Source organism: Papaver somniferum, chromosome 9 (genome assembly GCF_003573695.1).
Source record: "Papaver somniferum cultivar HN1 chromosome 9, ASM357369v1, whole genome shotgun sequence".
Lineage (NCBI taxonomy): Eukaryota > Viridiplantae > Streptophyta > Magnoliopsida > Ranunculales > Papaveraceae > Papaver > Papaver somniferum.
Genome location: NC_039366.1, coordinates 36,319,214 through 36,391,302, shown reverse-complemented (window position 1 = coordinate 36,391,302; position 72,089 = coordinate 36,319,214). Strand labels below are relative to the sequence as shown.

The 72,089-nt window shown below is 35.9% G+C and overlaps 2 protein-coding genes and 3 long non-coding RNA genes across 5 annotated transcripts; 3 read left to right on the top strand and 2 right to left on the bottom strand.

Moving 5' to 3' along the window:
* Window positions 1-28,932: 28,932 nt before the first annotated feature.
* On the bottom strand, window positions 28,933-29,595 carry LOC113311788 (F-box protein CPR1-like). The gene has a single exon (XM_026560585.1). The coding sequence runs from the start codon at window positions 29,593-29,595 to the stop codon at window positions 28,933-28,935; it is 663 nt and encodes a 220-aa protein (XP_026416370.1).
* Window positions 29,596-32,303: 2,708 nt separating this feature from the next.
* On the top strand, window positions 32,304-33,647 carry LOC113314093. Its single transcript, XR_003342266.1, has 3 exons — window positions 32,304-32,514; window positions 32,740-32,857; window positions 33,171-33,647. It is a non-coding gene; the product is annotated as an uncharacterized LOC113314093 (long non-coding RNA).
* Window positions 33,648-34,086: 439 nt separating this feature from the next.
* Window positions 34,087-37,541, top strand: LOC113308943. The gene is made up of 3 exons (XR_003340197.1): window positions 34,087-34,140; window positions 36,867-36,925; window positions 37,195-37,541. It is a non-coding gene; the product is annotated as an uncharacterized LOC113308943 (long non-coding RNA).
* A 15,700-nt stretch (window positions 37,542-53,241) lies between these two features.
* LOC113311786 (F-box protein At3g07870-like) lies at window positions 53,242-54,258 on the top strand. The gene has a single exon (XM_026560584.1). The coding sequence runs from the start codon at window positions 53,242-53,244 to the stop codon at window positions 54,256-54,258; it is 1,017 nt and encodes a 338-aa protein (XP_026416369.1).
* A 9,711-nt stretch (window positions 54,259-63,969) lies between these two features.
* On the bottom strand, window positions 63,970-64,376 carry LOC113310771. The gene is made up of 3 exons (XR_003341379.1): window positions 64,323-64,376; window positions 64,179-64,245; window positions 63,970-64,061 (listed from the first exon to the last, which is right to left on the bottom strand). It is a non-coding gene; the product is annotated as an uncharacterized LOC113310771 (long non-coding RNA).
* Between the last annotated feature and the right edge of the window lie 7,713 nt (window positions 64,377-72,089).

The following is a 72,089-nucleotide window of genomic DNA, read 5'->3' as shown; positions in this document are numbered from 1 at the left end:
TCACTTTTTTTATCGTTGTTCTGTATTCTAACAGTAACAAAAGCACCGATTGGAACATGGAACATTAAAATAGGTTAGACACGTAACTGGGCTTGGATGCTTTGACTAATTGGCTTGGACAACTAGTCTCTTTAATCACTTGACGGACTTTGGTGGACTAATATGATCGAGGGGTGGACTAAATTCCTTTGACTGGTGGACTAAATAAAAAAAAAATTCAACTAAAGGGTGAATTATTAACTTGTTCTAGTTTTATGAGAAAAAGGGTGGGGTTGGGGGGGGGGGGGGGTTACATAATACTTCACGAGATTCCTACAACACTATTCAAGTTATTATTAGACAACCAGGTGCTAATGCAATTATGTATCATCCTCGCACTGTTTTTTTTCTTCCATTTTTATGTACTTTATGCATGCTGCCGTCAATTATTAGGGCTTTGTAGTGAGTCAGGACAATTGGAAATGCTACCGGATGTTAGAAAGGCTAATGAATTTGGGTTACTGATTACTTCGAAGGAGTTTATTTATCTTTTGGTGCTTAAAATCTAGTCTCCACAGTTGTTCGACCTCGGTTGTCTCATTGGAAACTTAATCTTTTTCAGCATCCTCAATTGCTTAACCTCTGAAATCTTTTGGCAATTTCTTCTATAAGAGAGAGTTAGGTTGACAGTTAGAAACCCAGGTCCTCATAGATTACTTGCAATTCAGGCCTTGCTCGTGGTAATTAAGATTCTACACAAGTTGGTCAGGGTAGAGTACTTGAGCTGGAAGTTCAAATTCCATTACCAACCACTTATGAAGATTCTACAGTTCCTTAGACGTTGTGAAGATTATGCACATGTTTACTGTTGGTAACCTGAGATAGAAAAGATCAATTGATGAGGGGATTTCTGTGTTGCACTACCTGGTGTTGCCACCTAATGTCGTATACCCGCTGTGACGAGAAGAGGGCTTGGAAACTCAGTTCTCATCCTTGAGGACAAGGATGTTTTCAGGGGAAGGAAATGTTGTATCCCTGTATATGAGAGAGGGTGCCCATATCATGTTACTGTCAGTCTTTAGTAGTAGTTATGTGTAGTAGTAGTTAGTGTAAGAGTGAGCGCCTTTATCAATGTAAGAGAGGGTTAGATGAGAACCACCTGGCTAAGTGCTGGTTGTTGGATTATTTGTGCAATTTAGACTTATAAGGTCTGGGTCAGTCTGTATTGGAACGGAATCGAATATCAATTATCAAATAGAACCTTGTTCTTCATAGCTGTTTTTCTTGTGAACTCAAATTTGGCCTGAATCATTTGATTTAGGAGGTGTTTATCACCAATTATATCCTTCTGTTTGTCTATTTGTTGTAGGAATACAACACTCCTCTTTGTGGAGAAAACAAGAAATTGAAAAGGATTTACGGAGGTGTTTATGTTTCGAATTGCTCTTGGGAATCGATCCTCAAAGATTCTGAGGAAAACCTGAGTAGAAAGTCACTTGAATGTGATAATGTTTATCAAAAATATTTCTTGTTGGAAGACAAACTTGCAGAATATTAAGCAAGGATTAACTCTCAAGAGAGCTGTTTCAAAGACAGAGAAAGTGTTTTTCTCTCTCGAGAAAAGCAACTTGAGGCTGATTTAACAGCTGCTCTTGATAAAATCAAGATGTTGGAAGAGGACTTGAAAGATTTCAATACTAGTTCAAACAAATTAACCACAATGCTAGGAGAAAGTAAAAATCATTGTGATATACGAGGATTAGGATATAAGGGAATAAGTTCTCCAAGTACTAGCAAAGAGGTAAAATTTGTCAAGGCTATTGATTCTTCTCAACAAAAGGTTTCCACTGACGGAAAAAGTGAAATACCTTCATCAACAGTTAAGGTTCGAAAGATCAAAGTATATCAACCTCCAAAAACAACACATACGAATCCGGGTAAGAACATTACTTATATTTGTCATTATTATGGAAATAAAGGTCACCTGGAAAGGAGATGTCATTTTCATATAAGGAATGAGAAACTTAATGATGTTCTTATTTGAGCATCACAAGAAGTTGTGAAACCAAGATCATATGTTAAGGATAATCCCCTTAACATTACAGGTTCTAACTATCCAACCTTCAAGCAAAGGAATCAGTCTGTGATAAACCTAGATTTGCCTACAAACGTCTACGAATCCATTTCACAATAGTAATGGTTATCAAAAGGATAACTTCGTAAAGATGAAGATAAGATCTGATGTTCCCAATTGGAGAAAGACTAACTTGGAAAAGAATAGTCAGTACGATTCTCTTCCGAGAAATCTAGAAGAGAGTAATGGGAAGACGGTTCCTATTTTTCATAAACGCACTCAGAAATGGGTAGCTGATACATGTGTATCTTCCTTTCCCTGGGAACTAGTGATCCTCAAGAAGAATTGAGGATAAAATCCTGTATTAGGAAGGATTCCTTGTTTAGGATAAATTCCTAGTTTAGGAAGGAGTATTGTTTTTAGCAGTATTCTTAGTTTAGGTAATATACCTAGAAAAGGTATTAGTCCTACAAAAGGAAATAGATTCCTAAGACGTTTGGGAAACCAAACCAAGCCTATAAATAAGGATGTTTAGTTCATAACTAAACACATCTAGTTAGTGTGTTCTTGATATAGACGCACCTACAGAGAATACTAGGCACAGAAAACCTAAAGAAAGCTTGGAATATTACTTGTACAAGCTTAGCAAATAATTTAAAGTTAGTCAATTGTTAGAGAATATTGTGAGCGTAACAAAAAGAGAATTATAATTGTTTTCTTGTTCATAATATAAAGAAGATAATTTTCTTCGAAAGTACTACTTGTCTTCTGTTTTCTAAGTTTCTTGTCTATTATTGTTCTGAATTCCGCCTTTATAGTAATAGCTACCAAGGTATAGAGATCAATACGTATCAAGTTGGCATCACGAGCGAGGTTAGTTTTTAGGGTAAATCCTTGTGGTTTATGGTTTTCACTAGATATCTTTACATAAAGCTTGGTGAGGTACTCGAGAAGCTAGAAGACGTTAAAAACACAAGGGGATAAAGGATGGCAAAGTCAAATGATGATCCTAGGGAAGGAGAACCACAAACTATGAAAGAAAAGGTATCTAAAATGCACACAGACATGAAGTCAATTCAAGAACTGAGCGAATGTATTCGTTCTCATACACCCAAGCCGAAAACGAAGAAAAAGATTACACCTTCACCTGTAGCTTCGGAAAAAGATGAATCGGAAGAAGACGATTCAGAAGAAGAAGAAGAAGAAGAAGAAGAAGATGAGGATGAGAAGAAGAAAAGTGATTTTCTTAAAAGTCCTACATCAACTAAACCTCATGGTAAGAGTCTGAAAATTGATTCTCGTGTTGATATTCCACTTTACGATGGGAGTGTCGATGTAGAAAAATTGGATGACTGTATTGAACGTCTAGAGACGTATTTTTGTTTCTTTGAATATGGTTCAAAGGAAAATATTTCTTTCGCGGCATTAAAGTTACAAGCTCTAACCTGGTGTAAAGCTTATCAAAGACAAAACCTAGAAAAAGGAGTATTGTCGTGGAAAAGATTCAAGGCAGTTGTAAGGAAACAATTTTATCTGGTTGGCTACCTTGAGGAAAGATGGTTCAAGTGGTACAACTTGAAGCAGACTTACAACCAAATCATGCAAGAATATACTTCAGAATTTCATAATGAAGCTATGATTTTGGATTTATACTTGGAAGATCATACTATCTATATGAAGTATATTTCCGGGTTCCATGAGTATATACGGAAGGAGTTGCAGATGTTTTCAGTAGATACTATTGCTGAAGCAAGCATAAAAGCTAATGCCATCGAAGGCAGGCTGAAGAAAATTGATGTTGAGGGAAACCTCAAGGGAAAGTCTGGGAGTTTCGTCACTAAAGGATATGAAAGGAGTAAAGAGAAAGGGAAGTCTAAAAACCAAGAGGTTTTAGTTTGTAAACATTTCAAACAAACAGGGCATGTTGTTGACAAGTGTTGGATGAAGTATCCTAATCTAAAACCAAAAGGGTTGCAGAAGAAAGAAGCCATGATGACAAAACTAGTCGCACAAGCTCCAAAAGAAGTAACAGAACCTAATCAAAAGCTCTCTCTAATGGCAGGAGGCGTAGAAGAACTTATGAAGGACGATCCTAGGGAACGACTCTTCACGGTTAAGATGCAGGTTAAGAAAACACTAATATATGCTGTTATTGATCCGGGAAGTCAGAAGAATTTACTTTCACATTCCTTGGTACAGAAGTTGGGTTTGAAAACTTCCAAACATCCTAAACTCTATCCTTCAGGGTGGCTTCAAAAGGAAGGTGGTCTACAGGTTGCAGAGCAGTGCATGTTCAAGTTTGCTTTTGATGAGTCATACATTTGACGAGGTTACATGTGACGTGGTTCCATTGGATGTTTGTGAAGTTGTATTTGGTAGTCTTTACTTATGGGATCGATATGCGATTTTACATAGGAGGGAGCAGAAGTATTCTACCAAAGATGGGAAAACTTTTGTAATACGAGCTATTGACTCTCCTCTTGAGGGAGCAAGCTTGATTACAACCACTCAGGCTAAGCGGTTGGTGAATACTAGTACAAAGTTCATTCTCCTTGTGATTTGTTCTCTTGACGAGAAACCGAATAGATTTAGTTTGGAATACATTACCAAACAACAAGAAGAAGACCTAAGAAGGTTAAGTATGTTTGAACCCCCATTACTAGATAATTTTGGAGATGACAAGATGATCTTGCCACATGTGGAAGACTTGTGGTTTGATAGAAAAGAATCACTTGAATAAGATTGCATTATGAAGCGAAGAGCGACAAAGACACACCAAGAAGAGATTGAGACTTTCCTAAGTAGATGTCAAGGTCAAGTTCCCGGCAAGCAGAGATGGTTCAGCAGGGTGAAAGGAACTCACCAGTTCCCTAACCTACAAATATAACTTCCACAGGAGTTCAAGTACTTGAGGGGGGGCGCATGATACATGTGTATCTTCCTTTCCCTGGGAACTAATGATCCTCAAGACGACTTGAGGATAGAATCCTATATTAGCAAGGATTCCTTGTTTAGGATAAATTCCTAGTTTAGGAAGGAGTATTGTTTTGAGAAGTATTCTTAGTTTAGGTAATAAACCTAGAAAAGAAATTAGTCATACAAGAGGAAATAGATTCCTAAGACGTTTGGAAAACCAAACCAAGCCTATAAATAGGGATGTTTAGTTCATAACTAAACACATGTAGTTAGTGTGTTCTTGATATAGACACACCTACACAGAATACTAGGCACAGAAAACCTAGAGAAAGCTTGGAACAATACTTGTACAATATTAGCAAATAGTTTAAGGTTAATCCCCTGTTAGAGAAGATTGTGAGCGTAAAAAAGAGAGAATTGTAATCGTTTTCTTGTTCATAATATAGAGATGATATTTTTCTTCGGAATTGTTAGAGCATAGCTCGGTCGACCTCGCATGCGTTGCTATCTCAAGCATGTTTGTCAATGATAGTGATCAAAACTACGAGTCTTGATTTCTAGCCTACATAGCTAAGTCTCGGACTAGGATAGAAAAGTGTAGTTGAGCTCAAGGACTTCATGGCAATTCATCATACAACGACGAAGATCTATACAAAGAACCGTGGAACCTCATCAACAAAAATTTATGTGGAGACTTGAACTTATCTATCACTCAAAAGTCTATCTATTTTATCTCCTACTTCTTATGAGACAAAAGTCGTATGCTATATAGACTAGATCATACACATTTGATATTTCGAGGTGAGCATTCATTGCTTATCCTTTTCTCGAAATCGTGTATTGGTAAAGCGTTTCGCTTTGATCAAGTTTATCTTCACCCAGTGACGAAAGTCATGAAAAGTTTCAATCACTTTGAGAATTTCTCTGACGTGAATCGGTCTGTGAATAACGGCTACATAACGTCCTCTGAGAATGTCTCAATGATTGAAATGAGAGTTTAGATTACATAACCATATATTCCTTGAACCGAAATTTTCGAACTTTGTTGATCAAGAGAAATCGGGAGGATTGTGGAATTGGCTTTCCAAGTCCACGAACCCAGTCCGCAGACTCAGTCCGCGAACTGTCGGAAGTTCTCGACCGAGAATTTATGCTGGATTTCCCAAAACTCGTTTGTGTGATTAGTCCGCGAACTCAGTCCGCGAACTGGCAGAAGTTTTCTTTCCGAGAATTTCTGCTGAGTTTGGAAAATTCAACCGATTAACTTAAGTCCGCGAACTTGTTTGTGAACTTAAGAGGTTATGATCTAAAGATGTTCTCTGAACATGAAACATTAAATTACTAAGGAATGCTTTATGCAAACCGTGGCTATAATGTTCATGAGGAGAATCAATCGAATCAAATCATCTTTGTTTCAATTGTGTCTTGTGTAGTTACATAAGATCTCATAGGAATTGAACAACTCTTTAACTAGTTCACTTGAGTCAATTGAACTAGTTATGGTGAAGAAAAACAAGGTTAATATGAAATGCTCATATGGTTAACATTTTGGGTTACTATGTTGAACCAACCTACACGTACACGTTTGGGCACGATTTTCGCAAACCCAGTAAACGTATATCTCAAGTGTGTGTGACAAGCTAAGTTTTCGATCTAACGGTTGAGAAATATTAGCTTGAATCTAAATCAGGTTTTCATCTAACGGTGAATAATGATTGCTTTGTAACTAAGGAAAAACCCTGATTTGAAGGCTATATAAAGGAGACTTCTATATTTGAGCAAAACTAATCCCCACACGTCCGTGTGATGCTAGTGCACTCGCTAGAGTCGATTCTCCTTTAACCTTTGGTTTTCTTCTCTAAAACCAGGTTAACGACTTAAATATTTCATTGGGATTGTGAAGCCAAACCGATACTACTTTTATCGTAGTTGTGTGATCTGATCTTGAATATTCTATCGTATGAGTACAATCGATTGATTGGCTTGAGATCGTGAGAGTTCTACCATAGGAAAGACAAAGAAGTCACAAACATCTTCGTCTCACTGTTTGTGATTCCTCGAAAAACTGCATGTGTAGTCAGGAAGGATTGTAGAGAGGTGATTGATTAATCTAGGCTGTTCTTCGGGAATATAAGACCGGATTATCAATTGGTTCCTGTTCACCTTGATTTTATATCTTAATACGGAAAAAAATCTAGGGTTTATCTGTGGGAGACATATTTATCCTTTGATAGACTTTTTTGTGTGAGACAAATCTGTTTATTATCAAGTCTGTGATTTTGGGTTGCAGCAACTATTAGTTATGGGTGAGATCAGCTAAGGGAATCAACTGTGTAGTATCTTGCTGGGATCAGAGGCGCAGGAGTACAACTGTACCTTGGATCGGTGGGAGACTGATTTGGGTTCAACTATAGTCCAGTCCGAAGTTAGCTTGGAATAGGCTAGTGTCTGTAGCGGCTTAATACAATGTGTATTCAATCTGGACTAGGTCCCGGGGTTTTTCTGCATTTGCGGTTTCCTCGTTAACAAAATTTCTGGTGTCTGTGTTATTTCTTTTCCGCATTATATTTTATATAATTGAAATAATACAGTTGTGCTTTCGTGATCATCAATTGGAAATCCAACCTTTGGTTGTTGATTAATATTGATTGATCCTTGGACATTGATCTTTGGTACCGTCCAAGTTATCTCTCTTTAATAAAGACTCGCAGATTTCAATTTGCTTGAGTAAAGATCAAATCGAGAGGTTGAGATATAAACTCTTTGATATATCTTTTTATTGATTGAGTCTGACTGTCTAGTTGATTTTCATAAAAAGTATATTGGAGTTTGTCCATACAGATTGCTGAGCGAAATATTGGGTGGTGTTGTTAGACCCCCGCTTTTTCAGAAATTACTACTTGTGTTCTGTTTTCTAAGTTTCTCGTCTCTTATTATTCTGAATTCCGTTTTTATAGTAATAGCTACCAAGGTACAGAGATCAATACGTATCAGTAGCAAAGCAATCCAATTATGCTTTGAGTGTGAAAAGGAATGATCTCTCAGAAAATTCCATGACTATGGAGAAGGCAGAATCCATGATGTTGGAAGTTAAAGAGTTATTTGGAAATATGGATTTGGATATGAAGGGTTCTAAAAGCGATCTCTTTCATGATAATCCAAAAGTGAAACACAAGAATTGGTGGAAGAAGAAAAAATGTAACCTAAAGACTATAGATTGTGAAAAATCGATAGTTGCGGAAAAGTCGGTTTCTGTCACCTTTGGTGAGCAATACATTGTTCACCTCAACACAAATTGATTGTGTTGCACCCTCGCCAAGGAATTCCCTGCTATGTATACGGTGAGGGAAGCACAAGAATTGGGGCGCACATATTATGTTGGGTAATATTTTGAATTTTTGGTAAGACTGTAAAGTTCGATTGGATTCTTCTAAAAAGGTATGTCTATAAACTTGAGAAAGATTTATGATTTTATTATTTTCTTAAAGTGCTTATCATGATACATGTACCTTGTGTATCGTTCATGTCTACCTAACTTGATTTGTGTTTAAGGTTCTTAAATGTTCAGGTTCGAAAATAGTAGTTCGTGATGTTTGGCCTTCATGGTACACATACCAGGTATGCATACCATCATTTAAAATTAAAATACAAGGACTTCAGTTTGCATACCGGTTTCCAAACAACTCCAAGTCACGAAATCTGTTTGCGAACTGGCCTGTAGACTTCGATATTCAGTAAACCTGTTTTTGCCGTAACTTCTTCGTCCGAAATCGGAATGACCTCATTGTTTTTGAATTCTCTTCCACTTTGAATTCTCTTCAAAATGGTGATGAGAATTCCTGAATTTGGATGAGTTAAGATGGGTCTTTGTTCCGTCTCTTGTTTTTGAGTGTTTTGTTCCGTTTAGTCGCACTTGTACCACTTCTCTTGGACTTGGGCACTTGGATTCTTGGAGTACTTCTCTTTTAAGCTCATATGTAGAATGTTTTTGATGAATCACAAAGAAGAAATTTCAAGAATGGGTAGTAGTACGCGTTACTCTGGGATTCTTGAATGTTCATAATCCTCTTATGTGACGTACGATGCATGGTCGTTAATGAGTTTGTATTTTCTTCTTTGTTAAGAAAATACTTTTATACGCCATTGGTAGCCATTATTGGTGTAAATACGTGCAAAAAAGATTGATTCTACCTTCTAAGGGCAAATCATCTTGTATGTTCTTTACAAGTTTGTTTCGTACAAGTTTGTCTCTTTGTTTTGTTGTCTAGGAAACTTCTTATGAGAATTTATTCTTGTGTTTAAGAAGGATAACTAGGGTTCACTAGTGGAAAACAGCAATTCCGCGACCGCCAGGACACGTCATATATACGAGTTAAACGACCTGTTCTAGGGTTCTCTGAATGGGTCGTTTATAAAGCGTTTTTTAATTGCACGTCCCTTATTGCGTGGGTCTCTGAACAGAGACTGTCTCTTACAGTAACTAGATGCTGACCCGCGATACCGGTCATAGATTTGAATTATAATATAAAAAAATACAGATTCAGATCAACTGAAATGTCTGAATGGCTGAATCTGAATTAATCTTACTGGCATTTTAGTCAAACAGTCAAGTCAAGTTAAGTCAAACTATAGTCAAGTCAAATTAATGTCAAACTGAAATTCAAATGCAACCTAAAATTTAATAGCAATTCAAATGCAACTCAAATATAACTGATATTCAAGTGCAACTCAAATTTAACTGAAATTTATAATCAAACTGAGAATTTTAACATTCATTCATTTTATCCATTGAGTGTAAAATTACACAAAAAAAGGATGAAATGTTGAGTTCAGAGAATACATGTCCAAGATAGGTAGTAAATTCTAACAACAACTTGTGATTCAATCACGAAGAACTGAGTAAGTAAGATACAATTAGATTATATGCCAGCGCAATCTTTAGATACGAATTGAATGTGTACAGCGAAAAAAGCCCCCATACTTGACTAAATCTCAGTATGATCTGCCAGCTTACAACTACAATCAGGACTCCTTGAGTTTCCATCATACTGTGTAAAAATCTCTGCAAGTAGAGAATACATGTGCATAAAACTAGCTGAATCGTCAAAGTTAAGGAACATAAATGGAAAGAGGTGTAGATATAATCAAATTTTGTATGCAAAACTTACTTCATGAGGTTCAATGATTCGTTGTAGAGATGAGTCTTCGATAATGCAGAGGATAGGTGCAATATCAGCAGAAGAACCACCAATGAGTGCCAGTAACCTGGTTCCAAACAGAACTTGCAGAAATGTGTGTATGCCAGATACAAATAGTGGTGTTTGTATCACTCGTATCTTGACACACTGAATGGAGCCTACGAAGATAAAAATCTTCCATTAAAACCAAAATCAAATAAACATCAAAATTGAACATATCAATACACAAGACAAGGACTATTGATTCTTACAAAGGTACCACCATAATTGACAAGCATCCAATGCTTAAGCGCATTGAGCCTCTTCAAATGCTTCTTTAACCCTCTTGCCTGTTATCACACCAAAATTAATACACATAGATTAATGTCAAACTCAGGGAATCCAAATATACAGTTCTTTAATTTCATAAATATCTTATCCCTGGAAAGGAAACTCAAAACAACAATATGAGCATATCTCATAAGACATTGTCGCGGAACTTGTCCAAGGAGACTACATCAACTCTAGGTAATATACAAATAACAGTAATGTATGCATTAGGTGGAAGAAAAACATCAAATAGAAAATAGGGCTTTTTAATAAAGTGGCCATGTTTTTGTAATATATTTCAGAAAATGCCCGTTATTTTGAATGTTTATATTAAGTGGCCGACATTGACATTTTCCATCCCGTTGTTTTTCTTCAGAAAACGGGTAACAACAGTAAGTATACATGTGTCAGTTAACCAGGTTACTAAAAGACATTAAAGTCCCTTGTTGAGTGACTAGGTCTATCTACACAATTCTAAGATACTGAGTTTTATAGAATCATACCGATTTGCACCCGATCACATATTTTTCCCCAACTCCTGTTCTTCCACAAAATGAAGAACCCTAAGTTAGAAATACCATTACTGTCTTAGTTTGATACTGATTCCACCAAATTAAGTGACTAAAAGCCATCTAAAGCTAATTAAACCTACCCACCAGATCAAAGGAGTGCTCAGACTTGAGAAGAATCAAACTTTAAACAACAAACCGGCCAATAATTAATAGGAACCAAATCAAATCCTGCAAAATAAACCCTCCAATCCCCTGGTTCATTTTACCATTTCCGTTTTCTGCTAATTCAACAAAATTCAATCAATAAAGAAGGAGAATCAAACATTAATCCATACATTTTCCACAACTCTTTCCCATTAGAACCACCGTTACACTCTTACTTGAATCCATCAGTACTACTTCTCCTTTTTAAGGTTTCATCATCTCCCAACCCCATTACTCAAAAACTAATTAATAGAAACCAGTACTTTTCCATCGTCATTCAATGCTCAATGCACATACGATGGTCAGATGAACAATTCAAAGACTAACCATCAAGATACCACCAAATCATCACTATCAAACCAAGATCGGAACCAAAAACATCAAAAAAATATAAATCGGTAAAATCCCCAATTCAAATAACCCTAAACCCAATTTCTACTTCATGTAAAAAAATTAATAAAATTAACCATCAAATATATGCAAAACGAAGATAAATAAACATTGAGTTTGATGTACTTACCCTTTTTGAAGACCCATATTACTTCAATTTAACGTTTTCCTTCTTATTCTTCCATTAACCTCAACTCTTGTGCATTGTAATCGACCAACAAACTGTGGTAATACTCTTGCCATGCCATAAAATCTTCCAAAGCATATTACAAACTTAATTATTCTTTAATTACTTGCACTTTTATCCTCAAAATTTCTCTCCACTGGTTTTTCATGTAATTACAAGAACAGAACACCCGAATGAAGAAGAAGGAAAAGGTGTTGTGTTGGTACTATTTTGTTAGGATATGATAGTTATTTCGCCATGAGAAATTGACTTAATCAACGTGATTGACTTGTATGGTGGGCCCAGATGTGAAAAGTAACGGAAAGGCCACTTTATATAAGATTTAAAAAAACTGGCCGGTTTATAAATTAGTGCTCCGGAAGCTGGTCATTTTCTTAATTTTCCCTAGAAAATATACAGTGTAAGTAAGCCCAGGCTTTATCATAGAACTTTCATAGTGAACACCCTGGATGAGTCAGATCAATAGCTGGTCATTATGTAACAGAAACAACATTACCAAATGAGCTACAATAAAGTTACGTTCAGATGAGCTACAGGGGAGTTACAGGATTTGAGAATAATTCTCAAGAATCCTCGAAAATGCTAATCAGTGAACATATTAACTGGGTTAAGTTAAGTTGCAAGGTAAAAGATTATAAATGAGCTCATTTATTAGTATCAAATTAAATTCTATATTTCACAGATCAAAAATAACTTTTATGTTTTCACTCAAAAGATGCATACCAGCATTAAGGTCTTAGTAATTCAAACCCATATGCGGAACCGGTAAAATAAAGGAATGCTTACTTATAAAATCATTTGCTGAAGAACCCACATTAATCTACATACTCCTTGTATCATTGGATATGTTTTTCTGACAAAGCAGTAACCAATAATGTACCTGCAAACAAGATAGAATGTCAAGCCCAGTGAAACACAAGTTTATACGACTTTAACTGCACTCATGCCCCCCAAGTAGAGGTTTTGTACAAGATTCCAACAACAAAAATAAAGCAAAATGACAATGGAATTAACTAAGTATCCCATCTAGGGGAGGGAAGTCATGGAACTCAGTGAGTCTTTTTTACAAAAATCTATGAAAACAAATGGTAAAAACATGAAACCAAGGTGAAATCTGTACAACAATTCAAAACTAAAATCAATATTTAAAAGACGGAACTCATTGGATGATTTTAACAATCATGTAATACGATATCTAAAATTTCATTTCATTCATTTGTTTATGATGGAAAACTAAATTTGGATGGCTACATTCAATCTTCACAAAAACATTTATATATCCGAAAACCAAGTCTGATAAAAGCAAACTAAGTGGCTGACATACAAACCATCCAATAACACCTAGAAAGTATTTCAATGTCTCATCCAAAATGGCTTCAATCGACAGGCTCCTCTCATCTGCATCAACAAGTATTACATAAAGCATCAATAGTTACCAGCAAATTCATCCAGCAGCATATGGAAAAAATTCTTAAACGAAAGAAATATTTTTACTATGTAATTCAGACTTGGTAAAATCCAACAGAGTTTAGCATAAGCCTCAAAATCATTCCTGTGATTGACATATTAGAAACAATTGAGAACCAAAGAAGCTCCCACAAAGGCACATGCTTGTATGCTGATAAAGCAATTGATTTAAAAACCACACCATACCCACTAATGTAGTCACAATTAAGTGGAATCCGGTTAAAGTTGTTGCTAAAAAAGTAAACATATAAGAATTTAGTTCAACTGGATCTTCAAAAATAAGAACAAAAAAAAAAGAATTTAGGACATTGTGATTGAAATCAGCTTCAAAGGTGGAAAGGGAGTTTAGCATACTGTAGGAAATCACATACAAGAAACGAGTCATATTTGGTATAATATCCAATGCGTTAACTTTCTATAACAATCCGTAGGGATAACGAAGATGATAATATATGTAGAACTCAATACCTTAAAGCCTCTGTAGCTAACATAACACCCACCAAAAGCTCTACATAAAATTGATATCCACATGTACAAGTAAATACAATCTCTCTACAAATCAAAAACAAATCCATTATTAACTAAACAACAAAATCCTAATCCACAAAATCCAACCCTAACTTAAATAATGAGATTAGGGAAAAATAAAATTCGAAAGCCTAATTACATCACCTGATACAGTTTGAAGAAAATCAAATCCTAATTAAATGGATTCGTCTGCAGAAAATCAGACACGACCCAGAGATTTTCATACCAAATCTAAAGAAAAATGAAAATTTCTACAAACAAAACTTAGTGAAACACTAATAAAACCCCCATATGAAATCCTTAATTTCATTCCAAATCTAAGCAGAATTTCAGATCTACTGATTTCCTTTGTAAATAAGATAGCTTATCAAATGAAATTAGAGTTTTGATTTAGGGGATTTATATACGAATGATTGTTCCTGAAGTTTGGTAAACAAAACTAGAAAACGAACAACAACTAAAAGAAGATCGGTGTTGTTGGTGGTGCGCTAGAGGGATGATGGTGGTAAACAATTTTTTGTGTATTAAAGATCGGTGTTGGTGGTGTTCATGGAAGTGAAGGGGACCAATGGTGGCTGGGAGGAGAAGAGAAAAAAGAAGAAACAAGGGATAGAGATGCAAAGGTGAGAGAGATGGAAAGATATGAGGTGGGTGAAGAGATAAGGTTTTTGCGCCCGCTCACTTCAGAATTTAGATAGCTCAATCGTGGCCGTACACAGTGTGGGCCCTAAAATCCTGACATAAAACTATCAGATCTACATCACAATTTAAGGGTCTCTGAATTGGATGGCAGAATGGTAAATATACTTAGTTGTTCAGAGACCGCTATATAGGCTTTCGGATTTTTTTGCGTGTTTTTACCATATCAAGGACCGCTATATTTGGTCAACGGTCCAACTACCGTCAACGAGGGTCTCAGATGTGGGTGGTATAATACTCATTTTCCACTAGTGGTTTGCAATAGAAAATATTATGATTACACATAGCTATTACCAACGATTTTCATGTTGCAATATTTTTAGATTTATTTATTTAAATTCTAAGTTATTTGGAAAATGATTTTGCAGTATTAATATTTGTTGGTTTTATATATTGCAAAAATATGTCATGGGATATGTGTGTTTACGTCCGTGAGCTAGGATTATCTCATATATGTCAAAAGTTAAGTCTATTGTGTCATTATGCAAATATTGATGGAAAATAGAATGAACTTTTGAATATTCCGCAGTATTGATCTTTCCATGATCCACTTTTATGTGAAAGTATTGTATGGCTCCGTAAGTTTTCTTATGTTGAGCATTTGCGATTAAATTAATCAATAAGGTCTCTTGTGGATTAATTTATTCGAGTTTTCTGGATGCAAATTCATGTTTCATGTAATTTGTTAATGTCCAAAGAAATCCGTCTTTTCTTGTTAAAAGTAACGTCTCTCTTGTTGTTCTTTCGGGAATGACATTTTATGGGGGGAGAGTTCTTAATTGAACTTGCGATTAATTGCCAAATCTTTGTGGGGAGTGCGGCTGTGGAATATTGTAAGAGTTATCTTGTATCTTTATTAATTCCTTGATGAATACACTAAGTTTTGACTATTTGAAATCATCGAAACAAAGTTGATATGTTCTCTTTTAGTCATGAAGTATCTCTATGAGAATTTCATTGTAATCCCGTAGTTTTCGTACCTTTGCCAATTTATATTGACAAAAAGGGGGAAAATTATTTTGTAGTTCACAGTACATACATTTGTTTTGTGGATCATTATATAAGGGGGAGTGGTTTTCATTGTGAGATGAAGTATTGACTAAGGAGGAGTGATACATATCACGATAGTATTATTGTCAAAGTTGTGATGCAATTGAACTTTGATGTTGTGTAATAATACTATGACACTGTATAACAATATTTGAGAACAACTATTTTCTTATTGTTATGGCTACGGATCTTCAACAACAATGATGCTGAGTCGAACACATTCAGAATCACTGGAGTACTTGGAGCGGCGAAGAATTCAAGGAATGTTGAAGAATCAAGGTAATCAAGCATGATAGATGAGAAGCTACAAAGTTTGTTTATTTTGTGATTCATATGTATTGATAGTTTTGTCACTAAAATTGACAAAGTGGGAGATTGTTAGAGCACTTCTAGGTCGAACTCGCAAGCGTTGCTATCTCAAGCTTGTTTGTCAAGTTTAGTTGATCAAAACTATAGTCTTGATTTCTAGTCTACTTATACGATTTTCGGACTAGGATAGATTGTGTAGTTGAGCTTTAGACTTAACAGCGCTTAGAACTGAAGATGAAGATCTACTTAAAAAGTCGGACGAACATCATCAACAAAAGGTATGTGGAGACTAAAACTTATCTATCACTCAGAAGTCTATTCTATTATATTTTATCTCCTATTGAGACAAAAGTCGTATAACGATGTAGACTTTTATAAAATAAACATTTTTTATTTCGAGATGAGTATAACTCGCTTATCTATTTCTCGAAATATGTTTTGGTAGCTTTTTTCTTTAGCTACATTCATCATTATTCTTGACGAGTTTAGTTGGAAATAGTTTATTTGTGGAAACTAAAATAATTAGTCAAAAGATGATCATGTGGAAATTTCCTTGAAACATCTTACATGATTTGTTTGAGACAATCATTTGATGTCGACTTGGAAAGTTTCGTATTGATCATTCGATCACTTGAAAATTGCTTATAAGCTAATGGTTTGTGTGAGACAACAATTGTCGTCTTCTAAGAATGTCGCAATGATTAAAATGGGAGTGTAGAACTAAAACCCATGTTTAGAAAACATCACAATATGTGTACTTAGTGTACAAACTGTCTTGGTATGTTTCAGGTCCGGAAACCAAGTTTGCATACCAGTATGCGGACGACTTTAACTGAGAAGTCCGGGAACCAAGTTTGCATACCAGCATGCGAAAGGCTATACCTGAGTTAGGTCTGGGATGACAATTTGCTTACCCGTTTGCAAACTGTTGGACAAGACCAAATTCCGGAACTTTAGTGTGCATACCCGTTTGCAAGCTGAGTGGTCAAAGTTCTAAAATCGGTTAAGTATGTTTGCATACTCATGAACAAATACATTTATGAAATAAGGAATGCAATCTTTCAAAACCGTGGATTACATTACGAATCAATCTGATATTTCTTCAGTTGGATCATATATACTTCTATGTGATTTTCAAAAGTTGAACAACTCTATGAAACACAATTATATTCATTTGATTATCTTTCATGATTGGTTGATCATCATAGTTGATATAGATGTGTTAGATGAATGTGGTTAAGACAAAAGTGTTCATATAGATAACTTTGTTTAACTATTATTGAACCAACTCAATATACACGTTTAGGTACGGTTACCCATATGTAAATAAAAGTATATTTTATTTGTGTGTGTCAAGCTAAGACCATCTAACGGTAGAGAGATATTGCTTTGGTTTCAAGCATACTTAGCTTGTATCTTAAATAAGATTTTCATCTAACGGTGAATATGGAATGCTTTGTTTCTAAGCTAACTTAGCAAACCCTAATTCTAAAGGATTTATAAAGGAGAACTCTAGAAACTGGGAATCCTAATCCCCACACACCTCCCGTGTGATACTAGTTGCGACTAGAGTCGATTCTCCTTTAACCTAGGTTTTTCCTAAAACCATTATAGGTTAACGAATTGAAAACTTCATTGGGATTCTTAAGCCAGATCCAAATATTTTCTTTGTAGTTGTGTATTCTGATCTTACTCATTCTATCGTGTTGAGTACTATCTTCTCTAAGATTTTCTCGAGATTTATCTCCTATACGTAAGATATAAAAAGTAATCACAAAGATTTCCGTCTCATTCTTTGTGATTCCACAATAACTGCTTCTACTACCATATAGTTAAGTTATTGTGAGGTGATTTATATTTCTAGGTTGTTCTTCGGGAGTATATAAGACCGGATTATCAATTGATTCCTGTGCACCTTGATTTATCATAATACGGAACAAAACTTCATATGTATTTCTGTGGGAGATGGATTTATATATGAGAATAAAAATTTCTGTGGGAGACAAATTTTTTTATAAGTCTTCGACTTTGGGTCGTAGAAAATCTTCGTTGTGGGTGTGATCAGCTAAGGGAATCAAGTGATAGAGTCCCGCTGGTATTCAGAGGCATAAGGAACGTGACTGCACCTTGATCAGTGTGATATTGGTTAGGGCTCAACTACATTCCAGTCCGAAGTTAATTTTTAGTAGGCTAGTATATGTAGCGTCTTAATACAGTGTGGTGTTCAAATTTGGATTAGGTCCCAGGGTTTTTCTGCTTTTGCGGTTTCCTCGTTAACAAAATTTTCGGTGTCTGTGTTATTTATTTTCCGCATTATATTTTTTTATATAATTTAAATATCACAGGTTGTGCGGAGTTCAATCAATTGGGAAATCCAACCTTGTTTGTTGGGTAGTAATTGATTGACACTTGAACATTGGTTTTGACACCGTTCAAGTTATTTCTCATATCAATCGGGCTCACATATTCCTATCTGTTCGATTGCAGATTGTATTGAAAAATAGAGATACAACTTTTGGATATATTTCCTTGATTGAGTATGACTGTCTAGTTGATTCTCACGGAATTATATTGGAGTTAGTCCATATAGAGAAATATTGGATGTGGTTGTTAGACCCCCACTTTTTCAGTATGTTTTTCTTATTAAACTCTAGATTCCAAAAAAGATTGACGGCAATCCTAGATGTATAAAACCATAATCTACCACTTTCAAAATCAACCATTAAAAGGATTTTTTTTTTTTTGAAGAAAAGGTTATATTAAAAGGAAAAAAAAATCTTTACAGAGTTCAAAGTGAATTACTCACTCATAAGATCCTCCCAATTGATCCAAATGAGACTAGGGGTAACGAATTTGAAAGTATTGGAATCACAAGACCATAAAACTACAAGATTTTTCACAAGATCTATAGTCTCCTCTGTATTTTTCTGACGATCACCAAAAACTCTCGTTCCTCCTTCTGAAAATGCGGGGGTCTAACAACCTCACCCAATATTTCGATTAGCAATCTGTATGGACTAACTCTAATATACTTTGTAAGAGAATCAACTAGACAGTCAGACTCAGTCTTAATAAAAAGTATATCAAGAATTTAATATCTCTATCTCTCGATTTGATCTATACTCAAACAAATAGAAATCTGTGACTCTTTATCAAATACAAGAGATATAAACTTGGATGGTATCAAAGACCAATATCCAAGGATCAATCAATTTCCAATCAACAACCAAAGGTTGGATTTCACAATTGATCGATAGAACACACAACCTGTGATATTTCAATCATATAACAAAATATAATGCAGAATAGAAATAACACAGACACCAGAAGTTTTGTTAACGAGGAAACCGGAAATGCAGAAAAACTCCTGGACCTAGTCCAGATTGAACACCACACTGTATTAAGCCGCTACAGACACTAGCCTACTACAAACTAACTTCCGTCTGGACTGTAGTTGAACCCTAATCAATCTCACACTGATTCAAGGTACAATTGCGCTCCTTACGTCTCTGATCCAGCAGATACTACACACTTGATTCCCTTAGCTGATCTCACCCACAACTAAGAGTTGCTACGACCCAAAGTCGAATACCTTAATAAACAAATTTGTATCACACAAAAAAGTCTACGATAATAGATAAATCTGTCTCCCACAGATAAACCTAAGAGTTTGTTCCGTCTTTTGATAGAAATCAAGGTGAACAGGAACCAATTGATAACCCGAACTTATATTCCCGAAGAACAACCTAGTATGATCAATCACCTCACAATAATCTTAATCGTATGGTAGCGAAATAAGATATTGTGGAATCACAAACGATGAGACGAAGATATTTGTGATTTCTTTTTATCTTGCCCTATCGGAGATACAATCTCAAGTCAATTATTCAGTTGAACTCGTACGATAGAAAATGGCTAGATCAGATCGCTTAACTACAAGAGAAGTAGTTTCGTCTGGCTTCACAATCCTAATGAAGTCTTTAAGTCGTTAACCTACAGGGTCTCGAGAAGAAACCTAAGGTTAAAGGAGAATCGACTCTAGCTAAACCAACTAGTATCACACATGAGGTGTTGGGATTAGTTTTTCCAGTTGCTAGAGTTTTCCCTTATATAATTTTCAAATCATGGTTTGAAATCTATGTTAGCTTAGTACCAAAGTATTCAATATTCACAGTTAGATGAAAAACCTGATTTAAACAAGCTAATATCTTTCGACCGTTAGATCGAAACTTAGCTTGTCACACACAAATGAAATATATTTCATTTAGGTTTGAGTAACCGTACCTAAACGTGTACACTTAGTTGGTTCACAAATAGTTAACCAATGGTTAGCCATATGAGCACTTCCATATTAACCGTATTCATCTTTCTCATAACTAGCTCAAATGACACATAAGAACTAGTTGAAGAGTTGTTCAATTGCTTAGGTCTTTATTCATAGACACAATTGAAACAAAATCGGTTTGATTGATTTGAATCAATTCATGAAAAATATAGCCACGGTTTGCAAAGATTGCATTCCTTATATAATTTATTGTTTTTAAGTTCATGAACTACCGATTTGAGAAATAACCAGCTTGGGTACGCATACGGGTACGCGTACCTTTTAGCTACCAGATTTGAGTTGGTTTTTGGTTTCCAAACTCAGCAGGATTTTCGGGTAGAAAACTTCCGTCAGTACGCGTACCTAAGGTGATTGGTTTATGAGTTCGTAAACTCCAAACTCAGCAGAATTTTCCGGTAGGAAAAGTTCCGCCAGTACGCGTACGGGTACGCGTACCCAACCTGTCTCCTTCACCAATACCGTATGCACACATATGCACACACTTTGTTTCCAGTATATGGATTTATACACTAATGTGCGAACACACATTTTCATGAACCACCTAAATCAATCTGTGGAAGTTTCTTCAGTGAAAAATATCTCGATCAACAACCAATTATACCAGGCATCGACTCCATACCATCTTCCTCCAACGCTCAATGGAGACAATACAATTGATATTTCATCATATTGGAAATGGGCTATCAATACCAATTAAAGCCAACTCGATTACACACTCCCCAAATCTAGACCCAACACAATGTTACCCAATCCAGAAGGTAGTTGATATCATCAACCTGATATCTCATAACTGGTCCATGAAAAATTAAACACCCTCCCCAATCTTGTAGCCCAAAAAATAATTAAAGTATACCTACCCAAAATAGACCCAGGATAAAGTTATTTGGCCACACTCAAAATACCGAAAATACACTACTTCATCGGGATACAAATGTCTGTCAAATGGTCAACCTACTCATATCCACACCGACCCCTCACCCCCCCAACCAAATTCATGTGGACTTTACCACTTCGACCAAAAATTCAGTTTTTCTTGTGGAAATCAATCAATTAACTCCTACCAACCTTCTCTCACTAGATTCCTTGCCTCCGGTCCTACCAGGAGATTCACTGATATTTAACCACCCAAGAAGCACCACAAGGATCACAACACTATGGTAGGATGGTCCACTCCAAATATCAACTGGATTAAGATTAACACAGATGGGGTGGCCAAGGATCATCCGTGTTTCTTGGGTGCAGGTTTCTTTTGCAGGGACCCCGACGCATGGATTGTAATGTCTCTAAATCAACCATTAGGAATTAAGGCCGCCTTAACTGCAGAAACTTTGGCTCTGTTTTGGGATTCATGAACAATAACAAAAAGGCAATGCCCAAAAGTTCTATCGAGATATACTCACCTTCTGCGCTTCATAACATCTTTACTCCCTCCCCTCGGCACATCTCTGGGATGATTAGGGAAGTGAATAATATATTTTGGCATATTTAGCAGGCTACTATCCAACACAACGCAACCAAAAAGAAGGAAATCAAGCAGCAGATGGTTTGGCAGATCATGCGGCAGATGGAAGTCAAATGGGAAATTTCTCTACCAAAATTTAGGACCGGGAAATCTCGGTTTTTATTAGTCAAATTCTTTACGTGACTCCATGAGTACCACGTATCCACGTCAAATTGTAAGCTAGTCCTCTTTTAGTAAAATGCATGTTTAAAAGAAGAAAAGAAAAAACGACAAAAATCAATTATTTTAGGACGTAGTACAGTAAAACTTTTTTAATATAATACTCGATAATATAATATTCTCGCTAAAATAATAAGATTCTACAGCCCCGACTCGATCCCTTAATGCTAAAATAATAAATTCGATATAATTATAGTTCCTTTCGGTAAAACCTCATTTCAATTAGAATTATCCTTTTCCTATTTCATTCTTTGCACTTACATCTCAAAACTCACACTTCACTGAACAAGGTTGGTTTTTCTTGTTCTAGAATCTTGCAGTTATTTCTTGATTAATTTGTTCATAGTTAGATATTAATTTCTTATTTTTTAGTTATGTCTTGATTAATTTGTTCATAATTAGATATTAATTTCTTGTTTATTTTTTCAGTACAGAAAATTGTGATCAAGAAAGAAGCAAGTATATACATAGTACACGGAGGATCAAGATTGTATCCCATTCTTGATTGAGCTAAAAACCAAGATTTTAGATATTGATTTCTCGGTTTTAAAACATATTTGGGATCTTGATTTTCCTATTTTCGTGTTGAATAATTTCTTTTCAATTTCCTCAATAAAAAAGCATGGCTCTTGGCTGATGAGTGTGTAATCGTTCAACCACTGCTATGTGTTCATAAACAGTATAAATACCGTACACACATGTTATATTTTAGTACGTTTCATGTGGCCCAATTTATAATGAACTAAAGATGCAAGACCCTCTAGTTTTCTGATCTATCGACATGAAAATTTTAAAGCATTTATCGACATGAAAATTTATCGATATGAAAATTTTAAAGCATTTATCGAGATGAAACTTTGAACATATGTATCAAACATGTGATAGAACAGGTATCATAGGGAGGTTTCTCTCGATCGGTATATCATTCTTTCAGGCAAAAGCCATCTTTATACAAGTAGTGGTAAATATATTAAAGAGAAAATAACTAGAAAAAGGAAACTAACTAAAAACTAATAAATGAGGCTAATAATCCTTGATAACTAAGCAACACTAATACGGTAACAATATCTTTAGAATACTAATAAGAAATAATATCTTTAACACCCATCCTCAAACTCAAGATGGCTTGAGTTTGCATACGGAATTTCTGAACTCGGAAACTCTGAAGATGGCACGCGGATTGTAGAACACGAATTACGGCACGCCAACTGCTGCACGCGGATTGTGGCCTACGGATTGCGGCCCATACACACTGAACTGAATTCTGAACACGGATCTCTGAACACTAAACTCCGTGAAAACGGATCTCTGAACACTGAAACTCTGAATCACTGATCTTTAAACACTGAACTCTTCACGATGGTATCTAAACAACGGAAACAACATTGATGTCTGACACCGAAAATCGAAATCTATATCATCAAATTTTGCATCTTCCATGTCGGAATAATTTCTTATCACTAGTAATGTATTTCCTGACAAAGAAACTAGATTTGTAGCGGAGCTGATTGGATCTAACCCGGCTCTGATACCATGATAGAACTCCTCGGGCCTAACTAACCTCGAAAACCGGCTTGCAAGGTTAGGATTGCCTAAGGATTATAAGCGCGAGACCTAGGATGCCCTAGGCGATGTGGTACTATTTAACACCCCACCCCCAACGACTAGGGCTACACAGACGAAGTGGCACAGAAGCCACAGACACAAACTGGCGGGGATACGGAGTGGTACGGAAACCACAGATGCACACTGGCGGGGATACAGAGTGGTACGGAAACCACAGACACACGGGTAGCGTTGAGAGGGGCCTGGCTCAACTTGCTTCCGTATCTTGAGATCCAAAAGGAACTGAAAGGGAAGACGCGATTGCAGAAGTATTTCCAATGGAAAGAGCTTTTCTAATCATCTCTTCAACCTGAGATGATGTGATTGAACTACTAGATGCGGATGATGTTGATGATGCATATGCAGCCGTAATTGGTGTCGATGTGGTTGTAGCTGGATGTTTCTTCGAAAGCATATTTCTCGACGTTGGAGAAGGACAAAACTTTTCCGTGTGTCCAAAATCTTTGTAATAATAACATTGAATATTAGACAAATCACGGTACCGTGTTGAATCATTTTGCCGAGAATTTGTGTTGAACAAAGGAGATGCTGCAAATACCGAAGAAACATTGGGGTTAATTCGCTTACGGGTCTCTTCGGTTATAATTTCTCACAATGCAACTTCGACTTTGGGAAGAGGTGAACAATGAAGAATAGATGCTCTAACTGTTTCAAACTCATCCCGTAAAGCCATCAATAACTGAACTAACCGCGTTTCTTCCCTAAACATTTCCCATATTTCTGCATCGGTGGTCCATTTGGGTTCCATGAGAGCCAATTGATCCCAAAATATGGACATCTCGGAGTGAAAATTGTACACTAATTGATCATGTCGTTGTTTTAGAGATTGGATGTCATGTTCAATCTTGTACCTCTGAGAAAAGTTAGTTTGAGTATATCTTTGAGATAAGAAATCCCAAACTTCCTTGGCTATCTCAAATCTTGCAAGCTGCATGCTGATAGAAGGAATAACAGTATTTGCGATCCACGTAACAATTTTGTTGTTGTTGATTTCCCAATCATCATATTTTAGATCTTTGTTGTCAAGACACTTTTCTTCACCTGTAACGTATCTCCACAAACCCTTACCTTTGAGAAAGCTCCTCATAAGAAAACACCAGTGACTATAATTCGTTCCATCAAGCTTAACAATAATAGGCTGATTATCTTCCCGCGACATGATTGAGAAGAAAACAAATGCTCACAGACAAAATATGTATGCTTATAGTACTCTTGTTACTGGTTTGCAGCGGAAATTTGTCGTTGGATCGTCGTTGGCTCTGATACCATGTGGCCTATGTATTGCGACCCATACACACTGAACTGAATTCTGAACACGGATCTCCGAACGCTAAACTCCCTGAAAACGGATCTATGAACACTGAAACTCTGAATCACTGATCTCTAAACACTGAACTCTTCACGATGGTATCTAAACAACGGAAACAACATTGATGTCTGACACCGAAAACCGAAATCTATATCATCAAATTTTACGTCTTCCATGTCGGAATAATTTCTTATCACTAGTAATGTATTTCCTGACAAAGAAACTAGATTTGTAGCGGAGCTGATTGAATCTAACCCGGTTCTGATACCATGATAGAACAGGTATAAGAGGGACGGTTTCTCTCCATCGGTATATCATTCCTTTAGGAAAAAGCCATCTTTATACAAGTAGTGGTAAATATAATAAAGAGAAAATAACTAGAAAAAGAAAACTAACTAAAAGCTAATAAATGAGAATAATAATCCTTGATAACTAAGCAACACTAATACGATAACAATATTTTAAAAATACTAACAAGAAATAATGCATATTTGATTGGGAAGCGACATTTAGTACGTGGGATTTTTGTTGTCTATTTATTTTGGTTCTTATGTTTGCTTAGTGGAACCTATTGGTTCATTATCGTTCTGGACTATCTGATATGCAAGTGACCTTTAGCAAATAATAATCCAAGGATGATCCCTCAACAAAACTTTTTGACAAAATATCTCCACAATTCCTTTATATGCATCCGAAACGTTTTGGAGGAGCCGAGTAAAATTTTGACAATGGTTGCCAACTCAGCAAATTCCAAAACCGTATGATACATATAAAGGGATGGTGGAGATATTTTGTTAAAACGTTTTGTCAAAACGTTTTCTCGAGGGATCCCGTCCCATTTCTTAACAATTTTATTATAGGGGCGGCATGGTTTATTAGAGGGGCGGCATTCTAATAGGACAAAAAAGGTCATTATATGATCATTCATGGTGTTTCTTATCAAAAAAATTGGAAATGACAAATTAATCTTCATTATTGATAACCTAATTTAGTGATGATAGTCAAATTTAGTGTTAATGATTAATTTCACTTATATTAACTCAAAATCAAAACAAAATCAGATTTTCAGAGTTAAAAAGAAAAAAGTTTAGAGGAGAAGAAAAAGAAAAACTTTTGTGATATTTGTGAAACCCTAGATTTTGATTCACTCAACCAAAATGAGTGATTCCAGTGACCTGGTATACTTCTAAATTAGTTCCCATTAGCTTTTTCTCGCTCAAAATTATCTAAAGTACGTAACAAAATCAAAACTTTTAAATTTTCAGAAGAACTTACGGTTGCAATTTTGCTCGTGACCAATCGTAACTCTTAGTTACGGTTCGTAAGTTATCGAATACCAACCGTAAGTGGTTAAATTTGGGGAAGATCCAATTGTAAAACCAGTTACGGTTGGTAATTAAATTTGGACAACAACCGTAACTAAATTACGATTGGTAACTAATGAATCGAGACCAACCGTAACTACCCTACGGTTGGTGTGTCAACTTAACTTTTGAACCGTAAATCATTATTTGATAAATTTTTAAGACACAAGATTATTTACGGTTGGTATGGTTGTTTGAGTAACAAACCGTAACTCAATTACGGTTAATAAATATGATGCAAATACAAACCGTAACTGAACATATTTCTCAAAACTAAGAACTTACGGTTGGTATTTGAGTTAAAACCAACCGTAACATCAACCCAATCTACAGTTACGGTTCGTATTTGAGTTATTACCAACCGTAACTCACATGCAACCAGAAATTTCAATTTCAATTTTCATACAAAACCCTAATTTTTGATACAAAATTAACTTAAATCCAACACGATAAACTAAACCCTAACTGGGTTTTTCCAAACATTTTTCGAATCGTCGATTAATCGAAAACGATGAAATTTTCAGTTTTAATGGAGGTTACAGTTGATGGAGGAGAAGAGAAGATGATGAAAAAAAAATTGATTTGATTTTTTCTGATTCATTAGGTTTAAAAAAAATTGATTTGATTTTGGTTGATTTAAGATGAAAAGGGTAATCTAATTAATTTACATCCCCTTTAGAACATCTCCTAACCAAGTAAAGGGACATTACTATCACAATACCACCCCTATAATAAATCATGCCGCCCCTATAATAAGCTTGTTTCTTAAAGTGTGTTGTTAAGTTAAATTTTGGTTTAAACAATATTTGTTTAATAGATATTTTGTTGACAGTGCAAGCTAAGGGCATACTTAATTAGAGTTTTTATTTTTCATACAAACAAAAATGATATATCGACAGTGCGTGGGCTGGAACTCATTGTCTTTCCCGCTTGAGGTGGGTGTATGTGTGTGGGTGGGGGTATCCCAAAAAGCCAACCCCTATGTGAGGTCAGACAGTTGGAACTTGGAATCCAACCTACGGCCAGTTAAGCAAGACTATTAAACAAAATTTTACCACTATATGGGTGATAAGGCAGAAAGAAACCTGAGAGTAATGAGCAAAATAAAAATAAAAAAAGGCAGAGACTCCAAGAGCATGATATTTTTATGGGTTTCTGCTTCAAATTAGTTTTGATTTGTAAGCTTCAGTAACTCATTACACATTGTAAAGTTATACCAGAAGGAACTGTAACTAACCCGTAACTGATTGGAGGGAATTATGGTCTTGTAACAAAACAACCCCAAAAAAGGATTGGTGGAGAAGAATGACATATAGGAATGTAATTGTCTTGAAACTGGAGACAAATATCACAACGCCATCGTACATGCCTTTACAGTCTGATTGATCATATTTGCAACAAACCATGCCAGTGGTACCTAACGAATCCTGTAAAGGCATGTCACTACTGCAGCAAGAAACAAAAAAAAAACGCGTACAGTCCATTTCTGTTCAACCACCAAACTAGGTAAGTATGATCCTTGCTGATAAGGACATCATGTGCTCTTCTAGCAAGCTGTATACTATATTAGGGTTGGAAAGGTTGATTTTGAGCAGTCGGATCAACCAGATACCCAATTGGCATTAACTTCTCCTTGCATAAGTACAATTGCCATTAACTTCTCCTTGCATAAGTTACGGGCCGGCTCCATAGGGGAATCAGGAAAAGACCCATTTTGGGCCGCAAGACCCAGGGGCAGCAACAACCCATTTTCACAGTGGGGGGTGTTCTTAAAAATAGAATTCAGATACGGATTTATTGATGAAACTACGTAAATATTTAGGACCAAAGTTTAATAGACAAAAAAATTTGGGGATTTATTTTGAATATTCTATAAACTCGTTAATTTCTTTCCACCAACGATTTTTTTTACCTTTTGCTTTTGGAGCCTAAAAGAAAGGTGCTCTAAATAACCACCAAAATCTCTTGTATTCTTTCCACCAACGATTTTTTTACCTTTTGCTTTTGGAGCCTAAGAGCATTTCCAACAGAGGGTGCTAAATCTTACGTGGAGTTTTTATTTACATCCTTATTTATGTGGTTTTACAGATGTGGGAAAAATAACAATGTTTTGCTCTTGTACCATCTCCAATAGTGAAGAGTCTTATTTCTAAGATTAGCTTTTTGGATAAATAATAAAAGTGATTTCTTTTTTCCTATTGGTTTAGAAAAATTTATTTGGAAATAATAATTAAAAAGTTGTTAAATTGATGATATGGAGGTCATTCTCAAGGTCTAAATAAGACTTTCTATAAGACCTTCTTATTTATCTTCACACCCTTCCTTTTTCGTAGGACCTATTATTGGAGATGAATTTATGGAAAATGGGGGTGTAAAATCCTATGTGTCATAGAAAATAAACAATTTCACCCTCTACTGGAGATGTTCTAAAAGAAAGGTGCACTAAATAACCGCCTAAATCTCTTAAAAATTGGGTCTTGAATTATTGACTGGAACATATAACTCGATAGTTCCTTCTCATTTCTCCATTTTTCTAATTCTAACACGAGGAGGATTCCTTCACACTACCTCACAATTTAGGAGATATTTTTCTTACAAAAATTAGACGGTAGTGTATTTAAACCTAATATTTGAGAGATATACTCGTCCTACAATGCTCTACATGCATAGCCATAAAAATTACTTATCTTTTATTATGAGTCGTGGCAAAAAAAAAAAAAAAAAAATGGGGGGCATAAAAGATCTTTTTTGCTTCGGGGCAAAAAAAAATCTCAGGGACGGCCAATTAAAGAGAAACTGAACTAACCATATAAGTCCGTGCTATGGTAAACCTTTCAGTGAAATGAAAATCCAACCTCAGTTTTCTGTAATTTTTGTCGTCAACCTCCAATAAAATCTCATTGTTCTTGAAACTCCATATTAACGCACAATATGTGCTATTAGTTATACTTTTCTGGGTAATGGAGAAACTTTTAATCCAAGATTTTTGCACTCCATAATCTTCCATCATCCATACATCAACGCAGACATTGAAAACATGAAGACCTAAACATAGGTACCCTTCCAATACTCCCACAGTCATACTGAACACATTTCCTTCCCAATTAGGTTCTTTTTGATATGGCATAGGTGCTTCTGGAACTGCTACCTCCTCAAATCTCTCATTGACTATATCAAAACAGATCATCACAGTGGAGTCATTTCCAAAGATACGTGCAATCCAGTGAAGAACTCCATTAAAGAGCACACCAGAAATTCCTTGGTAATAAGGATAGTAAGGTATGCTTGGAGTGTTTTTCCATGTATTTGATCCTAATGTATTGACATCAACATCAGAACACTTTAAATCCCAGTCGATCACAAGCCTTACCAATTTGTAATCGTCAGTTTTGTAATCATAACCAAATCCATACTCACATGTGTCATCGCTTTTTGCTCCTGGTGCCATGGGTATATTCTTGAATACTTTCGTAGACGGATTCCAAATGTAAAATTGTTTACCCCATCTACTAGTAGTTAGGCTTACCCAAACCAAGCCATGGCACGAAGACAAAAAAGAAACTTCACAATCTTGTAATACACAAGGATAATTGATCTTATTAATAAATTCACAAGATGTTGTTTATGATGTTGACAATGGAAGTAAAGACGATATTGACTTATAATCTATTGTGTACAGGTTTTTGTGTTCAGCATCGCAAAACATAACACTCATATTGTTTTTTATGTTACTAAGCTCATGCTGCATATTTTGAAAACTAAGGGTACGAAGGTACACAAAGACTTACTCACACACTCAAATCGCGTAAGAGACTTGTTTGGTAGCCTTAAAAAAATTTCTTGGAGAATATAATAGGGCACTTTAATTGACACTGTTGCAGTTGCCTCTTTCTTCTTCTTATTCTTCTTCAACTTTTCCATAATATGAGCGGCTGCCGAAAGATAGATGAATAATTTTCAATTGAATTTAGACAACCCCCACTGGATGGATCAACAAAAATCTTCGTTGGATCCGTGGATGTATGCTCTAGGCCTTATATAATAGGGCACTCTATATAATATATGCTTCATCAACTCCTAGTAGTAAAGACTAAGAAAAGAATATCATCTAAACTAGGAAATAGAACAAAACTAGCCAGGATAGGAAATCATCGTAAGATTCCTAACTAGGAAATAAAACTAAAAACTAGGTAAACGAAATCTTTATTGGAGACAAAACAAGATACAGAAAACTTATGCTAGTAGAATTGGAGTAGGTGCAGCCATGCAGGATCTGGAGGTGGTTTTGGTGGCGGCGAGGATGCAGGTCTCGATGGTGGAGGCATTGAAGGAATTGGCCACCTCTAGTTGAGTTAACATGTCTGTGTTGCTTCTCCACAGTAAGGGCTGTCTTGTTGGTCTGACTGTAGTAAGTATTGAGTGTGTTTATCAAATCCGTTATTGGTTGTTACTGTCCATTTGATGAAGGACACGTGCTCTCCATCCATTGACTAGGGCTAGGTCTAATTATTGGTCATTTAAGTTGTAAGAGAACTTTGTGTTAATCTATCTGAAAATTATTGAAAACACCCATTTGGCTGCGCATATTTGCACGGATTTCTGGCCTGGATCTTCGATTCAGGAGGTGTTCAACACCATTTTATCCCAATTCTTATCAATCTGTGTCTGTCTAGTTGTTGTGTTATCACAACAATTGGCATTAGAGCCGTTCGAAATCCATCAAAAATTTTTTACAATGACATTGAAGGCAGTTGATGAAGATGTGGTTCAATTGAAAGCTTCACAATCCAAACTCCAATCAGATTTCAATACCTTCTCAACTGAGATGTCAACCAAGTTCGATACTCTAGCAACTAATCTGAATAGCACCTTACAAGAAAATAATCACAATCTAGTGCGATTATTAAGTAGACCTTATAACGCCCAGCACCAAGCTCATACTGAAGAACCCAGTGGATCTAATATACTTGATATTGATGATCAATGGTTTGCTCACCACCGTAAACCTATTTATTCTCATCGTATACCTAAGATGGACTTCCCAAGATTTGATGGTGACAATCCTAGGGATTGGATTCAGAAAGATGATCGATATTTTCAACTCCATGAGATTGAGGAACACAGAAAGGTTGATATTGCTGTAATCTACCTTGAGGGTAAGGCTGAAGAGTGGTTTTTAAACTTTCAAGTTAATAAACATAGAATAACTTGGCATGATCTAGCTACACATCTATGTGCTCGTTTTGAAAATCCTGTAGATGAAAATTTTGTTGGTAGCTTTAACAAATCGGTACAACAATCATCTGTGGATGAATATTATGATGAGTTTGAATCACTCAAGCATTAATGCTTAAAATGAACCCATCCCTTAGTGAATCTTACTTCATTATGAGTTTCCTAAGTGGCTTAAAGGATGAAATAGGTAAATTTGTTTCTATGTTTCACCCTCAAGCCCTATCAGATGCTTTTTCTCTAGCTAGACTTCAAGAACAAAAGCTATCTCTCACAGCTGCTGCCACCAAACCATTTACTAAATCCTTCAACAGTCCATTTACTTCAACTAGACAGTATCCTCCTACATCCTTTGTACCCAAAGCAATTATTACTTCACCAAAATCTGTACCCACCACTCCCAAGTCCATTTTTACCCTACACAAAAATCAAATCCCCAAACCCTTATAGTTAAATAACTTTCTCAAGAGGATATGGACAAAACAAGGGCTCGGGAATTATGCTACAATTATGATGTTGTCTATAGACCTGGACACTTTTGTAAGAGCAAACAAAAGATTTATATGCTCCAAATGGATACTTCCACTAGTGGAAAAAGGGGGTTTTATGACCCACGGCCCCGACCCTCGCTGGCGGTCAACGGACCGTGGATCTGTCAAGACGGTCTAAGATGCAGTAAAAATACGGAACACTGATTCGAACTTTAAAAACGGTCATTCTATAAGTTATTTTATTTACGATTCAGCCAATCTTCATCGACCCATTCCTCAACCGATGGTTGTGGATATTTCTGTAGTTAGATTCTCAATGAACGTTTGGAGATGAAAAATTAACGGAGAGATATGAATGAATGGACAACCCTATCTCTTGTTTTTATCACCTCACGTATACTTCCCCAAAACTTACTTTATTCACATTATTTCTCCGCCTCTTTCTTTCTGGTTCTCTTTTCTTCTTTCTTCCTGTGCAGAGAAAAAAATCATTCTCCACTTCTCTTCTCTTACGTTGTTTCTCCTACACCAGTTAATCTTAATATACTTCATCTTATCTTCTTCTTTTGTCCTCTACGGCTGGATCCATTCACAGTCACAGCTAGCATAACTACCATCTCCATCACCACGAGCAACGCCATCAGGTCCACCACCTTCTTCTTCTTTTTATTATTATTGTTGTTTTGGTGATTATTAATTTTTAGATGATTGAATTGTATTTTGATTTTGATAAGGTTTTTTTAGGGTCTGTTAGTTGTAATAAAGTTGTTGTTGTTTGTTAGAAAGGATGAATGGCTAAGATTTTGTGTAATTTTTTGATTCTCTATAAGATTCTAACTGTAGGATATATATGTGATTCGTGCTTGCAGGGTATTGGCTATAAAAGGGGTGGGAAACAACCTCTAGAATTATATAAAAGGGATTTGCCATTCGTGTTTGTAAAGTTCACAAGAGTATGAAACACAACATTTTTTTTTCCCATTCGTGGTTCGTTACTGCTGGTGACATTTTTTTTCCCATACTTTGTTCAATCATTTAGATCTTTCTTTTGTATCTTGGTATAAAAATCATATATGTGAGTTCTTCTGTGTATACTGCTAGTTTTAAGCGATCTTTCAAAACAGAGCTAAATTTGACAGCTTTACTGATTTATGGTCAATATCATGACATTATCTCATTTATAACTTACACTGCTTTTATGCATTTATAAATCCTCATAGCAAAACTGAGCAGTTTTTTTCCCTTATAAATGAAATAGTGTGGCTTATTTATTTGGTTTGTTTGTTTGGTTTGCCATTAGAGGGTTTGGTTCTGTCGGCCACAAGGGAGACAAGAGGCTGGTGAAAAGAAGGAAATTCCTGAAAGCATTCTAGGTCAAGTAAAGAAGCGTATGTTGAATACCCTGATGATGCAACTGAAGGTGTAATTATCTGCTTGTGATGGGGGAAGATGGGCGGTGATGTAACATAATTTTTCGTTCGATCCCTTGCAGTTAAGTAGATCTAATCTTGTGGAACAAACAAGTGGATCATCAAGTCGTTCTGCAATTTCCAGCAGCCGGGATGCAATAATAGGGTTCAAGTATACTGAAACATCCCATCTTCGTATTACTTGTACAACTCTATTGGCTTACGCTTACCTCTGATATTTTTTTTATTCTTAATCCATGCCTCTGAATGGACTCATACTAAACTAGTAAATTTGTGGTTAAAAAAGAATCTGCAATTGTGTATTCTAAGATATTTGCCCTCCGTTTTATGCAGATACATATCTTATACATTGATCAATGAATTTTAGAGAACTAGTGATTATGAACTTGAACTAGCCTTAAAGCCCAGTTTTAAAATATTTTTAGGCCAGATTTTCTTTAATTCCAAGTCCTTTTCGTCCTTTTAGGCTTCCGACTAATTTCCCAGTTAACAAATTGTTTGTTTTTCTTATATGCCTATAATTATTGGTGTCGGGGAAAAACCTACTGTCCATGGTTTTGAAGTTGTGGGTTTGGATACGAATACAGGTCAGTATATTGGTTATTAGAATTCAATTAAGTTGTTATTAGAGCATTGCTCGGTCGAACTCGCAAGCATTGCTATCTCAAGTTTGTTTGTCAAATTTAGTTGTCAAAACAATATCTCTTGATTTCTAGTCTACATATAGCTAAAGTCTCGGACTAGGATAGTTAAGTGTAGTTGAGCTCCAGACTCCACCGCGATCATCATATGAAGACGAAGAACTACTCAAGGAACCAGTGGAACTTCATCGACTAAAAGGTATGTGGAGACTTGAACTTATCTATCACTCAAAAGTCTATCTACTCTATCTCCTACTCTTGAGACAAAAGTCGTATATGTATATCGATTTCAATTATACACATTTGCTATTTTGAGCCGAGTTTAACTCGCCTATCTTTTTCTCGAAATATGTGCTGGTAAGCTTTCGCTTTCGCTTTAGACAAGTTTATCTTTAATCGTGACGAAAGTCATGTTAACATTTCAATATCTTGAAAATCGTTTTGATAAAAAATAGTTTGTGAATAACAACTATATAACATCCTCTAAGAATGTTTGAATGATTGAAGTGTAGAGTTGAGATTATGTAACCATCTTTGAATATAAGCATATATAGTGTGTTTGCACATTACTATATAACCTAACCATCTTTGAAGTGTATGCATATGTGTGTGTACGAAATTGGTGAAGGAGGGTGGAAGTTCACGTCCGTAAATATCTGCTGAGTTTGTGAATTAACCAGATCCTAACTAGTCACCTTAAGTATATGAACCCGTACGCATACTGGCGGAAGTTTTCTACCCGAAAATATCTGCTGAGCTTGGAAACTAAAACCAACTCAAATCTGGTTGCTTAGGTCATACCCGTACGCATACTTAAGCTGGTTACTTTATCAAATCGGTCAGTTCATGAGATTAAATATTTAAATTATAAGGAATGCAATCTTTGCAATCCGTGGCTTTAATGTTCACTAATCGATTCAAGTGAATCAAACCGATCTTGTTTCAATTGTGTCTTTCAAAATATCTAAGCAATTGAACAACTCTTTAACTAGTTCTTTTGAAGTCATTAGAACTAGTTATGGTGAAGATGAATATGGTTGATATGAAAGTGCTCATATGGATAATCATTTGGTTAACTGTCGTGAACCAACTAAGTGTACACGTTTAGGTACGGTTACTCAAAATAAAATGAAATACATTTCATTTGTGTATGACAAGCTAATATTCGATCTAACGGTTGAAAGATATTAACTTGAATCTAATCAGGTTTTCATCTAACGGCGGATATTGAATGCTTTGTTACTAAGCTAACATTGATTGGATACCCTGATTTGAAAACTATATAAAGGATAACTCTAGCAACTTGGAAACCTAATCCCCACACCTCCTGTGTGATACTAGTTGTGTTATCTAGAGTCGATTCTCCTTTAACACTAGGTTTCTTCTCGAGACCCTGTAGGTTAACGACTTGAAGACTTTATTGGGATTGTGAAACCGGATCAGACTATTTTTCTTGTAGTTATGTGATCTGATCTTGTTGTATCAATCGTACGAGTACAATCATAAGATTGGCTTGAGATTGATATCTCCAATAGGCAAGATAGAAAAGAAGTCACAAACATCTTCGTCTCATCGTTTGTAATTCCGCAATATCTTGTTTCTCTAGTCGATTAAGATTATTGTGAGATGATCGATAATTCTAGGTTGTTCTTCGAGAATATAAGTCCGGGTTATCGATTAGTTCATGTTCACCTTGATTTATCAAAAGACGGAAAAAAACTCGTAGGTATTTCCGTGGGAGACAGATTTATCTATTACCGTAGACTTTTCTATGTGGTACAAATTTGTTTATTAAAGTCTTCGACTTTGGGTTGTAGCAACTCTTAGTTGTGGGTGCGATCAGCTAAGGGAATCAAGTGCGTAGTATCCTGCTGGGATCAGAGACGTCAGGAGCGCAACTGTACCTTGGATCAGTATGAGATTGATTGGGGTTCAACTACAGTCCAGACCGAAGTTAGTTTGTAGTATGCTGGTGTCTGTAGCGGCTTAATACATTGTGTGTTCAATCTAGACTAGGTCCCGGGGTTTTTCTGCATTTGCGGTTTCCTCGTTAACAAAACTTCTGGTGTGTGTGTTATTTCTTTTCCACATTATATTTTTTATATAATAGAAATATCACAGGTTGTGCGTTGAATCGATCAATAGGTAAATCCAACCTTTAGTTGTTGATTGAAATTGATTGATCCTTGGATACTGGTCTTTGATACCATCCAAGTAATTTCTATTGTATTTAATTAGACTCGCAGATTTCTATTTGCTTGAGTAAGGATTAAATCAAGATATTGAGATATAAACTCTTTGATATACTTTTTATTAAGATTGAGTCTGACTATTTAGTTGATTCCCTTAAAAATATATTGGATTTAGTTCATACACATTGCTAATCGAAATATTGGGTGAAGTGGTTAGACCCCACATTTTCAGTTGTTAAATGTCATAAAATTCTTACATGCAGTTTGGTTGTTGAATTTTTCATGGATGAAAACCAATTACTCTGTAGCCTGTAGGCCATGAATTAGACCATTTTATAGTGCATCTTTTATATGGTTCCTTCATCGAATAATCTTAATTAAGAATATTTACCCACGTGACAACTACTCCCGTATCTATAAAATTATTTGTCTTTAAAGTATATAGATAGATAGACTTACCTAACACATAAATTGCTGATAATGCTTTACATGACTGCCGGTAAGAACCTTCTGAAAATAACTTAGTGGTTTAGTTTGCGTGGGTTCTCTTTAGTTGTATATTATAGTGGTTAAGATTGATACTTTTGTGCTCTCTGACACTTGTGTTATGTGGACCACTGTACTCGAAATCTTAGAAATATAAATGGAATATTTTTGTTACACCTATAAGAAGTGTTAATACATATATATGGATGCACTCAGCTGCTACTGAGTTCTTGATGTTTCCTTTCAGATCAATCTTATACTGAATTCTTGGGAAAATCATGGGAATATACTGCGATGATATGACTAGTAAGTTGCTTCATTTCTTGTAAACTGTTATGATGTCGTGCTAGACTAGAGTCAGTTTCCAAATTAGGCCTTGTAATTTTTAGACTTGTAAAGAAATCATTGAGAATTTTCCCATGCATGTCTACCCTTGTCTGTTATAGGTGGTTTTGCTTCTCTAAGATCATCTTTGCTTGTTTTGTTTTTCCTTCATTTTTCACATTTCATCGGAACTTGCGTTAAATTAGTTAACACTAAAATTTCTATCATTTATCTTTGTGCAATATGCAAAGAGATGCGTACTACTGGCGTGGGAAACATGACTCTTTATCCTCTTGCAACCACCAGTTCCATGATCATGGGTATTCCATTCTGACAGTATCATGGAAGCTCACATTTTTGTTGATGACGTCTCTATCTATGGTCTGGTATCTTGGTAAGTTTGCACCGACCGTAAGAAAGCATTATCAATTTACTTTGTTTAGAGGTTTTAGTTAGTTTTTAGCCTAAGTGTAAGCTGAATTCAAATGTGAAAAGAGCATTTTTTAACTTATATTGCTCTAAACTGAGGATTTAATTTTAAATCCTTTTTGGTGTAATTTTTAAATTAGTAAAATCAATCAACTAAGGATCCAAATGTACGGGTGCAAGTTTTATTTGAATTGATTTTGTTTTATTCTCGTTCTCATTTAATTTGGTTTTCATTTGGATTCTCATTTAAGTTTGATTTGATTTTCATTTGACTTCTCATTTGCGATTTGGTCAGATTCAGTCAGGCCAGACAGATTCAGTCAGGTAATCTGAATCTATTTTTTTATATTAAAATGTATACCTACGACAGACAGAGGTCAGTCTCTACATATTGACCGTTAAAATCAATCATAGATATAGGTTGTTCCGCGACCCGCATAGCCACGTCATAGATGAAAAAGACGCTCAAACAACGACCATTAAAACTGGTCATTTAACTCGTATATATGACTTGCCCTGACGGTCACGAAACTGCTATTTTTCACTAGTGTTCTGAGTCTGCAGATACTGAGGAAGAAGAGGAAATATTTGAGGAGGCCAATGAACTCACATGCACTCTTCAGTTTCAGTCTGATGTAGAGATATTCTCCATGCACTCACATGAAATGCAACTGGGGAGACAATCAGAATTCCTGGCGTTATCAATGCACACAAACTTTCCATTCTTATCGACACTGGTAGCACCACCAGTTTCATTGACAACAAGTTAACAACTTCTCTCAGGTGCCACATTGAACCAACTGCTGCCATGATGGTCACAGTTGCTAATGGTGACAAAACAGTGAGTACTGGCATTTGTGCACAACTTCAATGGAGCATGCAGGGCCATACCTTTATGGAAGATCTCAGAATTCTGCCACTAGGAGGTTGTGACATAGTTCTTGTAGTTGACTGGCTCAAAACTTTAGGTGATGCACTCTTCAGTTTTTCTAAATTAAGCATTTTGTTTTGGTACAAAAATAAGAAGATCACATTACAAGGGAGGTCTCCAAAATATTCAGTGTTTATGACAAGTGGTACTACAATTAAGAAGTTCCTATATACCACCTATCATGGCTTGGTGGGTCATTTCTTCTCAATATCAACAACTGCTGCACCACCCACTCCTGAAATATTACATCCCCTATTACAAGAGTTCACAGACATATTTCAGGAACCTACTCAACTACCACCCAAAAGAATCTTGGATCATACAATTCCCTTACAACCCAATTCCACACCTATTAACCAAAGAGCTTATAAATGCCCATATGATCAAAAGGGAGTAGTTGAACAGATTGTCAAAGAAATGCTTCAATCTGGCATCATTCAGCCAAGTCATAACTCTTTTGCTTCACCTATACTTTTGGCCAAGAAAAAAGATAATTCTTGGAGATTTTGTGTGTGAAAATGCGGGGGTATAACAACCACACCCAACAATTAGTTTGGCTATCTGAGAGCACTTACTCCAATATCCTTTCTAGAGAACCAACTAGACAGTCATACTTAATCTAGAGAAAAGTATATATAAAAGTTTATATCTTTATCTCTCAATTCAATCTGCAATCAACAAATAGAAATTTGTGAGCCCGATTAAATGTAAGAGAAGTAACTTGAACGGTACCAAAGACCAATGTTCAAGGATCAATCAATTTAAATCAACAACCAAAGGTTGGATTTCCTAATTGATCGATACAACGCACAACCTGTGATATTTCAATTATATAACAAAATATAATGTGGAAAACAAATAACACAGGCAGCAGAATTTTGTTGAACACCAGACTGTATTAAGCTGTTACAGACAATAACCTACTACCAATGAACTTCGAACTGGACTGTAGTTGAACCCTAATCCATCTCACATTGATTCAAGGTACAGTTGCATTCCTTACGTCTCTGATCCCAGCAGGATAATACGCACTTGATTCCCTTAGATGATCTTACCCACAACCAAGAGTTGCTACGATCCAAAGTTGAAGACTTGATAAACAAATCTATCTCACACAGAAAAGACTATTGGAATATATTAGAGAACTGCTCGGTCGAAGTCACATGCGTTGCTATCTCAAACATGTTTGTCAATGTTAGTGATCAAAACAATAAGTCTTGATTTCTATCCTATTTATAGATGTCTCGGACTAGGACATAAATTGTGTAGTTGAGCTTAGACTTCACGACGTTCATCATTTGAAGACAAAGAAGTACTAAGGGGAGCTTGTGGAACTTCATCGAAAAAAGGTATGTGGAGACTGAAACTCATCTATCACTTGGAAAGTCTATTTCTACTCTATCTCCTATATTGAGACATAAGTCGTATTACGATATAGTGTTTTATATACACATTTGAGATTTCGAGCTGAGTTTATCTCGCTTACATATTTCTCGAAATATGTATTGGCAAGATTTCGCTTCGACCAAGTTCATCTTATATCATGTAAAAATTACCGAGTAACGTTCTACATGGTTTGTGTCTTATAATCATTTGGTGTAGACTTGGAATGTTTCGTTATGATTATTTCAATATCTTGGAAATTGCTTTGATGTTAATTGTGTGTGAAAACGACTATTGTCATCCTCTAAGAAAGTTTCAATGATTGAAATAAAGAGCTTAGAATCATGTAACCATGTTTGGATATAAAAATAGTGTGTTATCACATTTGTGTGTCAATTCGATGAGCAGCACCGCGCATTGACCTAAAGCTAGGTCTTGTCTCCCGGCCCGCTCCTCCACAAATAGACTAAGCATGAAAACGTATGCGGTGCAACGAAAGAACTTGAAACCGGGAACCTGAAATATGCGTACTCGTACGCGTACTGGCGGTTGTTGGATGTTTGGGCAAGTATGCGTACCCGTAAGCATACTGGTGGAAGTCTCACGTCCGTGAATTTCTGCTGGAGTTTGAAATGTAAATTGGTATGCGCACTCGTACGCGTACTGGCGTAACCAAACTCGGTCCGGCTACTTAAGTATGCGTACCGATTTGCATACTTGAGTTGGTTACTTTCTAAAATCAGTTGTGTACATGAAATTAAACATTTATAAAATAAGGAATTCAATCTTTGCAAACCATGGATATAATGTTCATAATTGATTCGAGTGAATCAAATCGATTTTTCTTCAATTGTGTTCTTGTATAATTCTATGAGAATATAGCGATTGAACGCCTCTTTAACTAGTTTCATTTGAACTAGTTATGGTTAAGATGAATAAGGTTGATAAGCTAGCTGGAAGAAAAAATGATGGAAAACAGGAGATTTGGAGACACTATGAGAGGACGAGGCGATGTCGATGCGAAGAAATGTCACGGACATGAAAAAAGAGAAACTACACTACGAGCATTAGAAGTGAAAGACGAATGATAGAACTGGGTGAAGATCGAAACTGCAAATGTAATGAAAATTACAAATTAGGAAGGAATGTTGGAAATGTAATTTGTAATCTAGAGTTGTCCAGATTAGTTAAGAAGAGTGTAGAGAATTCTACACAGTGAAATGTGTGGAATTAACTAGTTAGTCAGGTTAGAATAGTGTAGAAGCTTCTAGAGTTAGCTAGAGTTTAAAATGTATCCAGAATGTTCAAGAGACAATCAAAGTCGTTTGTACTAGGAATACTCTAGAAAAATGTAGAGTATAATAGTACGGTCCTTGTAATGCCTATAAATAGGCAGCGACACATTCATTTGTAAGTTGTAACGAATCAATAATTAGATTAAGAGTTTTGAGAGTTTAAGTGTTAGTCTTGCTTCCTGGGAGCTCTATGCAAGCAACACAACTATGCTCGTATATCTTCGAAGTTCCCTACTAAAATTCCAACAAGATAGAGAATTGCACTATAGCACGAAGGCATAACCTTAATGAGTTACTATTAAGGTAAGCGATGACGTTATAATTAGGTGTGACTTGTTATGTTAAGAAAAGGTTGACTTGCCTTTATCGAATACGACCTCATCGCATGGGATTTCCGTAATAATAAGTAAAAGGAGGGGTACTATCAATATTAACTGCATTCCACTATGTAAAATCTTATAGAAGGACCAAGAGAGCAAGGTAAAGAGGGAGAGATTTTTATTAATCTAAGTATTGCCTTGGAGAGAAAATTCTGAGATCCAAAACTAGGGTTTCAATATCATCTTCATTGTAATACCTTGTTCTTCATAGTAATCTTGAGTTTACATCTGCTATGTGTTGATACCTTTATATAATATCATAAGGGGTGTAGTTATAAGTTTCCTTGTAGCTACAATAGTAAAAGCAGTTAAGCTAAAGAAGCTAAGGAAATCAAAATACTTCTGACTTATATTAATGAACAATTCAAACATATTTTATCCATAGCATATGTTGATATGCTCTCCTTCCGCCAAGGACTATTTCTAACATTTCGAGCACCTGATTTTTTTTCTTCGTTCTACTGGAGAAAAAAAATCATTTTTGAATTGATAGGGCAAAGGAAGGTACAAGTGACAACTAAATTTATTGATGAAAAACCTTTTACTTGATAAAGAGAGCTAAACTTCAACCGTGGATAAATCTCTAAAATGATTTCATCCATCTAGACGCGCAGCTGATCAAAATAGAGAAAGGTCATACACACTAATTAATGAAGGCAATATATCATCGCAACAGATACAAACCGAGAATCAAACTCTCTTGCAACATTTTTGTCTTCTGCATGGTATAAAACTTGTAAATATATAGTACAAGAATTTTATATATAAATGATATCGAATATGTTACTTCCACCTTCATATGAAATCCGGAGTTCTCTCCGCTCCTCTCGGCTACTCAACAACATTATATCCAGAAGCTCCTGATATTCAAGATTTCCCTTCGGTCCAATTTTGCTCTTTTCTTTGCGCAGCAATGTAGTGTCTAAATCGTGACGCTGATCCAGTACCATGCGCAACAATTGAGCATTCTTTTTAATAGGTGCTTGTGGTTGTTCGAATTTGTGACTGGGCCATTTATGAGTTTCCATAACTGAACTATCGAATTTCTCCCTGGTAGTTACTCTGACAAAGATGGTTCCAGAATCAGCACCGGTACTATCCAACATATCCCTACATGCCTGGCTTATTTCGAGTGGGAGATAGGAGAGGCTTCTCAAATGCTCTTGCATGAAAAGTATTTGGATCTTTTTCCCTGTAGGGGCAAGGTAATCTTCAGTCTGCAAAGGAAGTCCATAAAAGATGATTCATGGGTTTCTAACAGGGGATTACTAATTTACTCATAAGAACCTTGCAACTACTAACTGGGAACATTCAAAACGTATACTAAAAATGTAACTTCATATATAGAATGTCAATATTTTGTTGGAGAAGGATCCAATATTGACATGGTTAGAAAGACATTGTTGTCATTTCTACACAATTTCTAATAACAACAACAAATGAGTAACTATTGGCAGAACTAGAGAAGAGACTTGAAAAGTAAATTAGGCTTATCCAGATTCTAGATGGTTCTTTCGTACCAGACAGCAGCCACTTTTCAAAACCTTGCTTTTTATAATCTAATTATATTGGAAAGCATAAAATTATACTGCTAGATAACTCTATAGATAAAACCTACGGTGTATTTACATTTTAATCTTTCAATAGATTTTGTTCACGCTTTTAAAAATAAATAGAATGAAACAGAGATCATGAATGGAGAATAACCTTGAGTAACCGGTTGGATAAATTATAGCCAAGTACAACGCGGCAGTTTGCAATGTCTAGAGCTGCGAACCTCCTCACGTCTTCCGCAGATCGCATATACATATGCCCCATATTACCGGCGTTAAACCTTCTCCCATTTATATATTTTCTTATACTTAAACGGTACCGATGGGGCATATATTTCAAAACTAAAAAGAGAAAATAAACTAGCATTACAAACCATTCAGGCAGCCACTTGTGCTTCAAAAAAAGAGGTAGCAACATGAGCTAAAACTGATCAAGAGTAACTAAGAGATGGAAGTATTTGCTGAAGCTGATTAAGCAAACTCAGAAGTTTCAGTAGAATTATAGGTTTTACGTGGAGATGATCAAGAAGGAAAAAAAAAATGGAAGATTATATTTCAAGACTAGAATATTTTCAAGGTTGCCTTGTTGTGAAGAAGAATTTTTGCAGAGAACGGAAATGAAAATTCTGGGGGGGGTGGGGGGGGGGGGGGGGGGGGGGTGGTGTTAAATAGCAATCGCAGATGAAGAAAATTTCATATATATGTTTTGATTGGTTAAAACTTTAAAACGGAAGAGTATATACTTCGGAATTAGAGAGAAATAGCTAGTTAAAATAGTTGAATAATGCAATGTCAAACTCTGTTTAAACAATACGGAGTATATTGAATGAATAGGAAATGAGGTATGAAAACATCTTTTGTACAAAACTGAAAGAAATCTATTAGGATTCGCGTGTAGTTTACTTTAGGATTTCGACAATGTCAAATTTATTTTATTTTTTTTAAATAAAATGCAAAACCTTTTTCTTCTATTTTTTGTTTTTGAATTAAATGCTAAAATTGATATCATATATAGCGCCAAAAAGAGGCACACAAAATTCCATGGAACAGTTGGATTGCACGTTCAAATTTGTGTAGTTTTTTTTATGGAAAAAAGAAGTGAAAATTACAGTCAAACTCAATTCTCAGAAGTTTTCCACTGAGAAACCTACCGTCAAAAAAAACTCAGGCTCGCATCCTTTTTGCAACAAAAAAATTAGTCCCAAACTCATATCTTTTAAAAAAAAATTTCTAAGGTTTTTTATTTTCATGACTTCCTTCTTCCTCCGTCTTCTCTCTTTTAATCAAGGAAAAAGGTTTTTGTTGGATCAATGTTAAACCGGATTTCGATCAGTCACCGAATAATAACGACTTTCATGAGAGATCATAGTAATAAGGGGAGGAAAAAGATTATTAACAGCTCCATTGGACTGTGCTTCTAGACCTGCTGATGCTGTTTCTAGATCTTATCCACCGTAAGATTCAAATCCTAATTTCATAATTTTAACCGTTTTCTTTAGATTCGGGTATATTTTTCTGTTTCTGATGGTATATATCGATTGATTTTTTTTTTTTGTATCAACTGAAATTGGAAATGTTTCAGGTTCCTTTTTATTTTTTTGATGTATGTTCATGTTTTTTTAACTGAGTCTGTGTTTTCTGTAGTATTTTCTTATTTTGTTTTTGGAAATCTTATGAATTTTTAATTGATAACAACATACAGCTACCGTCAGATTTAGACATCCCAATCACCGAGAAATGCAGGGAAGAAACTTATGTAGATGCCTTTCATTCATCATTGATCAATGGAGAAGATGAACAAATAGTAAGAGTTTTTGATGGACTAAGGTCGATGGGTTTGTGTTAAATTGAAGATGTGGACAAATTAATCACCAAGAGAATAGGGAATGAAGGTGCAACTGCTGCCGTTGTTTTTGATGATCAATGATGCAAGATTAAGCTGTGCTTCCGTGTTTAAGAAGGTTTATTGGAATGGTGTGCGTTGAATTTTAAGAAAACTAAAGGCAATGGCTCCCGGAAGTAATTAGAGAGAGAGAAAGTAATCAGAATTAGGGATCTTTTTTTTTTGATCTGTATCACAAAAATAGGGATCATTCCTCTTTTATTTACCTCGTTAGATTAATTAGGTTAGAACCCAAGTCAGGTTCTTTGCATGAGAATTAACCTCATAATAAAGAAATTCATTTTCCATTGGTTGGTACAATAAAATGCCTTGAATCAACCAAACGATAGTGTATTAATTTGTGGTCGATCAGTCAAGTTCACGGTAAGGAAGCAGTACCAGCAAAGGTGATCTCCTTCTCCTTGTCGACGATTTGTTGATTCATATATTGGTATGCCTTCCGGTGATATTCCTATTGCGATTAAAGACAGTCTGCAATTTATTTGGATAAAACTTGAACTCAATTTCAAATAGTGGAATTTGTTTTACATTAGGAAAGTATTTTGTATTCGTATAGTTGAATAATATGTTATGCAGCTACGGAATTGGTTGCATAATCTGTTATGTATCTACAAAATTTGTTGCATAAATTGTTATGCAGTCCAGAAAGTGGTTGCATAACATGTTATGCATCAACTTTTTCGTCACTATTGAAACCAACAAAAACCAAGACTGCATAACTTGTTACACACCTAGAATAGTATCTGCATAACATGTTATGCAGTCGTGAAAATTGATGCATAACCTGTTATGCATCCGAAAATATGGCTGCATAATGCATTATGCATCGAGGAAATTGTTACACAATCTTTTATGCATCGAGAAAATTGATGCATAACCTATTATGCATCCAAAAATATGGTTGCATAATGCATTATGCATCAATTTTTTATGTGCGCACTAAAATCAACCAATACAATGGCTACATAACTTGTTATAGATGCATAACTGTGTTATGCAGATGCATAGTTTGTTACGCAGTCGAGAAAATGGTTGTATAACTCGTTATGCGTTTGCAGAATGTGTTATGCATCTTTTTTGGTGGCTGCATAATGGTTATGTATCAAGTTTTCGAAAATTTTGCCTAAAACGATGATCACCTTTGATTTTTTCGTGAAAAACAAAAATTTGGTATTCTTGTTTGTACTCGTTGCGTAGCTCTCTTAAAAAGATTTTCAACGATATAAAATTTGTAAAATTCCAAGGCGCGGATTTTTAGATATGTTATATCCAAGTTGCGTTGCCAATTATACCCCTGAAAAATTAGGCTGCATAACGAGTTATACCTCAAAAAATAGTATGCATAAAGAGTTATGTATTGATTATCAATAATTTCAGATAATTTTGGGTGTCACAGTACCTAAAATTAATTATAGGCCTGACAATGAGAATATTATTTATTTTGGGTCGCCCCCTAATTTTCCTAAAAAAGAATCAACTGGGGCCAAACTGCCCGAGCCCAGTTACAATGAAAAATTAACTTTGACTGTTTCCTAGAACTGCCTCCCAGTTCATAACAAAAATCCCGAATGAGTAGCCGTGAAACCAGTTGTAGATAAATCCCCATTGATATAGAACGATTTTTTGGGGACCATGGTTTTTTTGGGAGGCCATGGTTTTATTTTGGGTAAAGACATTAGAAGTAAATCTAGGTCACCCCTTATCTAGATATTATATTAATACCTAAATTACCCTCCTGATTAATTTTGAGTGATGATTAGTTAGTGTTAATAATAGTTAGTGTAATGATTAGTGAGATGATTAAGTTAAAGATAATTAGTGAGATTAAAAAATCAGATGGTTTTTTTTTAAAGAAGTAGAATTATTGAGAGAGTAAAGTTAGAGAAGATGAAGAAGGAAAACATGAAAAACGATGGATTTTACCAACCACAACCGGAGGAAGGGTATTTGGGTACCCAGGTATGCTTCTAATTTAGATAATGTTGGTTGAATTGGTCCAAACTTTCAAAAAAATGAAATTTTTTATGTAGATTTGGGCCAGTTCGGTTACCATATGTCAAGAACATGTAACCGAACACACCTGAAAGTGTATTTCGGTTACGTTTTCCAAACACGCAGGTTACCGAACTCGCTCGTTAATGGAGGTTTTGGTCGTACAGTGTAATGTTCGGTTACCTAGGATAAAATGGTAGGTAACTGAACTTTGAACTTAACAATTTATTTGGGTACATCTTGTGTATTCGGTTAGTTCGCAAACTTCAACGCAACCAAGTTTCCAACGGAACTGCAGGTTAAAAGTAACCTAGTGTTAGAAGTTCGGTTGATTCGCAAACTTCAACATATTTTGCGAATCAACCGAACTGGGCTTATATATATGCATATATGCAATTAGGCAAACGTTCGGTTACTACAAAATTTATTTCTTGGCGAATTAGGTAGATTTAGGTTACAAAGAAAACTTAATATTTTTGCGAACGAACCGAACTTGTGGACTTCTCATTATTTTCGTAAACTAAAGTTCGGTGATATCCTTATTTTGCGAAGGAATCGAACTTATGGACTTGTGTTGTTCTAATACAAGGAGCTCGGTTAAACGTATTTTTTTGCGAACCAACCGAACTCTGAGTTCGGTTACGAAAAATTTAATTCTTGATAACCGAACTTTTCTCTGAAAAAAAAACCCTCCATTAAACCTCTCTGCAACTTCCATTTTCAACTCATTTTAATGATTACTTCTCATTTATTCAACCAAAAACGAATGACAAGTAATGGGTTTGTGAGAATATCTTTGTTAATGTTTTAAATTAAGCTATATATATAGTGGTGGTGGTGGTTGGTGGTGGTGGTAATCGGAGGTGGTGGTGGTAATCGATGGTTGGTGGTGATGATAATCGGAGGAGGTGGTGGTGGTAATCGGCGGTGGTGGGCGATGGTGGTGGTGGTGATAATCGGAGGTGGTGGTGGTAATCGGCGATGGTGGGAGGAGGTGGTGGTTATATATATATAGGTGGTTATTGGGTTGGTTTTAAATTAAATTAGGTTAAGGGTAGGTTAGTCATTTCAATGCTTTAGGACAACCCTTATAACTATAGCGAAGGTGGCCTAATAAAACCATGGTCCCCTCAAAAAAACCATGGTCCCTAAAAAACCGTTGTTCTTGATATAAGAATCTCTTAACCTCTATCACCACTGTTTCTAGGTCTCTTTGGCGTTTCATTCCTTTCCGACTGCTACAGTTGGTTCCCCTCAACAACATCACAATAGACTCTGCAATAACACAATATACTTGTAACAAAAAAGACGAAAAAAAAGTACTTCTCTTCTTTTTATTATCGATATAGATAATAAGTTCCTCCTGTCATCTAGAACCTGGATAAACATGAACAATCAAACCACATACTATTGATTGTGTTATTCAACCTGTTTATAGTTCCAAAGCGTTCCGTACCACAACACTGTCTATACATGTCTATACTATTGATTGTGTTATTCAACCTGTTTATAGTTCCAAAGCGTTCCTCCTTAACAAAAGGGGCTTCAGGTTTCGTGGGATATAGATCAATATAGTTAATTAGATTATGATGCAATTAAAATAGAGAGAATAAGAATAAGGAGAGGAAATAGGGGCTGCAAACCTAATTAATGATAATAGGAGAATAGTTTTGATTTCCTCAGTTTTCCCTAATTAATTCTACTTAATAAAAAACGCACCAGAAGATACCTTAATTAATATGTGGTGGATGTATGCAGTTAAGCGCACTCATATCATACGTCTATGCATGGTTAAATTGGTATAATGATCTTTGAGTATGTTTCCCTGTCTGCAATGCCAAATTCAACATATTGTTTTTAGAGATATATTGATATGCAAAACATGAATAGCAAAAAAAAAGATTTCTAACTAAGGTTTCCGTGCCCCTTCGACTTTGTATCGGCAAAGTTGACTCATTAAAACCTCGAAAAAGTGGTTTGTGAAGTTGAACTCTACAAAATATGAAGTTGAACTCTACAAAATACATAGTAAATATAAAGTACAACTTAATTACTACTCTAAAGATCAGAAATTGGGGGTTACAATGTATGCATAAGAAAACACAACTACCGTACATAAACCAGACAATTAATGACGATAGTAAAGAAATTATAAATTTTACCTAATTCTTCAAGACGAAAATCCAACCCTTTACGTCCCTGCATTGTTATTGATTCATCGTGGCTCTTCTATTCCTTGTTAACCGAGTCGGTGCAATAGCTAAAAGAGTACATAAATGAATTGAGTGGGTCTATATAGCCTTGAGTTGTGGCAAACACCTTTGAGCCCAATTACCCAACCTTAGCCAGGACGCATGATTTGTGCAGCTGTGATTGAGAAAAAGCCGTCATAACTTGTATAACTTGTACTTGTTACTTTAAGTGATCAGGCTATCTATTTACAATAGCGTTGCACATCAATAACCAATGTAATTCTCAAAAGTAATACAGTTGGTGGTATCTTTACTTCCAAACTTGAACTGGGTTAGATACACCTATAATATACATCTTTAAGTAAATTTCAACAAATTTCAGTAAATTTATTATCTGAGTGTTACTTTTACCTGAGGTTACCAAATATCAGTAAATTTCGCTCATCTTTAAGTGATGTTGAACATCTAAATCCAAGGAAACATCCAAATTCATTATCAAATTATTGTAAACATCCACACATAATGAAAATATACACTAAAATATACTGATTCCACAAATAAAGAGTCAAAGCGAACTGTTCAAGTTTCAAAGTGAGCAAAAATAAGGAGTAATAAAGAACAAAAAAAACTCAATTCTTTGGAAGTATTCCAGCTAATAAGTTGTATGCAATAACAAATATATCACAGTACTGAAAACAACCCCCTTACCTCCATGGAAACCGATGGAGACTACAGGAGATCTTTTTTTTTTCTTCATCTTTTCCCAGTACCTGCAATCAGAACTTAAGCTAAAATTATTTTTAAGTATTGTGTTTTAAGATGTGGCATAGTCCAATACTAACAAAAGTGAATCAAAGAGAAGAACATGTACAATTTTTTTTATTTAAGATGTGTACAACCTTTTAGAAAACACACCTTGTCATAACAAACTGCATCTAAACTTAGATAAAACCAATATTCTTAGGCACTACATACCGAGTCTAGCATACATTCATTAGAACCCGACTTTGCTTTATGCTGAATCACGCACCCCAGGGTTGAAAAAAATCATGTAATAATATGTGATTTTCTTTGTATGAAGTATACTCTTTGGATTAATTAGATCAAAAAAAGAGAAACAAAGAAAAGATAAAGTTATAGATCTGTATGCTTACCTTTTCCGGCTATCCCACTTCATTTTCTTTGCATTGCATCAGACATGATAAAAAGGTACAGAATGGTCGCCTGGTAGGTAAATACATGGGGATAAGAAATCGAAAATTACACGCACTCTCGTCATCCCATCAAAACCTCCCTCGTTTTCCAAAATACTGGAATTGGGGTAGTGAAACTATTAGCTAAACTGAACAAACTTTTAATAATTTGATCAGGTTGTCATATTCCTTTTGAACTTTGTTTTCCATAATTTGAATAGGTCATGAATCTCCAAAGAAAGCTAATACGAAGAAATCACTACATAAGCATCACAATAGTAAATGAAATTCCATATTAGAAATCCAAGATTAAGTTGAACCAAAAGGAGTAGTTAAGATTATACCTTGTTCAATCCACGTCCACATCTTCGTTCCATACTATTGAGTGAATTAGGATCACCGGAGCCAGAGAAAAGTTCTTCGAATGAACAATCTCTTCAGTTGCGTACCCAACCTAAAGAAAAGAAATCAACACAAATTCATCTAATGGAAAACGATATTCGTAAACGAACTCAATCCCAATAATCAACAAAATAATAATAATTGACGTTTCACAATAAATACAACTGACTCTCAGAATAAATAAGAATCAAGAAAAAAATCCAAGAATTGGAGAATACTGTTAACAGAAGATTTGTATTACCTTAAACCTCAACCAATAGAAGAGAATTTTGATGGGTACTTATCATTATGGAAGAGAATTACCTTAAACCCTCTTCCTCTGCAAACTCGCTAAACCACCTCTGTATCTTTGTTCTGTACACGAACATATATATTGGATAAGATGCTGATTAGGAAGAAGAATTCATGGTTATCTTCATTTACATCTACAATATCAATAGAGCATATCAACAAATATAGTGAACATATCAACAAAACCCAAACAATATGAAAATGCTTAAAACTACAATTTGTCTTCAAACTGGACAAACTGATCTCCTCAAATAAGAAAAACTAAAAGAAAATGTAGTAAAAATATATGATCACCTCCAACCAAGTACAGTTGTGGTATCAAAGCCAAACCTCTGACGCCTAAAAATTGTTCAATTCCAAATACCATATTTTCGTCGCCTACAAATAGTTTTTTCTTTTTATCTAAACTGATAAATTACCTTGCCACATCTTTAGTACCAATGCTTTGTTTGTGTATCGGTCTAAGATCACTGAACATCGTATAACCTATTTATGCAGGCGGATCATTAAAAAGTAGTTTTAAGAGATAAAATCAGTGGATTACTAAAAAGCAATTGGTAATGTATCATATCACAGGTTCAATGTAATATAACGTAGAATCAACCTTAAACTGGCGGCTAATAATTTAACCCACAAAAAAAAAAACACACAAAAACACAAAGTGCTACTAACCTTGGGTCTTGATCGTTCCCTGATGTTCCTCATCGTTGTTATATTGAAAAAGAAAATCTATGATAAGTTGTTACCTGATCGTTAACTTTAAGATCGAAGATTTTTTCCTTCTCTAAAACCTTGGCTGGATATATTTGCCCAGATTCAAGATTCTACCTTATTTTAGTTTTGCCCATTATAACTTAGATACTCCATAAGTAAAAAACGCGTTATCACATAAAACTCAAACATAAAAAAAAAAATCAAAAACCAAAACGAATTCGGTAATAGATCGAAGAGAACAGAAGTTACCCGGTAATAGATCGAAGCAGGTTCTTCTCAACCAAACATGAAACCTAAATACCAATGAAATAATATATATCAAAGAAACTCACCATTTACATGGTTATCGGTTACGGAAGAACCTAAATCTAAAACTTCCAAAATTAGCTAAATATTTATGCAAAAACTTAAGAAAATTCCTAGAAATAGTTTGTTTAAAAATACTATTCTTATCGCCTAAATTTGGCATAAGATCTTAAAACGGAATCATCATCATCAGTACTTCACTATTGTAAAAAATGGAAACAACGTCAGATTAGCTAAAAAAAAAAGTACCATGGATACGATCGTATTTTTCTCTTATTTTAGACTCTTGATATACTCGTCTACAAAGGAAACTACAATAATTGCTATGGAATCAGACATCATTGTATGGTAATAAAATAGAGAGCACTCACATAATATGGAAATAGATAGATTCTTTCAAAATAATTCAGCATAAAAATCTTATTATTTCCGTTTCAAAAATATATGGAAATTAATTAAAAAAATCGTTTTTTAACCAAAAATTCTAGCTGATTTTTTAGTCAATCCAAAGGTCCGGATTTTATTAAAATCATGTAAACTCGGTGTAAGAAAATCCCAACCCTACCGGTCAATATGGAGCATCAGATCGAGTCATTTTATTAAAAATGAACGGCCACGGAATGTAAAGGGGCTAACTTTGATTTCGGCCAATCAGGAGCGAGAGTCATGTATTTGCAACTCTCGACGTGAGTCATGTATTTGCAACTCTCGACGTGGTGTGAGAGATGTGATTGAGTGTTTAGGTTGTTGATTGTCTCGAGAAGTGGATATATTTTGGAAATCATATCACCGGTGCGGCTACGATGTGGTCGGGCCACATCATTAAGTTTGTGGCCCATGTTTAAATAGTGACACATAGATTTTTTTTCTCCAAAACAATTTTATTACCTAACTTTTTGTCTTAACTTCCTACTTTTTCTCAAAAAAAGAAAAACAATTACGCCGATTTAGAGAGGGCAGGTTTTTAATTTGAATACGTGTCAAAATATTAAGAAGGGTCACATACAAAATATATATCCGAGCGTCATATCACGCGGTGACCTCGTCACAGCACATACTCATAGTGGTTTCCTTTTTTCATAATCAGTAACGGTTTCAGAAACCGATTCGAAGAAACCCTACTCTCAAATATATATAAGTAACGCCGGATAAGCTGCTGCAAAACAAATTCCTGTCAAAAGAAATCAGTAATTAAGGGTTTGTTTTATGATGGAGATTTGCACGACAGTGTTGTATCAGAAATTCTTTCTTGCGTTCCAGATGAAAACGTCCATGATTGCAAACTAGTTTGTAAACAGTGGTTAGATCACCTCTCCATTAGAGGGCCCTATATAATGCCGGAACTACTTTTCTCAATCTTGTCCCGCAATGAAGAAAACGGCGTTCAGTTTTACTACGCAGACTACAATGTCATCAAGAGCATCAAGCCTGAGGACTACGATTACGAGAGGAATACAACAAAAATCAACCTTCCCTTGATTATAAAAAAACCCGAAGACAAATACAGGAACATCATTCTTGATTCCTGTAAGGGTTTAGTTTGTTTTACGATAGGCCATGAAGGTCTTGATGATCCCGTCTGCATCTGCAATCCTGCAACATCTGAATACATCAGCCTCCCAACAATAAGAAACAAAACTGGCTTCTTAGTCAACGGATTTGGATACCTTCCATCAACTAAGGAATACAAGGTTGTAAGAATCTTGTATCCGGATAGGTTACATCACCCTGACTATGCTACAGCGGGATGGGTCCAAGTATATACCCTTGGCAGTAGTAGTGGATGGAGAAACATTGCAGCAATCACTGATTCACTATGGGACAACGGTACTCTTGTGAACGGGGTGCTTTATTGGAGAGACGACAAGGATGAAAATATTATAGCCTTTGATTTGGCAGATGAAGTGTTCCGTGTGCTCCCACCACTACCGTGTATCCGTCCTAAGAATCGTTATTATACCCTCCGTAATTTGGGAGGGTATCTCAGTTGGACCGATCAGGTCTGGGATGAGCGTATAGATATGTGGTTATTTAAAAAAAATAAGCATGAGACAAGGCAAAACAATGTCGAGCAGAGTGAACAGAATTATTACCATGACTGGAGCTGGAACAAGGAGGTCACCATAAACCGTGTAGAAGCTACGGGCAACCTTAACTTTTATTACCCATTTGACCCATTTGCTCTTACCAAGAATAATGAAGTATTACTGTGGTATAGTGATACAAATCTTCTTTGCTATGACCCTGTAACTAGAAGTTTTACCGCGGTCGTCAAGGACAATACTGATTTTGGTTTATTCCAAGGAATTCCGCACGTGAACAACCACGCTTCGTTGAAGGATCTTGGATAGGGCTGGCAATGGATAAATATCCGCCGGATATTGGCCATACCGATAAGGTTAAGGTTAAGGGTTATCGGATATCCGATAACATCCGACGAATATCAAAAATCCAATTCGATAAGGTTAAGGTTAACCTATCGGATATCGGATTTTTATCCTTTAATATCCGGTTTTGTTGGACAGAAGCAAAATCTGAAATTTAACAGAATTTTCAAGTGTTTAGCTTAACTGAAAGACAGAAAAACCCACACAAACACTACTCCAGTGTCTCAGTCACATCACACATGAAGAAAAAAACTACAAACACCCAACCAAACAGTCTGCAAACTAAAGTACACAACATCAAAAGAGAAAAAACCATGTCTTCTTGTATATAGACTTAACAATAATGTCAAACAACTAGCTAGTGATGATCTTCCTTGGATGCCTGGTTATATGTTGCATCATTGCATCAACTTCAGTCGATGACTTCCATATCTGCATTCACAAACGAAACAAAAGAGAAGCAAACATGGTTTATACTAGCAACAGGGTTTAAACGAAATAATATGATAAAAGCGCATTTGCAGGTGGAGTTATACTAGCAACAGGGTTTATACATGTTTGTCCATACTCATGCTACTCAGTACTCATGGTCATGCTCATGGTTATGCTTTCCTTGGTTGTTGCAGAAAATGAAAGATTCAATTGTTGTTCGATCAGCTAATGGTACATGATGCATCACAGAAAAGCAAAGGAAAAGAACTAAGCAAAGGAAAAGAAGATTTACCTGCATCAAAGAAGCCTGGCAGCCAATCACTTAAGCATATAAGTGCTTGGACTAATTCTGGACTTAATGAAGCTCTGTGTGTTGTTAGAACCCTTCCACCATCGCTGAACATGGACTCTGATGCTACACTGGTCACCGGAACAGCCAACACATCCCTTGCTATCTTTGATAGAATTGGGTACTTAGCGGCACTTAGCTTCCACCAACTCAGTATATCAAAATTGTATTCATCTTGGGGTGACACAGTTGGAAGAATTGGTTCTTCTAAGTACGTCTCTAACTCAGATTTTTGAACATCATATTCATCATTTTCCAACAGAAAAGTAGCATAATCTGGGTTAGTTGTACCTGGGCCTCTTACATCCATGCGAGAGACAGAGTTGCTAAAGAAAGCAGGAGCTGAAGTGTTGTTTTGAGATTCATATGCCTTGAAAATTTTGGTCAAGTCTATTCTGAACTTCTCATACTCAACTGATGCACGTTCATTATCCCCAAAAATTATCTTATATGTGAACCTAACCCATTTTGCCTTATATCTTGGATCTAAAACCACTCCAATGCTCATAATCAAGTTACTTTCACTCCAGTATGCATTAAACTTTTCTCTCATTTTCAACCCCATTTCTCTGAGATTCTCAAAAGTACTATCTTCCCAACTTGTGATGCTTTGGTTAATTTTGTATACCCCATTGTAATAAAGATTCGCAGTTGGATACTTAATCCCTGCAAACTCAGTTGAAATATTATTAAAAGCCTCTAAACAATTACAAATTTCTATTCCTTGGTCCCACTGCTCACTTGATGGCGGAATATCGAAGTCAGAATCGAACTCACTAAGTCTATGAAAACCTTCTCGCAGTTTAATTGCATTCTTAAGCATCGTAAAAGTGGAGTTCCACCTTGTGTCCACATCTAAACTAACTTCTCCAGACAATCTACATTGTGTCAGTGTTGTTTCAAACTTCTCTTTCCTAGCTTGTGAAGACTTTACATACTTAACACAATCTTTAATACCCTCTATAAACACAGCAGCTACTTTCATGCCATAAAATACAATCAAATGCAGTATATGGTTACTACACCTCATGTGAAACAATTTTCCTTGAAGCAACAAATAATTCTTACCATCTAGCCAGTTAATAAGATTTCTCATCATAACACCATTAGCTGGAGCATTATCAGCAGTCAAAGTGAAAAACTTCCTATCAATGTTCCATTCAATGTTCAAGTTTTGATAAAATCTGAGAGAACATCTCCTGTATGCGGGGATGGCACTACAATGTAAGCTAAGGTTTTGGCAATCAAATTCCACTCATCATCTATAAAATGGCATGTGACACAACAATAACCATCTTTAGTGTGTTTGGAAGTCCACATATCAGTTGTGAGACTACATTTGGAAGTCAAATTCTCTAACTGTAATTGCAATTCACCTTTCATTTCAGCGTAACACCTCAACACATCAGCTTTACTTGTATTCCTACATAGCATTCTCGCAGCAGGGTTCAAAGACTTAACAAAATCTCTAAAATAGAAATGCTCAACCATGTTAAGTGGGTAATCATGTTTAGCAATCATTTTAGCAAGGCAGTTCCTAGTAACTATTGGATCATACTTGTAATTAAGTAATTTAACTTGGTTAGTACCTGCTTTTTTAACTGCAGTGGTAATCTTCATCTGGCCTGGCTTGTTTTGAGGCTTCTGGGGACAGATTCTTAGATGTTGAGACAAGCGGGTAGTTCCTTGTTCACTACAAGCAGGTACCAACTTTTTGCAATGATGACATTCACCCATAAGGACAGCCACTTCCTTACCCGGGTTATCTTTATCAGGCTCTACAATGATTTTCCTAGTGAATTCATCCCATGAAGGTGACCTTGTTGTGCGCAATTTCTTCAATAAAGCAATAACAAGTGGATGATTTTCATCTGCTACTTATGCTAATGATCTCTTATTACTCGAAGAAGGTGCTGTTGAAGCAACACTTTGATCTTCTTGTTCTGGTTGTTGGGAAATTGGTTGACTACAGCTTGGAGTTCCAACTCTATTGGATGTTTTTTTCACTTTGAGACATTCTGAGAACAACGACAACCCAGAAATAAACACACAGTTCATGAGTTCATTAATGTACATATGACATAAAAAAGGATTAAACATGATTATATTTGTTCATTACGTTATAGCTGTTTATACATGCTTATACCAGCGCTACAGTTGTAAGGGGTTTAACGCTTGATTCATGAGGTGGTTCTTCGCAAATTAATTTCTTGAGTATTTGCAATTTTTTGGATAAACTTTCTTTACAGAGGTGATGGCACATATTTTGTGTATAATTAAATGTAGCTGTATTGTGTATCATCCTTCTGTAATTTAGAAGTGTGTGAAAGATTATATAAACCCGTATTACAACACCAGTTTTTTCATTTGCTAACAGGCACAAAATCCGAAATAAGAATGGAGGTGTTGTTGTCAACAAGTTCAGGTTCAAGAAGGAAAGAACTCTTTCATTAGCACCGAGATCACAGTTGTCTCTCTAGGAGAAACCTGACATCTAAGCTTTTATCGTCAAAATCCTTATTCAGGTACAAATGTTGTTATTTGGCATGGTGAATCATTCCTTACACTTATAACTGTATAACTCCAGGCTCTGTTGTTTTGGTCATTTACTTTCCTCTTTTCTACATTTACTTGATTGTTTTCTACTACAAATAGTGATTCCAAATAGTATAAAATGAAAGTAGCAGGGGCAAAATCTCACAAAGATTTCTTGAAATCAGTTGACATATTAACATAGAAATGACAAAATTAAACTAAAAGGAAGATTCAAATTCGAAACAATCGATTAGGCATTAACTTTCTTTAACAGATAGAAAACCTACTTGATATGTGCCAAGAAGATGATCCTCCAGATGATACAAAATCTTTAACCCTTGGATCAATCTTGCTTCTTCAAACTATTTCCTGTGGCAACTAGCTATTGCTGAAGGAACAAAGGAAGTAAAGACAAAATTAGTTCTCAAATACTTTGATTTTTTGATACCATACAACAAAGAATTTCAAATTCATATAAATCCAATAGAAACTCAAACAGTTATTTCCCTTCTAAGTTCTTCTTATAAACCCTAATTTCTAATTTAGGGAAGAACATCACAAACCCTAACTCTCTAAAATCAAAATTAAACATCATAGAATTTTATAATTCAAAATATACATCAAACCCACCTACAATCCGCTATTCGCAACAATAATAGACAACAAAAACAATTAAATACGCAATCGATTTGGGGAAAAAAAACCTAAACTTTGAAACTGTAATAGAAAACACAAACAATGACTTACTTCTTGATTGAGAGTCTCTAATCATCAATATTCTCGACTAAATCACGATCAAATCGATCGCTCAGTCCCCCCCTCTCGATCAAATCACGAACCAGTGAATCACTGTTAGAGAATGAGAAAAACGGACTTTTGGTAGAATGAATGAAATGAGTTATTCTCTCCCGACATGCGACACATATACCTAGGGGTAGGAAATTACAAGTACACCCCTAGACTATCGGATATCGGATATTAACCTAACGGAAACAGCCTATTCCGATATCGATATCGTTAAGAGGAAATATCCGATAGCATATCGGATTCCGATATCCGATATGTCGAATTAAATCCTATAGGATGTCGGATTTCGGAAATGGATATCGGATATCGGTTATCCATTGCCAGCCCTAATCTTGGAGTTGAATAAATATAATAAAGTTTAATACATATTAATTAACATTCTATTAAAAGAAACTTATTTTATTACCTATCCAAAGAAAGAAAACTAAGTCTATCTTTTTGGAATAAAGAGAATAATTAGTTTATCACTGCTATCTGCAGCATGTTTGGTTTTTATTTTATTTTATTTTTTGCAGCACGACCTATTAATGATTTATGTCTTTCTTTTATTTCTATTTTCATATTCTTGGAAAATCTGATTCTTATAAGTTTATTATAAAATAGCTCCTTAACGTTCCTTGGATGGTATGCTTGTGGTTGAGATGCACATATATCAATCCGATACCTTCTTGTTGCTTGTTTACGTTATAGAAGCTTTTTTGGTTTTGTTTTGACAAATTATAGAGGTTGATATTATTTTATTGTTGACGAGATTTGTGCCCATACTATGCATTGGGCATTTGTTTTCTTTAATTAGATGTTGATTTGTTGTGTGTGGGGTTTCACCCTGCCCCTCGACCATGCACTATTGGTTTGGTGCGGCTAGGAGAATACATTAAATAGGTGGAGAAAAGTTTATTTTATTTCGTAAAAAGTATGTGGTGCTTTTTCTTTTATATATTAATTTGGAAAAATAGGTCTTAATATATAAGGTACTCGACTCCGAAAACGAGTTTGTACTTCCATAAAATTCTTAATACAATAAGTTAAGTTTTATATTTCCATTAAATTAAGTTAAGATTTATTTAAGCAGAACTTTGTATACGTGTTGGACAAATTTTCCGTGGTTTAACGGAAATATTGTCCACCTTAATTACATACTTTTATTGATGTACAATTAAGTATTTGGTGTAAACACGGTGTAAAAAAATTAATTAGATAACAACTATCACATCAGTGTTGTTCATTTTCCTTTTTGTTGACGGCGTTACTAACAGGCGATTAGATACTTGATGTAAACAAAGTGTAACCCAATTTTTAATATTCCGACCAACAAAGTTATGCCAACTGTCCTCGCTGTAGCTCTACATTATAAAAGATATATTTCGACTAATAAGAAGCGAGAATCTCATCACCCTCAAACTTTTTTTCTTTTCCTCCTTCATCACCATCAGATCTGGTGGGACGGAAGTGCAGCAAATTAACAGCTCCATCTCATACTGGGCAGGTCATCTTCCCAATGTAGTTAATTATTATGAGACGAAGAAAAAGAAAAAGAAGAGGAAGTAAAACAAGTGAGAGTTGAACCGTCGGTTATCTATTTTACCCCAAATCCAATCGTCGGACATTTTAGATTGCGGGTCATCTATTCAATGTGTTTGAAATCGTTTTTCGGGTAGGATGATATCTTAGGTAGCTCGTTAAAAATGATTTTGAAATGTTAGATGACAGGAAAGAGTTTTGTCTATTTAAAATTTTCGACTGAAGTAATACAGATTAACGACATTAATAACGAATTAAACACAAAATAACCAGAAGTTTGTTGGTTTTTGGACAGCAAATATATAGATAGACGATGCAGAAAAGATGCGCTCAAACTTTGCGCCAAAGATGTCCCTATACTTCCGTCGCCCACTTGCATAGACAGTTGAAGCGATATTTGCATTTTGAAGGAAAAGTCCTGTATACGCATAATTCATACCCGTCCCGTACGGATAATAAATTTCCATGTCTGAAGCATCCGCCGACCTGTTTGATATTCACAAAGTCGTTGCAAAAACTTTCTTCTTTGATACTACATTGCAACGTAGGAGCAAAAGCTCTCCCGCATCTCATTCTTCCATTCGATAGGGTAAGCAAAAACATGCACATCCACGGATTTATCCAAACCAATCTGTTTCTCCACGGATTGAGTGCCGGTGAAGTTTTGAAACCGGTCATCTTTACGGGTTGGACCACCCATCCTTTGGATATCCAATCCGGAGAGAAGTTTCGATGTTATACCAAAATATGAAGGATAAGCTAGAGCGTGAACAAGGTATTTACATTTAGAAGATAGATAAATATCCGGGATCGGAATGAGAAAGAGGGACAAAATTGAGAATACTATGGATTCACTATGCATGATCATTAGTCGTTCTTTTGTACAGTATTAATATTACTCTTATGTAACCATGTCTACAAATCCATCAATCCACCTGCATCCATCCACTTCATTCACCCGAGGATATTTTTACAAATTGGTAATGGATTGGACGTTGGTGCATTTCTGATATCCATCATATTAATGCATTGGAGACGGATGGTATCAAATCCGCACCCACATGGGCCACCCCCTACCATTCGACTTCAACTGCGCATAATGCCAAAAAGGTTCAAGAATCAGGCCCAGTACGCAACACATACTACCTCCATCTCTCTGGTAATAAACGAATAAGAGGCGCTACCTCCCTACTGTTTTGTTTGACTAAAGTGCTTGAAAAGATGAGAAGGATCTAAATTAATACTTGTATTACCAGCACTTGTACGAGTACCAGTTTAACTAATAAAAATTCATCTCGAGCTTATAAGCAATTCCATTTCTTCTTTATTTTTAGGGATCGTGACGTGCAGGTTCTTGAAAAAGATGAGAAGACACCGCTGCGCCTTCCACTCGGCACAACTCCTGTCACTGCTGTCATACCCACGGGATCCAGGGTCACTGCCGCTCCTTCCACTCTTCGGTTGTGGAGAAAGATTAATAACGCCGCAGGCTCTTGACTAAACACAAGAACGAAACAAAAATATTAACAGGCTTACTGATGATGTTCTAAATGTGAGCAAGCATTTATTATCAAGGTGTCAAGCAGGCCCTACAAGAACAAACACACAGGGAACTTGAATTTGTTGAATGGTTCAGAATACAAAACGAGGAACCAAAAGCAACTATAAAACCGAAGTAAAAACTCCGTAGGGGTTGTCAGCTTAGCTATGAAACTCAAACCAATTCAAAGTATTTCATGCATTTACAACAAATGTATGTCCACGAAAAATATACCTCCCGCGCAAAAAAAGTAACAAGCTATAAAATAGTCATGAAATACAAAAAGGTAATGAGCTTACAGAACATGTCCAGTCCAACCAATCCATCAGGTAAAAGCATGGAAAGCGTTGCCATCCCAGCAGGAGTAGGGCCTCTGCTTAAGATCAGGGAAGGCTAAACAAACACAAACACAATTTAATTAGTACAGGAAAAAGTATAAAAGCACGAAACCAACAAATTTTGTTGATTCACCAATGATTATACTTCTAACATTAGTAACAGACTAATAATAGTGGTAAAAATAACAAATAATAATATGACGAGAGTAAGTTACTAACACTAATATTATCTCACCTGCGCAAGTCCTGGAACTCCATAAGCACCACCAATTGCACCATAAGCACCACCAGTCATCCAGTACCCCATTGGAGGAGGATACAAGTTGGAAGTATTGCTGATTCTGTGTTGTTGGTCGTGAGACAGGCTTCCCATCTCCCTGTATCTTAGCGGGAAAACATTCTAAAACTTGAACTATTACCATCAGAAGAAACATGATCATCTTTTTTCCATTCAATTGTTAATCACACCACAAAAAAAAAAAAGAAATCACATAGAAAACCATCTTGGAGGAGAATTACCAGCTATTCATATTTTCAGTGTCCTTGACTGCTTGCATCGCAATTCACCTCTCACATGATGCACAAAACCAAATCTGCTCCTTTCCTGGCCAGGCTTTGCACAAGGCAACACTACCTTTGTGATCTCACCGTGATGTTCATATGCGCCTTTTACATGTTCTTCAGTAACGTTCTTGGCAAATTCTTGATATATGCTGCTTTTATCTGTAAAAGGGAAGTTTCTGTCAAGAGTTGGCTCAAAGTAATATTTGACAAAAACCGAATGACAGCAATCATGGACCCACTCAGGTCTTACTTTCTTATCATTGATAAACAGACAGCACCACCTAACCATTGGCTTTAGTTTATAAATACTTCACTCAAGCTACATGCATTGAAGACACTAATCATGTAAAAGCTTAATACTATGATTACGATACAACATAATCTCCAGCCTAACTGACTGGTTAAATAAAAGTTGAGTACCAAAACCTCATAATTTCACAATTGGATAGTTAAAGGACATACAAAATTAACAAAGTTCACTGATCATATTTGCTGATCACAGGGGAAAAAACAGACGTATTTGATTATTCAACCTAACAGAGATCTGCCAAGCTATCCACATAACTGTTCCTGAATCATAATAACAAAACCAAGGGAAGGAAATATAATCACCTGAGAGGAAGAAGAACTACTTAAATGCTTAGGATCTGCCCATTTTACAGTCGGAGCATATTTTGACTAGCTTAAATTTAAACTTTGACATCTTCCTTTACATACTCAACACAGGCATTGTTATAATACTCAACAAACACAAAGCCATGGTTGAGGCAGGAGTTGTATGGGTCCTGAGAGAAGAAAAAATGAAAACCATGAATATAGTACAGTCACAACTACAAATATGTGAAGCACAGTGGTAAAGCTGGTTATAATCACCTCACAACAAGAAAATACATTTTACAGTCACATTAGCAAACCAACCTTTCACAGTTCCACACCAGGACCAACCTCTGTCACAGCCTTTCCATATATAATCTTCTCCCCAGCTTCTAGGAATATTATTAACGAATAACGGTGCTTTGCTTGAGAAGTCGAAGACTTCACTGCTTTATCCTGAGAAGTAGGTAACTGGAACATATATAAGCAAAATCTAAAAGTAAAAAAATGAAAATAAATAATAATTTGGTGGCAAGTAGAAGAATGTGTATATAATCTATAGACATAAATCTAAGACACCAATTCAAATCGTTTATTGGACCTAACAGAACTATGTGCTCAATAATCACATTCTTCATGTGGCGCACGTCATGCTAAACTTCTCAAGGAACAGAAACAGGATTGATTTTTAAAAAATGTGTTGACCATCTTAGTGTCTTTAAAAAATACAGATTCTATCATACTTGACTGAATAATACTACAATTAAATACTCAGCACAGGCTTCGGAGGAGGTACCTCTACCTTTGTGATCTCACCGTGATGTCCAATGCATCTCTTACTTGATCTTCGGTTACGTTCATCCGCCAATTCTCAATATATACTGCCTTCTTCAGTAAGCGGAGATATCATCACCTGAGTGGAAGACAAAGTATCTGAATGCTTAGGGTCTGCTCACTTTACAGTCGGAGCATTTTTGTCCAGCTTAATTTTAGGATTCGACATCTTCTCTCTCAAATACTTGGCACAGGCATTCTTATTATACTCGACAAACGCAAAGCCATGGTTGCAGCTGGAGTAGTATGGTTCCTGAGAGAACAAATGATGAAAATTACGAGTTCGGTAAGTGGACACATACATAACAAAATCTTAAAGGGAGAAAGAAAAAATAAGAAACTAGGTGGCAACTAGAAAGTGGACACATACCATGATTCAGTATAGCAACACTCCCAACTAGAAAGTGGACACATACATAGAACATTCACTGTCACAGCTACAAATATGTGAAGCACAGTTGTAATTACAACACAAAAAGAAAATTCATTTTCAACTAAGCATTAACAAACCAACCTTTCGCAGTTCCAACCAGGAACCAGTTTCTGTCACAGCTTTCCTTACATCATCCTCTCCCCAGCTTCTAGATCTATTACCAACGAGTGCTTTGCTTGAGAAGGCGAGCACTTTACTGCTTTATCCTGACTAGTAGGTAAGTGAATAGATATATAAGCAAAATCTAAAAGGGAAAAAAAGAATGTCAGTGGCACTACAAAGTAGAAAGGTACATATCATGGCAACAACACAAATAATTGTAATTTACTGTCGAAACCATCTCACGTCAAACAACCAAAGCAGAATGTGTATAGAATCTGTAGATATAACCTAAGACACCAATTCAAACCGTTTATTGGACCTAAAGCAACTATGCACGCTATAATCACATTCCTCGAGTGGAATATGACTGAAGCTTGAGACAATACTTTTTAAGGAACACAGAAAGAAAATGTATTACCTTCAATTTTGAATTACGAGTTCCTTTATGGCTTTGACAGACAGGTCTTTATTTCTGAAGGTCACAAATGCACAGACCCTTCTCGCACGAGGATCTTTTCCTTCCATTATCCTTACCTGATATACCCAAAATACAAACACAACCAGTATGAACCCTGAACATAGTATGGAAGAAAACAAAACGAAAAAAAATCGAGTAACTGTTACCTTGGTGGCCTCTCCAACAGTCTCATAAAATCTCCTTGCATCCTCTCTGGAAGCCTCTAAGGGGTGCTGCCAAAATACACCTCAAAGCCATTAGGGGGAAGGGCAAGGAGCACATTGAAAAGTGTAAAAAAGGAGTTGAAAAAACAATAAGCATTTCCATTTCATGATAATTTACTCTTCCATTTCATCACAATCCTCTGATTAATGTTCTATTCTGCTTGGAAATAAGAAATATAAATATATGCTAATAGTGTCGATGATTCTGCATAACAAGATTCTTCCATTAAAGACAAAAACACAATGCCAAATAGGGTACCATATGATGGGCAAGAAATCTGCGCTAGCAGACTGCACATTTCATCTTAACAAATCGACCACCCTATGTTTGAGAACCTTTGCCAACACAACATCATGGACATCCAAACAAAATAGAAGTTGAAATGATCAGATGAGGATCAACTCAGTGTTTTTGCTATCTGTTGATATCTGAGCTAGCAGACTGCACATTCCATCTTAACAAATCAATCTTACCTTATGTTTGAGAACCTTTGCCAACACAGTATCAGGCACATCCAAACAAAATAGAAGTTGAAATGATCAGACGAGGATCAACTCAGTGTTTTTGCTACCTGTTGATATCATATAGAACACACACATCTGCAGCTGACTTCATCTGAAAAAATAACCATTTATAAATAAATTTTATCACATTTGTATTATACAAGAGTAGTTGATCCAAGTTCTAAGAAAAACAATTTTACCAAATTGTGTACTAGAGTGTTTTTTAGGATCAAAAACTTACAGCCTTACAGGTGTAAAGTTCTGGACTAGGATCCTAGGTGATTTAAGATGATGAAACTCGGAATCAGAACGAACTCTTAAGGAAGATTGATGAATACGAGTAATATGAAATATGGGAAATGAGTGCTGGCTACGACTACAAAAAATTCAAGCACAATTTTTATAGAAAATGGAAGTATACATTTGAAGCCACACAAAGAACTCATTTCCAACAAATAGCACACAAAAGTGAGATCTTACCTGTATAACATAGATTGCTTCCTTGATTGCCCATCCAAAAAGAGCTACGCCAACAGGGAAAGAAAACAAGTTTCAAGGCCCTCACTAACACCTGGCAGAGAAGAACACTTCACTGGTATCGACCCCAAAAGACAACCAATGCGAACAACTCAAAATGAACCTGAGAATGCTTACCTCGATCACACTTTCAGATTGGCTTTCCGCAAGTAGGAAAAGGATTATACAGAGTACATACAGAATCACAAGACTAGGTTTTATTCCCAATTTCGTCACATACTCGACAGACCCATGAATACCATTTTAAGAGAAAAGGGATGTTATTTCCCATTATTATATTGAAGCAAGACCACATTCAGATTTTCTAATAACATACATTGTGAAAGAGCACGTAGCTAATCAGCCAGTTAAGTAAATGTCACTGAGTACGATGATTGAATTACTTGAATCCCTCAGATGCCATACAGCAATAACCATGAATAAACGGTTTCCCATACTACTAAAAGAGACACTTAGTACTGTCTTTGACATCTTTATGACTTGCCTTACCTGATAGAAAAGTAGTGAGCCAAAAAAGTTAATCTTAAACTGTTTAATTAAGCACATAATCCCAGCAAGACAATTCCTTTAAACAGATTTTTCAACTTCACTGCTTTAAAAAAAAAATGCCATTATTGGTTCAGAGAAAAGTATAGTATGTAGCTAATCAGAAAGTTAAGTGAATGACACTGAGTACGGTAATCGAATTACTTGAATTACCTCCAATGCCACACAGCAAGCCGTAAAAAAACGGTTACCATAGTAAAACTAAAAGAGCCAACTAATACTGCCATTGACATCTTTATGACCTGCCTTACCAGATACATAACCCCAACAAGACATGTCCTTTAAAAAAGATTTTTCCCAGCAGAAAAACATGCTTTATTAAGAATGAATCTCGAGTGGTGCGCAAATACTTCTGAGAAAACAATGCCTCTATATTTAAAGCCAACGGCTGGCAATATTTAGGCTAAGCAAAGACAAGTATAATCGGATATATGCTCAGCAACTAAAACACATATTGAAATTCAAAAATATGCACTAATGTATGTCCTACCGGTAAAACTGTGAGAGGACTACCAACAGACAAGCAGTGCTGACCCCGAAAACAGCCATCAAAGAATTTGAGATGGAATTGTAAATCCAGCAGATAACCATTGGTACAGTGAACGCAAACTGTGTATGATTTCGATAAAAAAAAATGGTAGAAATATAAGTTAACCAGTCTGTGGCCATGTCTAGAATAGCTCCAAATGTCCAAACGTATCCACGATAATATACAGATTAACCATAAGCATATTAGTGCTCACTTACTATTCTTGTGTCGACTATGGTATATATTCATGTTGACCCATACCTAAAAATGAGTAGAGAATGAATCTAAAGAATGTGGCAAATGGTAAGCAAAATTTCTAACCTAAGGAAAAAAAAAGGCACAAGACACGGGTTGAACCAGTGATTTAGAGCATCTAAAGCATTAGTTGTCAATATTTTACAGGATCCTCTACCTTGAAACCTAGCTTTGCAGCAGCTTCATTAGTTAGATCACAATCGTGGCCTTCTTCAGGAGATCAATCCATGTTACCCCAGATAGTCTCTCCTCATTTTGGATTTAAGGACATGGCAAAGCCGCGTGTACGAGATACCCGCATCACATGCTCTAGAGTTGCAAACCAAAAAGTCCAAAACCCCAGGCGCCAGTACTCTGCATTACAAGTAAATGCTGATTAAAGATAGCACAATACAACTGTTACATTTAATGCTCAAACAATACAGCCTCGCCAATTTTAAAAACTAATTCAGTAATTCTACTGATGGGCTTTTTTGAAAACCCAACACCTTTTTTGGAAAAGAAGATTTAAAGATCTCCTTTTCCTCCCAAACTCTGACAAGTCTGTCGGAGAAGGACTGCCATAATTTAAGAAAACTGCGCAATGTGGAGCGAAGTTGTAAAGGCTTACCTGACAAAAGCAACATCTCTGGCCTCTCCAGAAGATAAGCCACTGGCTGCCTTCAGGACGCCAGGAAATGCAGGACCAATGTTCATAACCGATTTGATGTGTTCAGCACACAATCCTGGTGCTGCACCACCTCCCATGGATGGCGGTGATTCAACCAATTTCAGAGGAAATGTAAAAATGTAGAGAAGCCCCATTGAATGACGGATGAAATAAAAGTACCCAAAAAGAGCACATCAAATCCATTAGCCATCTATGTATTTGATGATCTTCCATAACGCTCACTACCACTATATATATCATCCTCCACATCTATAGATGGAATCTTGGAGCTCTAGGCTTACATTTCAAAAAAAAAAAAAATGGGAATGTGCTACCATGTAGGGCCAAGGATTCTAGCTTAACAATTTTTGGAATGACTGAGATAGTGAGATGTCAACTCCCCATATCATCTGTGGTCACTCAATTGTCACTTAATTGATGTACATATTTTGATCCTGAGTGACACAGATGGATCAGAACGATGTTCATGAGTTAAGGACTCATTCTGGTGTCTATAGAAAGTACCCCCCCAATTCCAACTTTTATTAAGCAAACAGAACCCATATATAATGAGAATTGACTGCGACTAAGCCTAAGTGAGAAAGGTACTATAACATCATCTGTCAAAATAGAAGAAGCGCAAAAATAAAAAGGAAGACAGAATAACTAATCCAAACACTTTCGGAATTACTGTAACAACAAGCACAACAAAACACGACGAAGAGACAATATAGTGGAATATGTATTTCATTGAACTAAGATATAGATTTTTCTTCAGCAGTTTACATCACACTAATCAAGAGAAAAAAACAAACACAAAAACAGACCTCCGCAAATGGGAAAGATGAATGAGACTGCACGAGTTTGATACGCTTCCATTCAGATATCTCAAAATCGATCTCGCCAGGATTAAGTCCCTGTCTACACACTTCCACTAATATTCCGCATCGAGAAATTCCAGATTGTAATGTTAAAGAACATACTACTTCAACTAATTAATACTCCACAATGGTACTGCTAAAGAACCTAATAACTGCTGAAACATTTCAAACTTTTGCAGCGACTCAGATAAATCCACACACTACATATGTTCATCCCAAGAAGAACACAGTATATCTGCCCTGTCTTGACACCTTAACCAGATCCTACTACTATATATCTGTCACTACTAAATTTGCCATTAACCAGAGAGGATTCCACCACCCTTTCTCTGCTTGAGAGGGCAAACTGAATATAGTGTTCTGCATCTTGACAGATCCTACTACTAAATATCTATCACTACTGAATTTGTAATTAACCAGAGAGGATTTCCACCACCCTTTCTCTGCTTGGGAGGCCAAGAACCCAACCCGAAACCCTTTTAGTTATCAATTGTAAGTTTCAGTCCTGCAAAACATTCAAGAGCTGCAAACTTAACACAGTGTTCTGGTAATGCTTCTGCCGACCATTGGCAGGACAGATTATTAAGCTTCTTCTCTTCTGACTTCACAAAATCCTTGAGGGACTCCAAGACTTGCTTTTGAGCACAACTTTCTGCTACTTTAACATCCTGGATCATCATATAATTGAAAGCTGCCATACCCATAGTTTTCCCTTAATGTGGCTTTCAGATAATCAGACACAATATTGATTCCAACAAAATTTATACTGGTGCTCTTGAAGAGGTGAATAATGTCATCAGGGATTTGATTGCCTGGTAAATTGTAAATCAGCATTGAACTTTCTGAACAGAAAGTTATCCTCCATATGAGTTCAGCACTCTTGCACGGTTTACATGAAAATCCTAATATTTTTGGTTTTGGGGTTGCTAGAAAACCTAGCTTTGATCCATTCCAGTAATACCAATTCATCACTAGTTCCAACAACCCTAACAGAAGCAGAAGCTTTCAAAAGTGGGTGAGAAAATATTACATCATACCTTTTTTTGCCTGTTCTCAGACTCAAGTTGGATGGTGTTAATCCTCCAGCAGCAGTCATCGATTTCCTTATACACCATGATCGCCAAATCCAACCTCGATGGAATTGAGTTGAAGAAGAAGAAGATGAAGAAGCGATGAAACACATCATACCTTTTTTTGTGTTGCTCTTCCTCTCATTGATAGTAGTGATAATCTTTCTACCATTTTCATTCTCAATCTCATTTCTATTTCCATTTTCTGTGGGAGTTTTATCCGAGAGAGAGAGAGAATAAGAGTAATGAAAATGAAACGACTTTACCCTTTTTCTTGTTCAAAAGCATATTACATGAAGTTTGTGGAACGTGAAAACTACAGTCACACCCATTTTTCAGATTTCTCCCATTTTCAAACCCACCGACAAAAAACTTCACGGGCGCACCCAATTTTTCCCCAAAAATTACTCGCTCTCCCAAATTTTCTAAAATTATACTTTCATTCATATTTCTTCTTCGTTTTCTTTGGAGGAGCTTTACGAACTAGGTTTTGTGGATTGTATGGAAGATTCGAGGTATGTCGGATGGGAGAGAAGATGAAGATCGAGAGATTGATGAGGGTTTTGATGATTACTGAAGTAGTTATCAGGTTGACAGAGAAGAACAAAGGTTGCTGCTGGTGATTTGTGAAACTGAGAAGGAATAGAGGATGGGTCTGAGACGTATATTGGGGGTTTCTGGTTGTAAACTGCTATGGAATTAAGGAATTGACGGAATTGAAATCAAGATGAAGATGGATGAGTTATATGAAGAAAAAGGCAGTAAGGGTTGTTCATAACAATTTGAATTTGTTGCTGCTATCAACAGTGAGAACGAGAAAATTAAGCAGTTGTGGGTTTGAATCTGAGAGATGGGTTCGCCAGTCTAGGGTTCATTCAATACCAGATGTAATTGAAGTTGAGTGTTGCTTGAATTAGGTTAGGGTTCGTCTACAAATCAGAGAAGCATGAAATTGAAGAATTACGTTATGCAACCATGTTGAAATTGAAATTGAGATCGACAAAGAGGAGAAGAAGTAATGAAAGAAGCATGGTGCTGTTGAGATAGATTTATGGTTACAGTGACTTTGATATGGAACGGGTTTCTGAAATTGAAGAGGAGAAATCAGTGGATTTGAGAGATGTGATTGAAGTTGGGTTTGAGGTGCTGGTTGTTGTTAATGGAAGAAAATGAATGTCAACATATGGACTCGAGATTGTGTTGTTGATTTCAGGAAGAGTAGGAGATGGCTTGAATAATGGATGATCTAGTGGTTATTATGGAATGGAAGAGACCTGTGTTGGTGATGGAATTGTGGGTGCAGATACAGATGAGAGCAGATGATGCTGTTGAAGTAATTAGAGCAGAAGGTGAGAGATTTGGTTGTGCAGGTTGAGACTAACTGGGGTTTTTGGTTATGCTGTTGAGGAGATGAATATGAAATTGAAGGAATGGTGGCCGTAGTTCAACAGCAAGTAGCGAAGCCACATATAGTGATGCAAGCTGGTGATGTTGGTGGTTGAATCAAGAGTCTGAGAAGGATTACAGGGAAAGAACAGTTAGAGAATGGTTCTGGTGGAGCTTTAAAGTGTGCAACTCTGGTGGTGAATGATGGGTACAGATTAATTGGAGGTTTGTTGGTGGAAATGAGTTATTGCTGCTACTGATGTGGTCTCCATTGGATCATTCCATGCATTCAAGAAAGGAATTCTTGTTTCTGCTTCAACAGGAAATTCAGGAACTCCTGGTACTGCATGTTACATTCCTCCGCGGATTCTCACTGTCGCTCCTTTGTTATTGAGACTCAGAGTTGCTAGCTTCAGACGAACTAAAACTGTTGGTGTTCATGTCATGTTATGCGCCTGCAGAATGTGTTATGCATCTTTTTTGGTGGATGCATAACATGTTATGCATTCGTGAAAATGGATGCATAACCTGTTATGCATCTACAAAATTTTTTGCATAACTTGTTATGCAGTCCAGAAAACCTGCATAACCTGTTATTCTAATATGGCTATATAATGCATTATTCATCGAGAAAATAGATGCATAACCTAATATGCATCCGTAAATATGGATGCATACTGCATTATGCATCAATTCTTTATATATACG

Coding starts and splice junctions, on each gene's coding strand:
- LOC113311788 (XM_026560585.1), bottom strand. CDS start 29,595: ATGGCACCAGGAGCAAAAAGCGATGACACATGTGAGTATGGATTTGGT.
- LOC113311786 (XM_026560584.1), top strand. CDS start 53,242: ATGCCGGAACTACTTTTCTCAATCTTGTCCCGCAATGAAGAAAACGGC.